General features: G+C 49.6%; 3 protein-coding genes across 20 annotated transcripts in view; 2 read left to right on the top strand and 1 right to left on the bottom strand.

Moving 5' to 3' along the window:
• Positions 1 to 1,072: 1,072 nt before the first annotated feature.
• LOC120674041 lies at positions 1,073 to 29,569 on the bottom strand. Of its 18 annotated transcripts, XR_005674954.1 has the most exons (10): positions 28,865 to 29,569; positions 28,392 to 28,463; positions 28,139 to 28,182; positions 27,616 to 27,749; positions 27,487 to 27,549; positions 2,724 to 2,911; positions 2,539 to 2,623; positions 2,230 to 2,283; positions 2,034 to 2,111; positions 1,073 to 1,879 (listed from the first exon to the last, which is right to left on the bottom strand). XR_005674954.1 is itself a non-coding variant. In XM_039955109.1 (7 exons), the coding sequence occupies exons 1-6, from the start codon at positions 29,198 to 29,200 to the stop codon at positions 13,466 to 13,468; spliced, it is 666 nt and encodes a 221-aa protein (XP_039811043.1). In that variant the 5' UTR covers positions 29,201 to 29,569; the 3' UTR covers positions 13,009 to 13,233; positions 13,446 to 13,465. The 18 variants fall into 18 exon arrangements, 14 of the variants coding, with proteins under 14 accessions (XP_039811043.1, XP_039811040.1, XP_039811041.1 ...); XR_005674953.1 differs by having other exon boundaries at positions 1,514 to 1,879; positions 27,487 to 27,749; XR_005674956.1 differs by lacking the exon at positions 28,139 to 28,182 and having other exon boundaries at positions 1,514 to 1,879; positions 27,626 to 27,749.
• An 18,850-nt stretch (positions 29,570 to 48,419) lies between these two features.
• On the top strand, positions 48,420 to 52,061 carry LOC120676621 (paramyosin-like). The gene is made up of 3 exons (XM_039957935.1): positions 48,420 to 50,157; positions 50,437 to 51,461; positions 51,529 to 52,061. Exons 1-3 carry the CDS (start codon positions 48,981 to 48,983, stop codon positions 51,856 to 51,858), a joined length of 2,532 nt encoding a protein of 843 aa, XP_039813869.1. The 5' UTR covers positions 48,420 to 48,980; the 3' UTR covers positions 51,859 to 52,061.
• An 8,029-nt stretch (positions 52,062 to 60,090) lies between these two features.
• The window catches only part of LOC120676257 (protein VASP homolog), a 3,076-nt gene continuing 2,218 nt past the window's right edge, over positions 60,091 to 60,948 (top strand). Inside the window, exon 1 of the mRNA XM_039957494.1 lies at positions 60,091 to 60,948. This exon is cut by the window's right edge and continues 240 nt beyond it. Coding sequence (XP_039813428.1) covers positions 60,286 to 60,948 — 663 coding nt within the window. The 5' untranslated portion in view covers positions 60,091 to 60,285.

Below are 60,948 nucleotides of genomic sequence, written 5' to 3'. Positions count from 1 at the left end.
CCCACCCCCACCCCCACCCCCACCCCCACCCGACCTGCGCTTGGGTGGTGGCTTGGCTGCTGATTGGTGAGCGATTGAGCTCCCCGAACCGTGCAGGGACGCCGGCCGACCTGATGGATCCCTCTCTCGGCGGAATGCATCGTACGGACATGTAACACTTACATTCTACGGAGCTAGTAAGTACATACCAGTCGCACACAAGCCTGAGAGCTTGGCAAAACGATCTGTTCGCACGCCGAACCATCCGAAACATGGGAGCAATGCGGCATTGCAACCAGCTGACAGAGTCTGAGGATACAATAACTAGGGTGGGCCTTCCGTCTGCATGCAATAGATCTACCACGACCTCAAGTGCTGCGAACGGCGAATCCTTGCTGTGGATGTAACAGCAATGGGACCTTCTGGTTTAGGCTTTTCTTTGCTCATGTGTGACTGTGTGAGTGTGACCGTAATAACAGAAACTATAAGCAAAAAGTATTGTAGCATCGCCCCCCACCCTCCTCTCCCTCGCACACACCCACACCCACAGTTGCTGGCATCATGGAATGGAAATATTAACTAATACACGCCATTATCTATCACATTTTTTTCTAGACTTTTTGGCGTCAATTACATAAATTTTTCTAGTCATTCTATTTTTTTCTGAAAAAATTACAATTTCACTAGTGCAGGGCGCGCACGGACCTGGTAAGCGGCCATCATTTTGTGAAACAATCTAGGCATCAACCCCATTATTACAACCGTAGCTAACAGTTTGAGAATGTGATGATGGCAGAAAACATATTAAGCGCAAAGAGAATTGGGAGAGCATAGGACATAAGAAATTAAGCATGGAGCGCAGAATCACTGTTAGTTCCAACAGTCTACCATGTTACAACACTAAGAGCGTAGTGAAGTAAAGGGATCAGCTGGCCTCGTTTCATGTACAGAAACCACTATGTTTCATTTTGATCTTGGAAAATTGAAATAATGTGTGGTGTGCACATGGATTGGGAGCAACCATAACGTGCAGAGGAATGAACAGCAGCCCATCAGCTTTACGTAAAGAAGGGAAAACACAAACTAATACGCGTAAGTATAACGTCCTGGGTGAGTACACATTATAACATGAAACCGCTGTTTTAAGATACATGTTCAGAGGGACTGCAGGCACAGTTGTCCTATTACACAATACAAGGGAATGCAGCGTTATACAGCGTCAATGCATTAGCAGTAGGAACCTCTGACTTGTACAAAGATCAGGAAAGATATTACCTTATCCATTCTAACTTGGCCTTTTCAGAATTAGTAGGACAAATAGTACCGCCCAGTCAATGAAAACTAAGGGTAATAAAATAAATCTAGGTAAAGAGTTTAGATCAGAGATGATAGGTAAACTCAAATGGGTGGGGTTATAGTTTAATAAAGGTGGACATGAATACTGATTTTCACAAACTGAAAGTGGTTATCAGCAACCTCCCTTTTCCCTTATCTGCTGCTATAATTATGTGTTTGGGATAAAGACATTGGGAAATACCTTTTGTTGGAAAATGAATCCTTTTTTGTGGTAATGTTTGCATTGGTCTGTTGAACCAACTGTCTAAAAGGTACATGAAGGTGCAAACATCAAACTGCATATGTGTATATCCCAATCAGTAATATGATTGTTTTCTAAACATCATAAAAGTTACATTACAATTTTAGGAGAACCAGAGGTTGGACGGCATTACGGTGGTAATCTTGGAAGTCTACGGCACACTGGCGCGGGTATGCAACAGCTGTATCAAGGTGAGGAAACCATAGACCTGTTTCAAGTTTTCTCTAGATGGCTGTGCCTTTACTGCAAATCTGCAAATGAATATATATCTCACTCTTCGTCATCTCCAATCCTGTGATGTCTCTTTTCATGAAAGAATGGGCACAGTCAAAACATCCTTCCAAGAAACAATTCGTTCATGATGTAAACATGCATGGCATACTAAATTGAATACAAAGGAAATTAATATTTACTTGCATGAATGGAAATTAACAAGAGACTAAAATTTCTGGTGTACCATTTTTGCAAGAGAAGCAAATCATATGGAATGCACATATGTTCTGAAGAGCCTTCGCTAATTCATTTTGAGATGATGCTGCATATGGAATGAACACATTCAAATAAGAATAGTCATCGGGTGGAGGAAAACAGTATCCAAGCACTGCAAGGGCTAGGATATTGCTTCGATTGATTGAAACCAAATCTGGGTGTACCTTTGATTGGAGAGTCATTCAGAAAGCACCTTTTCTACGAATTGCAGTGAAAACCTAAATGGAACAAGCAGCATGAGTTTAGACTTCAGGCTAAGATTCTTTTCAAAATGAAGTGACAAAATATGACAGACTGTTTATGTCTGGGGTTTACACGATGATATAAATCTGATACTACAAGAAAAACAACCACCTTTTACTTCTAATCTACCTGACTACGTTCTATAAAGGGACGGATTCTAAAGCATCGTTCCACTCAATGCAACACTGCAACACTACAGACATGAAAAATTATGTCAAATCATGTGATACCTCATTCATGATTGGGCTGTAAACGACTCCAACGGTGGGAATTTTCCAAATGGTGAGGCCAATTGAGACGCACACAAAGGGGAAGCTGCAAGTTCAGCAAATGCAGGCAAACTTGACACGAGAATAGGGAAAATAATGTGCAGTGAAGAACCCTACCACACAAAGATAAAGTATAGCAACTTTACCCGTGGACGAAATTGGTGGTGCCATCGAGGGGATCGACGATCCAGGTAGGTTCGTCTGTGTGGCCGGCGGTGGCGCCGAGCGCTGCGGACGTCTCCTCCCCGATGAACTTGTGCTCCGGGAAGTGCTTCCGGAGGTGGTTGAAGACAAAGTCCTCGCAGGTCTTGTCCGTCTCGGTCACCAAATCCACCTGCATCGGCGAGCAATGCGCAGCACCGTGAGCCAAAATCCTAATCCAATCGGCGCATCAACATCGACATCGACGACACAGGGAACTGGTGTGTTTAGTTGATGAAAAAGTCTAGATTTTGGCATTTTAGAATATTTTGTTGTTATTTGATAAATAATGTCTAATTATAAAGAGCATCTCCAACAGTTTGGCAAATCGAATTGTCATCTTTAATTTTTTGGCAAAAACGTTAAAAATACTCCTCCAACAGTTTGGCAAAAGACTTCGCAATTCTTAGCAACTTGGGAAAAATCAGCCTCCAGCGCGTAAATATACGCGCGCGGCGCGCGGTTGGCATCGTGGTTTCTAGTCAGGTGGGAGGGTAAAAAAAGAAATAAATAACAGAGAAGGGTTCCTGATTTAAGTTTTCAAGAGGTGGAAGGACATAAATATAATTTTGTTTCTCTCTCAGGGTTCCTGATGTAAGTTAGATCTGGATTTGGCAAATGAATTATGCCAAACTGTTGGAAATAAGCTCTTTTTTTACTTGACATATCTTTTTAGAAGTTGGCAAAACACAAGATATGTCAAGTAAAATATAGCAAACTCTTGGAGATGCTCTAATTAGGCTTAAAAGATTTATCTCGTGATAATCAATTAGACTGTATAATTAATTATTTTTTTAACTGCATTTAATGATTCATGCATTCATATGTTCGAAGATTCGATGTGACACTGTAAACTTTTTTAGAAACTAAACGGGGCCTAAATCATAAGGATGAGGGGAACCCAAGGGGAGGAACAGGTTGCACGGGGGCGCCATGGCCATGGCCGTGACTAGGGCTGGAAACGAGCCGAGCCGAGCCTGGCTCGGCTCGGCTCGGTGTGGCTCGGTGGGTTAGCGAGCCGAGCCAAGCTCGGCTCGGTCATTTTGCGAGCTGGGAAAGTCGGCTCGGCTCGGCTCGTTAAAGGCTCGCGAGCCGGCTCGAGCCAGCTCGCGAGCCGACGCACTGCTGTAGCTGGGGTCTAGCGGAGGCCGGCGGCGCTGCGCGGTCTGGAGCTAGGGTCGTCGCCCGCAGCCGCGCGGAGGCCCTCAGTGGCGAGGAGGAAGTCGCGGAGGCCGCCGGTGCCCGCGAGGTTGGATGCGACGTGGGCGTAGTACTCGATGGCGGCAGGGTCGCGGCCGACGCGTCGGAGAGGAAGGCCGGCGTCGGGCACCTCCGCGCCTGGGGGACGGTCGGGACGGGGGAACCGGGGAGCGGACAGCGGCTGCCGCGGCTTGCACACTTCAGGTCGAGGAAGTCCGGCGTCTGGCGGAGGCCGGCGGCGCTGCGCGGTCTGGAGCTGGGGACTGGGGTCGTCGCCCGTGGCCGCGCGGAGGCCCTCAGCGGTGAGGAGGAAGTCGCGGAGGCCGCCGCCCGCCGCTGCCCGCGAGGTTGGATGCGACACGGGCGTAGTACTTGATGGCGGCGGGGTCGCGGGCTCGCGGCCGATGCGTCGGAGAGGAAGGCCGGCGTCGGGCACCTCCGCGCCTGGGGGACGGCCGGGACGGGGGAACCGGGGAGCGGACAGCGGCTGCCGCGGCTTGCGCGTGCGCCTGGTGCCTTGGTGGCCTGGTCCGCCGTCCGCGGATGGGGTTGAGAAGGGGGGAGTTAGGTTTAGCTATTGGGCTTTGGTGGGCTGGCTTGGGCTGATTTGGCCTCAACTCGCGAGCCGGCTCGCGAGCCAGAGCGATCCGGCTCGGCTCGGCTCGGTGTTTTAGCGAGCCGAGAAAAGAGGCTCGGCTCGGCTCGTTCTTAACTCGCGAGCTGCTCGGTGATCTCTAGAAGGACGCGGTCTTCGTATCTGTGTGTAGTTGTAGGTCTGGTTGTACACGTGTGGTGTGTGTGGTGTGTGCGTGTGTAGGGTGGTGCGTGCGTGCGTGTATGAACAGATGCTACAGCTGTACCCAGATGAGAGGCGTCAAAAAAAAACTCGCGAGCTGCTCCGAGCCGAGCCGAGCCGCTCCGAGCCCGAGCCAAGCTTCGAGCCGCGAGCTTTTTTTCCAGCCCTAGCCGTGACACACGAGCAAGCAATCAATCAAAGCTGGGCTCAGCTCAGAGAGAGCACGGCGGCGCAGGAACAGACGCCCAGTGCCTCACAGGTGTAACAGTAATCTCGCCAGGGATCCGCCTGCCCGCCGCCGCCTTCGCTTCGCCGGAACAGCCGGAGGCTTCTAGACTTTTTTACGGCAGCCGATGCCGCATCTCCCATCTCGGCCTCGCGCGCTGCAGGTGCCGCCGGTAGCGATGACCGCCGCTGCGCGCGAGGCCCTGCACCGCATCGCCGCCGCCTCGTGCGAGGGCCTCTGCCGGGCAGCCCGGCGACACGGCGCCCCGTCTCGCCCCGCGCGCGGCAAGGCACGGACGGCCGGGACGGCAGGCGGTAGCGCCCGGTAGAGACGGCGGTGCTGCTGCCGCGGGAGCTCTACTTGGCCGCCCTTCCCACCGCCAGGAGCTTTGCCGCTGTGCCAGCTCGCCGCGCGCGCCTCCGCCTCGCCGCGGGCCGCCGCGACTCCGCGGCAAGCGTCGCCGCGCGCCGCCATGCCTCCGCCTCCCGCCAACGCGCTGCTGCCGCTCGCCGCGCCTCCGCGGCCCGCATCGCCGCACGCGCGCCTCCGCGGCCGGCCTCGCCGCGCGCCGCCATAGGAGGGGCACAGCCGACATACGGCGGAGCCTCCGTGGAGGATCTGGGAGGGAGGCATCCGGCCCGCCCCCGCCGCTGCCTGTCCCAGCCGTGAGCCGTGCCGTCGGCCCGCTGCCTCGCCGGGCGCCTCCGAGATTTGAGCTCCGCGGGGACGATGGACGCGGGCGGAGGGAGCAGTGGGGGTGAGAAAGGAAATGGCGGCGAGCGGATGAAAGCGGAGAGGTCACGGAAATTTAAAGAGAGCTAGCAGGACCTTCTGTTGACTTGAGGACGCATGGAAGACAAGACATGCTGTGCTCGGGAAGAGAAGAGCGCGAGAGGAAGAAGAGAAAGGAGCGCAGTGGTCTGCAGCTGCTAGACGAGCCAGACGCGAAGCGCGTGCACTGCTCAGCGCACACACAAAGCAGCTCACAAGGTCACATGTTCACACTTGTTGGACCATCCAGCACAGAGACGAAGTTGGGTGTTCACACATTCTACACTGTACTGGTCAACACGTCTACAGCAAACAAATCGCAGTGCTTTGTTAGAAATCTGACGGGCACTACAGTTTTAGACGACGTGTCCATGCCGAGAGGGCGCCGACTCCAAGTGATCTAAAGACTAGAAACTAGTGAATGACGCGCGCGAAGGCGCGCGGACCTGGAGAACGGTCATCACTTTGTGGAACAATCTAGGCATCAACTCAGTTATTAAAAGTGTGGTTAACAGATGAAGCAGGTAACGATGGCAGGTGTCATGCTATGTGCAAAGAGAATTGGAAGAGTACAGAATCCTCCTTCTAGGGTAGTTTTTGTTAGAAATCTAGGCAATTTTCGGTATATTTTAATTCCAAAATTAGATGTATAAACTAGCAATATTTCTATGACTTTAAGGAGTAAAAGAAAACATGTGAACATGTTTATACTTATCACACATATAAGCATAAACAATATAAATAACCAAAGTTTTAGGGAGTACCCTAAAGCGGGGCCGTTGCCGGAGGCATTGGCTGCGCTGTTACCAACTGGAGTAGACATCTACTCGGTTGGCCTCAGTCGAAGTAGTCGAACTAAATCGGTGCAGGAAGATGTTCGCAGTGCAGTCCCACGAACGGTCACCAAGATGTAGTCGACGTAGTCGTTCGGCCACCAGAATGTAGTCGACGTAGTTGTTCGGCTCGTCCACCAGGAAGTAGTCGTACAATCGGGCAAAGCCTTAGTATTTTTGAGCAGTCACGCTAAAGCGTTACCCAAAAACCTGATTGCCCGCCTATCCCGTGCAGGATCTCAAGGCGAGCAAGGTTTCGGAGGCCTGCTCACGCTAATTCTGTGCGCGCAGAGATTAGCGTTGGGGAACTCAGTTGTTGCAACTGGAGAGGGAGAAGAGAGGAGCCGAGTTGCCTCAGTGCTCTGGTGCAGGATGGATGAGGGGCATGGCACTCCTTATATAGTGACTCAGGTGCTCAGGTTCGTTGAACCTGGACACCATCAGAGTCATTTAGGTGATGCGGTTATGGCCATTAATTACAGATTTAATTGCACGTTTAATCGCACGATTAATTGCTGTCAACGGCAAAATAGCCATCACATCACACCGCGCCGCGCCGCGCCGCGCCGCGCCGCACCGCACCGCACCGCACCGCCCGGCCGGCCGCGCCGCGCCGCGCCGCGCCGCGCCTCGGCCTCGGCCACGGCCACGGCCACGGCCACGGCCACGGCCCGGCCCGGCCCGGCCCGGCTCGGCGAGGCGAGCGAGCGCGCGCGCGCGTGTGGTTCACCGTCCTCCTCTTACCGGCTTCACAAGTGGTGTACAAGAAGTCCACCTTTTAAGTCGGTTGAGATCCTCCTCAATTCCCGGTACGGAATTAAACATTGATTCCCTAGCATTAATAGTGGGCTTTAAATTCTTTTATTGCTTTAGAATAAATGGGCCAAGCCCATTACTCCAACAATCCCCACCAAGAAATTCAAGCCACACTAGAAATACCCTCATTCTCTCTTTGATATACCAGTATTCGACAGAGACTGTTAAGTTGAACTTCCATCTAGGACAAAGGCTACACTTATTCACAACTGTGCAATGGACTATGCCTTGAATTGCCAGTTTTGTGCAAACAAGTTTGACCAGAGCCCTACACTGGTACTAGGCTGCAAAAGCATCCCCGCGGTTTGGAGCTTATAAGTCATACTTCAGGCCCTTCATGAGTTTCTAGAGAATACTCAATTCTCATAGACCATGACCAGTGGTCAAACTCATATAGGTGTGTTCCTTTCAGATGTTCTGTAGGACAACATCTTTTGTTTCAAGAAAACAACTCATTTGTTTAAAAGAAACCACCTGGCACACATTAAGGTATAGACCAACCTGCCATACAGATTAGAAGAGAAATGCACCTTATACACGGAATGAGCCCTTTTCACAAAGGTTCTCTTCTCACAGTCAGACTTTAGTTTTGTTTCACCATCCTAATTCACGGGATCTCCGATCACATAGGACAGGTTTCCACTATAGAATGACTCACGTGGGTCTCAAGCCCAATTCCATAGATGCATTGTCTATCACATTTCGTGAAAGACCCTTTGTAAACTGATCTGCCAGATTTTTAGCCGTCTGAACATAGTCCAGGGCTATAACTCCGGAGTTTCTCAATTTTCTGACAGATTTCAACCGCCTTTTCACATGTCTAGATGACTTCATGTTATCCTTTGAACTATTCACCTTGACAATTACCGTTTGATTGTCACAGTTCATTAGGATTGCCGGTAACGGTTTTTCAACTATCGGCAAGTCCATAAGGAGCTCACGAAGCCACTCAGCCTCAACAGTGGCGGTATCTAATGCTGTGAGTTCTGCTTCCATAGTTGACCTCGTTAAGATGGTCTGCTTGCAAAACTTCCAGGAAACAGCTCCACCACCAAGTGTAAACACATATCCACTTGTGGCCTTTATCTCATCAGCATCAGAAATCCAATTTGAATCACTATACCCTTCTAGTACCCTTGGGTACCCGGTGTAGTGAATTCCATAGTTCATTGTCCCCTTCAGATAGCGCATTACTCTTTCAAGACCCTTCCAATGATCATCTCCCGGGTTTGAAACAAACCGGCTCAGTTTGCTTACAGCAAACGAGATATCAGGTCTTGTAGCGCTCGCTAAATACATTAATGAACCAATGATCTGAGAATATCTCAGCTGATCTCGCATTATCCTTTTGTTCTTTCTAAGAATTAAACTGGCATCATATGGTGTTGAGACAGGTTTATAGTCACTATAACCAAAGCGACTTAACACCTTCTCCACATAGTGAGACTGTGTAAGAATCACCCCACCATTGATCTCTTTTACCAGCTTTATATTAAGGATAACATCAGCTTCTCCCAGATCCTTCATCTCAAAATTTTGAGATAAAAACTCTTTGACTTCCTTAATCACATTAAGGCTAGTGCCAAAGATCAGTATGTCATCCACATACAAGCACAAAATCACTCCTTCAGCCCCACCATAGCGATAGTACACACATCTGTCAGCTTCGTTCACAACAAAGCCGGCAGAGGTCAAAGTTCTATCAAACTTTTCATGCCACTGCTTAGGCGCTTGCTTGAGACCATATAAAGATTTTAACAACTTACAAACCATTCCTTCTTGACCCTTTGATACAAACCCATCCGGCTGATCCATATAGATCTCCTCTTCTAACTCTCCATTGAGGAAAGCCGTCTTAACGTCCATCTGATGAACGAGAAGACCATAAGAGGCTGCCAAGGAAAGTAACACTCGAATTGTGGTCAATCGGGCAACTGGTGAATAAGTGTCAAAGAAATCTTCTCCTTCTTTTTGTGTATAACCCTTGGCCACAAGCCTAGCCTTGTACTTTTCAATAGTACCATCTGGCCTAAGCTTTTTCTTGAACACCCACTTGCATCCAACCGGTTTACATCCATAAGGACGTTCAACGACCTCCCAGGTTCCATTAGACATAATAGAATCCATCTCACTCCTTACTGCTTCCTTCCAATAGTCAGCATCAGGAGATGAATATGCCTCTTCAATGGTTCTGGGTGTATCATCTATGAGGTATACAATGAAATCATCACCAAAAGACTTTACAGTCCTTTGTCTCTTGCTCTTTCTCGGAGCATCATTGTTATCCTCCTCAGAATTTTCTACAAGTGTATGTTCATTGTGTTCTATCGGCTCAGCAGAGCCATCATCCTTGATGAACTCTTGCCTAGATGAACTTGTTTCATCTCTCATGGGAAAAATGTTTTCAAAAAATGTAGCATCTCTGGACTCCATTATAGTACCAACATGCATGTCAGGTACTCCAGATTTCACTATTAAAAATCTATATCCAACGCTGTGAATAGCATAACCTAGAAAGATACAATCCACAGTTTTAGGTCCAAGCTTACGTTTCTTGGTTATTGGCACACTCACTTTTGCCAAACAACCCCATGTACGTAAGTATGACAGTGTTGGCCTTTTCTTCTCCCATTCCTCGAAAGGAGTTATCTCTTTATTCTTTGTAGGAACACGGTTTAGGACATGACATGCAGTCAATATAGCCTCACCCCACCATTCCTTGGAAAGTCCCGCTGTATCTAACATGGCGTTAACCAAATCCGTTAGAGTGCGGTTCTTTCTTTCGGCAACCCCATTTGACTGAGGTGAATAGGGAGGCGTCCTCTCATGAATAATACCATGTTCCTCGCAAAATAAAGTGAATAAATTTAAGAAATACTCGCCACCACGATCTGACCTAACTCTTTTGATCTTTCTCTCAAGTTGGTTTTCTACTTCAGCTTTATAGATTTTAAAGTAGTGTAAAGCTTCATCTTTTGACTTCAACAAATAGATGTAACAAAATCTAGTACTATCATCAATCAAAGTCATGAAATATTTTTTACCACCTTTTGTCAACACTCCATTCATTTCGCACAAATCGGAATGAATTAATTCTAAGGGTGCCAAGCTCCTTGCCTCCGCGGTCTTATGAGGCTTACGAGTTTGTTTTGATTCAACACATACATGACACTTAGAATTTTTGACAAAAGTGAACTTTGGAATTAAGCTCAAATTAGCTAAGCGCATCATACAACCAAAATTAACGTGACAAAGCCTCGAATACCAAACATTTGTTTCATCAACGTTAATAACATTGTATGCAATTTTATTACAAACATCTGACAAAGAAAGACGGAACAAACCTCCGCTTTCATAACCTTTTCCAACAAAAGTACCAAACTTAGACAAGATACATTTATTGGACTCAAAGACTAATTTGAAACCATCTCTACACAGTAGAGAGCCGCTGACTAAATTCTTCTTGATGGTGGGGACATGCTGCACGTTCTTCAGCTGCACGGTCTTCCCCGAAGTAAACTTCAGATTTACCGTACCAACACCAAGAACACGCGCATGTGATCCGTTCCCCATCAGCAAGGAGGAAGTCCCGCCGGTCTGGTAAGAAGAGAACAAAGAAGCATCAGCACAAACATGAATATTAGCACCAGTATCAACCCACCACTCGGGTGAACCAAAGACTGAAAGAACAGTAGGTAATAAATTACCGTACCCCGAAGTTCCTCCAGGCTCGCTAATAACCATGTTGGCGGAGTTGTTGCCTTTGCGGTTCGGACACTTTGCAGCAAAGTGATCCGTACTAGCGCACACATAGCAAGCTCCCGTCTTCTTCTTCTTCTTAAAAGTGGTTGTCTTCTTAGTCTTTGGTTGGTTCTGCGGTGGCTTTTTCTTGTTCTTGTTGGAGTTGTTCTTCTGAACAAGATTGGCACTTGAAGCACCAACAACTCCTTTCCCACGTTTGTCCTTTGCTCTCGCCTTCTCCTCAACATCAAGAGTCCCTATGAGTCCATCTATTGTGAACTCCTGTCTCTTATGTTTTAGAGAAGTAGCAAAGTCTCTCCAAGAAGGTGGCAGCTTAGAGATTATACCTCCAGCCACAAACTTATTGGGTAACACACATGGGGACTCTTTGCTGCAATTTTTGAGATCTTTTGCCAGAGTATGTATTTCATGAGCCTGTTCCACTACAGAACGGTCTTCGACCATCCTGTACTCAAGGAACTGCTCCATGATATACAACTCACTCCCGGCGTCAGATACTCCATATTGAGCCTCAAGAGCATCCCACAAAGCTTTGCCAGTTGGCAGCCGGATATAAGAATCCACCAGGTTATCACCGAGAACACTAATGATCAAGCCTCGAAAGAGGATATCAGCCTCATCGAACGCACTCCCTTCCTCTGGAGAGAATTGTTCAGGCTTACCCTCTTTCACATGGATCACTCTCGATAGTGTTAACCACAGTATAAGCCGCTCTTGCCAACGTTTGTAATTTGAACCATCAAAAGGTGATGGTTTGATTGATGCAGCAAAGCTAGATACCGAAAGCCTATTAACACAATCAGGTTTTTGGATTGTTAGAAATCTAGGCAATTTTCGGTATATTTTAATTCCAAAATTAGATGTATAAACTAGCAATATTTCTATGACTTTAAGGAGTAAAAGAAAACATGTGAACATGTTTATACTTATCACACATATAAGCATAAACAATATAAATAACCAAAGTTTTAGGGAGTACCCTAAAGCGGGGCCGTTGCCGGAGGCATTGGCTGCGCTGTTACCAACTGGAGTAGACATCTACTCGGTTGGCCTCAGTCGAAGTAGTCGAACTAAATCGGTGCAGGAAGATGTTCGCAGTGCAGTCCCACGAACGGTCACCAAGATGTAGTCGACGTAGTTGTTCGGCTCGTCCACCAGGAAGTAGTCGTACAATCGGGCAAAGCCTTAGTATTTTTGAGCAGTCACGCTAAAGCGTTACCCAAAAACCTGATTGCCCGCCTATCCCGTGCAGGATCTCAAGGCGAGCAAGGTTTCGGAGGCCTGCTCACGCTAATTCTGTGCGCGCAGAGATTAGCGTTGGGGAACTCAGTTGTTGCAACTGGAGAGGGAGAAGAGAGGAGCCGAGTTGCCTCAGTGCTCTGGTGCAGGATGGATGAGGGGCATGGCACTCCTTATATAGTGACTCAGGTGCTCAGGTTCGTTGAACCTGGACACCATCAGAGTCATTTAGGTGATGCGGTTATGGCCATTAATTACAGATTTAATTGCACGTTTAATCGCACGATTAATTGCTGTCAACGGCAAAATAGCCATCACATCACACCACGCCGCACCGCCCGTCCGGCCGGCCACGGCCACGGCCACGGCCCGGCCCGGCGAGGCGAGCGAGCGCGCGCGCGCGTGTGGTTCACCGTCCTCCTCTTACCGGCTTCACAAGTGGTGTACAAGAAGTCCACCTTTTAAGTCGGTTGAGATCCTCCTCAATTCCCGGTACGGAATTAAACATTGATTCCCTAGCATTAATAGTGGGCTTTAAATTCTTTTATTGCTTTAGAATAAATGGGCCAAGCCCATTACTCCAACAGTTTTATCTGTCACATATTTTACAATACTAAGAGAACAACGAAAATTAAGAGATTAACTAGCCACATTGAATGTACAGAAAACAACTATAATGAACACCGATAGCGGCAAAAGGAGAAGATAGATAATAGAGCAGCCGCGGTGGCGCAGTTCAAAATGCAGGGATTCTTCAGGTGTTGGAGACTGCATTTATTTGACGGGCGCAAAGCCTCATCTCGGAGGTGTTCCTGAAGTTGTAGATGTGTTTGGAAAAAAGTTAGTTTCAGGAAAAGATAATATTGTAACAAATTTCGTGGGAGTGGTTTGGTAGAAATTATAGCAGGTCCTAGTCGGCTATGACATGAATGGAAAGGGAAAAAAGGGGAAATTCGATCAGCAAGCAGAAAAGCATATTTGATCTTTCCGGGAACATAACCAGAGGCTCCTAATGCCAGCGTACCAGGAGCAAAGCAAGCAAGTTCATCCATCTGTGCTAGCTGCAAACAGAACTTGTCAGAACCTTTGAGAGAATGCGAGATAGGCTTTAGCAAGCGGCCTGCCAAGTCATTTGGTAGGGATACTTTACCTTGTCAAACAATGAGCCACCATTCTTTTCACAAATATAATGGTAATTAGATGGGGAAGTTTTTTGGTTAAACTTATTAGACCATCCATTGATGTCTTTTTCCGCCGACCGAACCTCGCTCTCCCTCTCTTTTTCCGCCCCGCTGTCCCATCCCGCGCTGCTCGGCTGCCTGTCGTCCACGCGCGATCGCCGACTGCGAATCCCGCCGGCGTGCTCTCCCTCTCTCTCCCATTTTTCTTTTTCCCTTCCCCTTTTCCTTTCTCCCTCCTTTTCTGCTCCCAGGCCACGTGGACACGCCCGCCCGCCCAAGCACGACCGCCTGCCCACGCGCGCACGCCTCCCCCTGGGCCGTGCGCATGCGCGCGCGCACCGCCGCTGCCTCCCTCTGCCCGCGCCGCACGAGCCGCCGCTGCACGTGCACGCCGCGCCACCCGCTCGCCCGCACACGCGCCGCGCCTTCCCTGCACCGCCCACGCGCGTCACGCATTCCACGCGGCCGCGCCGCTCGCCGCACCGCCCGGCGCACCGCCATCGCCTCCCTGTGCCGCCTCGCCGCTCGCGCCGCCGCACTGCAGAGCGCAGCACGCCGCCTCGCCGCTCGCGCTGCTCTGCTCGAGCCGAGCCCCGCAGCCGGCCAATCCACGTGCCTGCGCGCTGCTAGGACCTGCTGGAGCCATCGCGTCGTCCTGAGCCGCCGCGAATCGCGCCGCCGACGCGTCACGACACCAAAACGCCATTAATGGCGCCCTGCACCGCTCGCCGGCCTCCACCCACGTCCCGCCAAGCTCCACCGCCTTGCCACGCCTATAAGTAGGCCTTCCTCCTCGCCACCGAGCCCCACGGCCCCCTCCACCGCCGCACAGCCTCCTCCTGAGCTCCCAACGCCGCCACCGCCGGCGCCGCCTTCTCCCCCTCCCCTGTTTTGGTCGCGGGACAGAGGAAGAAGAAGGGAGATATCCATCTTGTCACAGTTAAGGACCGAGTTGGTGTGTCATCTCACCTAACTCCACTATCGTGCAAACCACTCGACCGTTGAATGGGCAACGGCTTAGCATAAACCCCACTAGTTGGTCTGATAGCCATCAGGAGAGCTAAGAACAACGGGTGATCAAGGAGAAGGGATTAGCTCTGTGTGACTTATGCCCCGGTTAAAACCTCTGTGATAGGTTGATTAGCTCTGTGTGACTTATGCCCCGGTTAAAACCTTTGTGATAGGTCAATGACCTTTTGGTTGATCCCGTGATGGCTAGTCAGGTCTAGCTAAGGTGGGTAATGGCTTTGTTGGGATCTGCACCGACACTACGGTGATCGAGCTGTGGTACCCCGCTTGTGGGTAAAGTTGCACACCTCTGCAGAGTTAAGAATCTATTCGAATAGCCGTGCCCACGGTACTAGGCGAGTTATGGTGTGGTCACATAACTAGTGTTTCTTCTGGGAATGGATGGGTTGGCATGAGTTATTTTGGAAAAGTGTTCGGCAGTTGTGCCGTGTGCTACGGCGGACGAGGAGTCCGGTAGCAACTTAAAACTTGGATCCTGTGTGGATCAACCCGATGTGTTACTCAGTCCAAGACAATTTCTTTTGAAAACCCCTTTCTTTCAAATAAACCCCTGCATAAAAATTAGCTTTCCGCAAACTAAACCCTAGCCTTATCCTTGAATTATCCTGTGCATTATATTCTGTTCATACCCCCTCCGTGGGTGTGGTTGGACTTGCTGAGTACGTTTGTACTCACCCCATTCTTAATTTTTACAGAGGAAGATCCAGACTTCGTCCCCGAAGACGTTGAGTAGAGGTTCCGTCCTGCACCCAACCTTGCCTGTGGATAGAGTCACCCGCAAGAAGTTCTGTATGGCGCAAGACTCTGATGACCCCCTCTTCGTAGTTAATATCGTTGTGTGGGTGTTAGTTGTTATTCTCGCGATAATGGCGCTTCACTGCCCACTTCCGTGTAGAGTTGTACGGTGATGTACCATCTGATGTAATAAAAGTCTTATCAGCCTCCGGGGACTGATATTGTATCACTTTTAAGTCTTCTCTTATGAGGGGATGCTTCTGGTGGTATCAGAGCCGTAGATTGGCCGTAGGACGTGACCCTAGGATCGAGACCCCTTCTTCGAGCCTTTTCACATTAGGACTTTTCCTTACTTAATCCTTTTTTCACTCATACACTCACCGCTGGTTCTTGCCCTGTTCTAGATGGCTGACAATGGATGGAGTGACGGAATCTGCCATGCAGAGCCCGGTCTTCCTAAGTTATTGATACTCAGCCTGGAACGTGTCGGAGTTGTGGACCCACCAGAGTATGTCTACCGGGAGTACGACTCTAGGGGCACTCTTCGATGCGACTTGATGATCTTCATGGGAAAGAGCACCCGCTACCCTGACGTGTACCCCTGGTTCATCTCCACCACTGGCTTTCGCTTCCCGGACACCTACAGAAAAGCCGCCCGAAAAGCCCTACGACGTCTACGTGTGGTCTACAAGCATCATCTCCAGCAGACTTCTATGGGATTTTTCCCACCTACAGAAGGAAGAGGGCGCTCATGGATTGCCCGGATGAGAGGACTTGGGAGAGAAGAAGAAGACCTAGAAGATACGGTCTCCCACCTATCCATCTACCTCACTGGCCTGGATGAGCTCTACCGCGAACAGGCGGCATAACTGAAGCACCAAATCCACAGGGCAGAAAAGGCAACCCAAGAACTAGAAGAACAACGGACAAGAGACGCACACGCCGAGTATTCCCTAGCCGCTCTCCAAGCCCAATGGCAAGAGTACAAGGCTCGCAGAGGAATAGGTGGGTGGATAGAAGAAGAACCCGAAGAAACCCATTGGGATAGGGGTACTCAGACCGAAGATGATGTGATGGAACAGTGTCTTCCACCAAAGAAATGCCCTATCCAGACCGAAGAAGAGTCCCCATGATAGGAGTAGCACTCCAAGCTAGAACTCCTATTCTAATAATCGTGTATCCATGAAATATGTATCACACCATGTTGTAATAATAAATACCATCTATTCCCCCTTGTACCTAAATACTTGTACATAACGTGTTCACTCTATCTTTGCTTTCAGATGGCTGAGAAAGGATGGACCCAGGGCTTTTGCCAAGCCGCACCTGGCTTCCCTAGCCTCTTGACCAATGCCCTGGAAAGCTTTGGCGTTACGGAACGCCCAAGGTACTACAGCAGAGAGTACGAGCATCATGGTACCCTCCGCTGCAGGGTGATCCTAGTCATCGCCAGAAGTGACCACTATCCCGACATCCAGCCATGGCGAGTGACCGCCACAGGGTTTAGGTACCAGGACACCTATCCCTTGGCCGTCAGGAAGGCACTCCGTTATCTATGCCGGATTTTTGAAAGACACCTCGCCACCACACCAATGAGGTTTTTCCCGCCGCCCATCAGGACCCCAGTTTGGGAAGCTCGCATGAGAAGTCGGAACGGCGCTGCCATGAAGAAGACCCCCTGTACCAAGTGGCTACCTACCTAGCCTCCTTGGATCAGCTCTTTGATAAGCAAGCCAGCATCCTGAGGGAGCAGACCCATCGAGCCGAACAACCAGAGCTCGCGGTGAGACTGCAATAGATACGGGCAGCCCAAGCCGAGGCAAGAGCCGCAGCCGCGGTCAGCAGCGAAGCGGTTGCCCAGGAGAGCCTCAGGCAGACCCGGGACCGGCGTATGCAAGAATGGACCAGAAGTGGGACGCCAGTTCCAGCAATTGGGGAAGACCATGTTCTACTCGGGACGCCCGTCATAGGATGGGGACCACTCTTGAGAACCCCACAAGCCCCACCCGAGAACAATGAAAGGTCTACTGCTGCCGTTGAAAGAGAAGCTGCTACGCAACCCTTGGAAAATGGAAACCTAGAGGACGGCGAGCAAGGACTACTCGCACACTCCGCCCCAGAAGAAGGCTCGCCCCGCGAGTAGAATGCCCGACGCCATCCTAGTGTTGTACCCTCCCAGCCCCCTTGGCTTAAGTTGTACCCTTAAGTGTGAACATGTACCCGGACATCTAGTACGCGATATAGTCTTGCCTCCGTGTTGTACCCTCCCTTGCAGTAATAAAGTTGTGTGTGCTTGTTGTTTACTTGTTTGTGTGCATGTTGGCAAACTGTGTGCTTTTCGACAGAAGGTAGATTCTACCTTTTCAAAAATACAAATTAAACAACTTAAACATCACGTAATTCTAATCCCAATCTCACAAAGGCTCTCCCCGATCTATAGATGGCTTCCCGAAGCGGTACGAGGGCCTCCCGTAACCGGACCCCTGCAGCCGCTGATGCAGGAGTACAGCCTAATGGATAGAACCCTCCTCAGGAAGAATAGGAAGTGAGCCAGAACAGAGGAGAAAATCAAGGAGAAGTGCCACTGCCACCACCACCACCCCTCGGGGACCTGGCACAGATAATACACAACCAGACCCTCATACTGGAAACACTGGCCAATGCTCTCGTAAACAAGCGGCCACGAGAGCAGACCATGAACAAGCTGACAGCTTTTCTGAGGACGAAGCCGCCCACCTTTGCGGATCCAGCAACCCCTTGGATGCAGATGACTGGCTGCGTGTGATCAAAAGGAAGCTCGAGCCGTTCGAATGCCAGGATCGAGACAAAGTTTTTCTGGCAGCCCACCAACTCACCGGGACTGCCTTAACCTGGTGGGAGAATTACTGTGCTGCTGCCGAAGATGCCTCCACCATCACTTGAAAGGAATTTTTGAAGGAGTTCCGTCGCTATCATATCCCCTCGGCCACCATGAAGCACAAGGCGGATGAGTTCCGCGCACTGCAGCAAGGAAGCATGTTGGTGGAACAGTACACCCATCAGTTCATGGAACTGGCCCGATATGCACCAGAGGAAGTGAACGATGATGAAAAGAAGCAGGACATGTTCAAGAAGGGATTGAACCCCGAACTCCAGACCTTTCTTACCCCTCAGATCTACCCGGACTTCAACACTCTGATGAACAAGGCCATTCTCACAGAAAGTGCCAAAGCGGATGAAAAGACGGATAACAAGCGCAAGTTTTTGGAAAGCAAGGCCCGCCAGCAGTACCGCTTCCAGAAACCAAGGAATTCCAGCTATATGGCACCAAGATATCAGGCCCCAATGCAGTATAGGACCTAGTCTCAGGTGACAGGCCCACAGGCCTCTAACACACAGTTCAGGGGCCAGAACACCATGAAGGCCCCGTAGAGCAATGCAAGCCAGGTCACCACCAACAACAGCAATGCTAGGGCCTGTTTCAACTGCCAAGAGACATGACATTTCATTGCTAACTGCCCATATGCCAAGAACACGCCTGCTACATCAGTCTTCTCCAACACGGTGAATGGACCAAGGCCAGTTCTGTCAGGTGCCAACCGAGTGCCCATCCGCAGCTGCAACAACAGTCAGCAGATGAGGCAGCCCCAACAGTCATTTGGATGAGCCCGCGTCAACCACATCAACGCGTAGGAGGCTCAAGGAGCTCAGGGCGTAGTGCTCGGTGAGTACCTAGTCAGCTCAGCTCTTGCAACAGTACTATTTGATTCTGGAGAATCACACTCATTCATATCCTCAGGTTTTGTGGAACAACACAATATACCTACAGTGCTACTAAAAACACCCCTATTAACCCGGATGCCGGGAGGTGACATCAAGTGTCAACTAGGTTGTCTACGGGTAAGGATTAATTTAAGTGGGATAGAATTTCTAGCAGATCTAGTAGTACTTAAGTCTAAGGAAATAGACGTGATCCTTGGAATGGACTGGTTAAGCCAACACAATGGTCTCATAGGTTGTACTGACAAAGTGGTACACCTAACGAACCAAGAAGGAGTACGAGTGACCTGCCATACCCGGGAAAGTGGATCTGACCCAATGGTGTTTAGCATGGAAGCCAAGTCCTTGGAGGAAGTCCCGGTAGTAAACGAATATCCAGATGTTTTCCCTGAAGAACTTCCCGAAATGCCACCAGATAGGGATATAGAGTTTGTCATCGACCTAGTCCCGGGAACCTCTCCTATAGCCAAGAGACCCTGTAGGATGGCAGCTTCTGAATTGACAGAATTAAAGAAGCAACTGTAGGAATTACAATGAATTGGCTTCATCAGGCCAAGCTCGTCGCCTTGGGGAGCCCCAGTCCTATTTGTCAAGAAGATTGACGGGAGTATGAGGTTGTGTGTAGATTACCGGGCGCTGAACGAAGTTACCATCAAGAATAAGTACCCCCTCCCCATGATTGATGATCTTTTCGATCAACTAAAAGGGGCCAAGTACTTCTCCAAGATCGATCTGAGGTCAAGATATTTTCAGCTCAAGATTAGAGAAAGAGACATTCCAAAGACAGCTTTTGTCACCCGTTACGGGCAGTTTGAGTTTACAGTGATGTCTTTTGGACTCACCAATGCACCTGCATATTTCATGAACCTCATGAACAAGGTGTTTATGGACGAGTTAGATAAGTTTGTCATAGTCTTTATTGACGACATACTTATTTACTCGAAGAGTATCCAGGAGCACAAGCAACATCTGAGGGTAGTTTTGGAAAACTTGAGAGCAAACAAACTCTATGCAAAATTCAGCAAGTGTGAATTTTGGCTAGAGAAAGTGGCTTTTCTTGGACATATTCTAACTGCAGAAGGAGTAGCAGTCGACCCTGAGAAAGTCGAAGCGGTTTCCAATTGGCAGCAACCAACTAATGTTAGTGAAATCAGAAGCTTTCTTGGATTAGCTGGGTATTATCGAAGATTTATTGAGGGATTCTCCAGGATAGCCCGGCCCATGACAAAACTACTTAAGAAGGAAAAGAAGTTCGTCTGGACAGAGTCCTGCAAAAGAAGTTTTCAGGAATTGAAGCGAAGGTTGACAACCGCTCCGGTACTGACCCTACCGGACATTCATCGGGATTTGGTCATTTATTGTGATGCATCCCGACAAGAATTAGGGTGTGTACTGATGCATGACGGGAAAGTTGTTGCATACGCTTCTCGACAGCTCAGACCTCATGAACAGAATTACCCAACACATGATCTGGAGTTTGCAGCTGTAGTGCATGCCCTCAAGATTTGGAGGCATTATCTAATTGGAAATAAGTGCGAGATCTATACCGACCAAAAGATTTTAAAGTATATTTTCACCCAGCCAGATTTGAACTTAAGGCAAAGAAGGTGGTTAGAACTAGTTAAGGATTATAATGTGGAAATCCATTACCACCCTGGTAAAGCTAATGTGGTAGCTAACGCCTTAAGCCGGAAATCTTATGGACCCAAGGATGCCCATCTGCCGGAAGAGATGGCACAATTGAATGTGCACATTGTCCCTCGAGGTTCCATTCGCAAGATGAGCATTCAACCTACTCTGGAGGATAAAATCAGAAAGGTCCAAAGTTCGGACAAAGACTTGATGGAAATCCGAATGCATACTGGAGAAAATAAGGCACCAGATTTTAGAGTGGATAATGAGGGAACCTTATGGTATAAAACTAGAATTTGTGTGCCTCAGAAAGGAGACTTCCGACAAATAATCATGGATGAAGCCCATAACTCGGCCTACTCCATCCACCCTGGATCCACCAAGATATATATGGATTTAAAACAAAAATATTGGTGAAAAGGAATGAAGGCGGATATTGCACGATTTGTCGCCCATTGTGATACGTGCCAAAGGATAAAGGCCGAACATCAGAAGCCAGCAGGATTGTTGCAACCCCTACCCATCCCGGTTTGGAAATGGGATGAGATAGGAATGGACTTTGTGGTGGGTTTGCCCAGAACACAGAAAGGACATTACTCCATATTGGTAATAGTGGACCGAATCACTAAAGCGGCTCATTTCATACTGTAAGGATCACCGGGGTGTCCGACCCTAGAGGGGGAGGGGGTGAATAGGGTCGCTAATCGCTTTTCTATCCTAGGGCTCAATCTAATTACATAAGATAAACCTAACACATCCTACACATACTAGTTATGACTAAGGTTTATCTATGCTACCCTCTACTTACCCCAAAAGACTTGCAACCTATAGACAATCCTAATCAAACTAACTAGGAAAGTAAAGGTAAGCAAGAAAGAGTAAATGCGGAAACTGTAATGCGGTAAGTAAAGCGGTAAGGGAGAGGATATGCAAACTCCCGTGAAGACACCAAGACACACGATTTAACGTGGTTCGGTTAGGACACCAAAGTCCCTCCCTACGTCCACGGCCACTTGCTCACAAAGAACAAGTGTGATGCCGAGTCTCTTCGCTTGATCACCGTCTTGCCACGCCTCCAAGGCTCCCGACAAGCAAAGGCTAAGTGACGCCAAGTCACAAAGACGAGGTCACCGCCACCGTCTATCTCGAAGCGTCACCATGGCACCGTCTTCACTATCTTGGAGCTTTAACACCAAGTAGGGGCCTCCTTCCCCGCACAAAGTGTCGTTGCCACTCCACACCAAGTCGGAGGGTCACACGACGAGTACACAAGTTGCTTGCCGCAGCAAGACTTTCTCTCAAGCTAGTTCTCTCAAGAACTAAGCCTAAACAAGCACTAAGCACTCTCACAAGTGTGCTTAAGCCTATATGATGTACAATGAAGCTCTATGGTGGTTGGAGATGATCTTTAGCTCTTGTATACTTCCTTGAACTCCAGCACACTCAAATGGTGCGGCCTTGGGGGTATATATAGGCAGCACAAGCAAATATAGCCGTTGGAGAAAAGCTGCCAGAAATGTGCTTAACACCGGTTAATCCGATGCTCCCCAAATTGCCATCGTCGGTTTAACCGGTGATACTAAACTGCCCACTGAAAACTAGCCGTTACGTGTACGGGCAATCAACCGACGCAATCGACCGGTGTATGTAATATTAGCGTCGGTTTAACCGGTGAGTGCAACTGTCCTCTGATCCTTGAAAAACAAACTCTCTGGACAACTGCACCGACGCCATTAACCGGTGCATCATCGGTTCATCCGATGTATGCATTTTTCTTGGTCTGCTTCTGCCATTGCACCGACGTATTCAAACTTCCTATCGTCGGTTCATCCGGTGCCAAACCCTAGCCCGCAGGCCATCTCTGTCATTGCACCGATGAGTACATTTTGCCTTACGTCAGTTTAACCGGTGATACTAAAACTCCCAGACGTGCTCAAGTCAATGCACCGACGTGTGTAATTTGCTTGGCGTCGGTTCAACCGGTGACTTGATTTCTTTTAGGTTTCAGGGCGCTGCCCTGAGACCCGCGAGGGGCGGAACCCCCGTAGGGGCGGCCCTTCGGGCCTAGCTTCGCCTCTCTTCTCTTTGTCATCACTTGAACCTAAAAGCCTGAGTATATCATCTAAGCAAACACATTAGTTCAAGTGTTGCGTGTGTCATCAATCGCCAAAACATTATATTGAAATATGGCATGAGAGGCCATTTTCGCTACACATACCCATGCGGACCAATTACGGCAGAGAAAAGCTAGCTAAGCTTTATGTGGAAAATATAGTAAAATTGCATGGTGTACCCAGCCGAATTGTTTCAGATAGAGGGACCTAATTCACCTCTAGGTTTTGAAAAAGTTTACATAAAGTCATGGGCACCAAATTAGACTTCAGCTCCGCCTACCACCCACAAACGGATGGTCAAACAGAAAGGGTAAATCAGATCATGGAAGATATGTTGAGAGCATGTGTCCTTACCTATGCCAAGGATTGGGAGCAGAGTTTACCCTATGCAGAATTTTCATACAACAACGGTTATCAAGCGAGTTTAGGTATGTCACCATTTGAAACTCTTTGTGGGAGAAAATGCAGAACTCCTCTGATGTGGTCGGAAGTTGGAGAACGTGCCCTAGTTGGACCCGCACTTATAAAGGAAGCAGAAGAAAGAGTAGCAGAAATCTGCGAAAAGTTGAAAGCAGCCCAGTCCCGGCAGAAGAGCTACGCAGACAAGAAGAGACGAGAAATAAGTTTCAACCCGGGAGAATTCGTCTACCTTAAAGTTTCACCTATTCGGGGAACTCGAAGATTTCAAGTACAAAGAAAGCTGGCCCCTCGGTACATTGGACCATACCAAGTTCTGAAGAAAGTCGGAGCCGTAGCATACCGTCTGGAGCTACCAGAAGAAATGTCAGATATACACCCAGTGTTTCATGTCTCACGACTAAGAAGGTGTTTGAGGATACTCGAGATAGAACACATGCTAGTAGAAGTGATAGATTTGCAGCCAGACCTGCGATACCAGGAAGTACCTATCAAGATTTTGGACACTGTCACTAGGAGGACAAGAAACTCCGAAGTACGGATTTGAAGAGTTCAGTGGAGCAGACACGGAATAGAAGAGGCTACATGGGAACGCGAAGATGCTCTGAAGAAGGAGTTTCCCCATCTCTTTAGGAACCAACCGAATCTTGAGGACGAGATTCATTTTAAGTGGAGTAGGTTTGTAACATCCCAAAATTTACCAAATAAATCACACGCTAAAAATAATTTTCAAAATTCTTTTTCATCGTTGAGCTCAATTAACCCTAAACCCTAATACCTTCCCAAAAACTTTCGCCGTCCCAACACCCGATTTCTTTCATCGTCTCACCTTTTCTTCTCCCTTTTTCCGCTGGTCGAACCTCGCTCTCTCTCTCTCTCTCTCTCTCTCTCTTTTTCCTCGCCGCTGTCCCATCCCGCGCCGCTCGGCTGCCTGTCGTTCACGCGCGATCGCCGACCGTGAATCCCGCCGGCGTGCTCTCCCTCTCTCTCTCCCTTTTTTCTTTTTCCCTTCCCTTTTTCCTTTCTCCCTCTTTCTCCCTTCTTCTCCCTCCTTTTCTGCTCCCCGGCCACGCGGACGCACGCGCCCGCCCAAGCCCGACCGCCTGCCCACGCGCGCACGCCTCCCCCTGGGATGTGCGCACGCGCGCGCGCACCGCCGCTGCCTCCCTCTGCCCGTGCCGCACGACCCGCTGCTGCGCGCGCCCACCGCGACACCCACTCGCCCGCGCCCGCGCCGCGCGCCCTGCCTTCCCTGCACCGCCCACGCGCGTCACGCATTCCACGCGGCCGCACCGCCCGGTGCACCGCCATCGCCTCCCTGTGCCGCCTCGCCGCTCGCGCCGCAGCACTGCAGAGCGCAGCACAGCGCCTCGAGCCGAGCCTCGCAGCCGACTCCTCCACGTGCCAGCGCGCTGCTAGGACCGGCCCGAGCCATCGCGTCGTCCTGAGCCGCCGCGAATCGCGCCGCCGCCGTGTCACGACACCAAAACGCCATTAATGGCGCCCCGCACCGCTCGCCGACCTCCACCCACGTCCCGCCAAGCTCCATCGCCTTGCCACGCCTATAAGTAGGCCTTCCTCCTCGCCTCCGAGCCCCACAACCGCCTCCACCGCCGCACAGCCTTCTCCCGAGCTCCCAACGCTGCCACCGCCCACCATAGCCACCAAGCCCCGCCGGCCACCGCGGAGCCGCCTCCTCGCTCCACCTCTGCCCAAGGTAAGGGGCGCACCGGGATCCCCACGACCCCCCTCCCCTTTTTCCCTAGCGCTGGGCCACCGACGAGCCTTGCTGTGGTGCCACCACGGCCGCCGTCGCCTGCCGCCGCCCGCCGCCGTGGCCATGCTCCCACGGGCCACCTCCGCTCGAGCCGCGGCCGGGAATCAACTTCCCGTGGCGCCCTCTCCGTTTCCCCTACTCCTCGGACCGCCACCGAACCCCCAGGGCCGCCGGCGCCACCCTCTCCCCCTCCCCTGTTTTGGTCGCGGGAGATAGGAAGGAGAAGGGCAATTTTGCCCGTACCCCCCCCCCTGCACTTTTCCATTTTTAATTAAGAAGCCCTCCTTTATCATTATATTCACAAATAAACCCTTCCACCATATAAACTTAATACTAAATAAGCCCCTAAACCTTTTCGTATGCCCCAGATATTTCAAGAAATTACAACTAAGTCCTTTTGCATTCCAAAACTATTTACAAATGAGCCCCTGGATCCTTATTTAACCCTAAACCCCTCTTCGGTCTGTCATTTCATGCGCCAAATGATCTCCGATCGATCTGAAACTTTACCACGCCAATCCTAACATAGTTTTGGCCTTGCCATTAGAAAACCACATAAAAATATTACTCTTATCTCCATATCTTAATTGTTTCCGATTCGAGCTCAACGATAAAACTTTTCTTTCTTTTTCTTGATTATGTGCTTGTTTGTGTGCGTCATAGATCATGGTGTGAACGAGGGAGAACCCGTCGACGAGTAGTACTGTGAGCAAGCGAACGAGGACTAGTTCTGCGACCCCGAACCCGAAGGACAGTACCTCGATCTGGATTTCCCGGAAGGCTTTGAAGACGACAAGTTCAATCTCATCCTTTGATGCATGTTTGTCCCAGTTTTTATAAACACAACCTATTGACATATTTTATGAAATTATATATGTTTTTCCTGCTGAAAACATGGTTGGATAGCCAACCCTTGATTTTTTATGACCATTCCTTGACCACCTAGGTTAATGTCTGAATGTGATTTGTTTGGACGTTAATCGCTGCTAGAGCGCTTAGGATCTTAGACACGATACAACTTGTTTTATAAAAGGAAAATGCGTGAGTGTGTGGGAAGGGAAAAATGTGAAATTTTCAAAAGATAAGTTTAGACAGGATGGATGGCACTTCTGTGTGATTTGCCAAATGGTGTGTTCGTGCCTGTGTGGTTGAGCAAAGAAGGGAGATATCCATCTTGTCACAGTTAAGGACCGAGTTGGTGTGTCATCTCACCTAACTCCACTATCGTGCAAACCACTCGACCGTTGAATGGGCAACGGCTTAGCATAAACCCCACTAGTTGGTCTGATAGCCATCAGGAGAGCTAAGAACAACGGGTGATCAAGGAGAAGGGATTAGCTCTGTGTGACTTATGCCCCGGTTAAAACCTCTGTGATAGGTTGATTAGCTCTGTGTGACTTATGCCCCGGTTAAAACCTCTGTGATAGGTCAATGACCCCTTGGTGGATCCCGTGATGGCTAGTCAGGTCTAGCTAAGGTGGGTAATGGCTTTGTTGGGATCTGCACCGACACTACGGTGATCGAGCTGTGGTACCCTGCTTGTGGGTAAAGTTGCACACCTCTGCAGAGTTAAGAATCTATTCAAATAGCCGTGGCCACGGTACTAGGCGAGTTACGGTGTGGTCACATAACTAGTGTTTCTTCTGGAAATGGATGGGTTGGCGTGATTTATTTTGGAAAAGTGTTCGGCAGTTGTGCCGTGTGCTACGGCGGATGAGGAGTCCGGTAGCAACTTAAAACTTGGATCCTGTGTGGATCAACCCGACGTGTTACTCAGTGCAAGACAATTTCTTTTGAAAACCCCTTTCTTTCAAATAAACCCCTGCATAAAAATTAGCTTTCCGCAAACTAAACCCTAGATTATCCTTGAATTATCCTGTGCATTATATTCTGTTCATACCCCCTCCGTGGGTGTGGTTGGACTTGCTGAGTACGTTTGTACTCACCCCATTCTTAATTTTTATATAGGAAGATCCAGACTTCATCCTCGAAGACGTTGAGTAGAGGTTCCGTCCTGCACCCAACCTTGCCTGTGGATAGGGTCACCCGCAGGAAGTTCCGTATGGCGCAAGACTCTGATGACCCCATCTTCGTAGTTAATATCGTTGTGTGGGTGTTAGTTGTTATTCTCGCGATAGTGGCGCTTCACTTCTCACTTCCGCATAGAGTTGTACGGTGATGTACCATCTGATGTAATAAAAGTATTATCAGCCTCTTAGGACTGATATTGTATCACTTTTAAGTCTTCTCTTATGAGGGGACGCTTCAGGTAGGTATGGGCCACTAAATAAAATGTCATTAACCTAGGTGCAATGATTGTTTATTGGATGTACACAATCTGGCCTTTTCAGGTAACTGTGAGGTGGAACAGCTAGGTCAAATGGGTGACCTATGTAGGTGCGAGAGGCTTATGTGGCTAACCTGATCCAGATGGATGATTCAGTAGACAAATCTCCTGTTCAGGTACAGCCAACAGCGTGATTCCTGGAAGGGAAAGAAAACTTTCTGATGTAAGTTCCCTCAGAGCTACTAATTGAGTTATTTCTGTACCCTTCCTCACCACCCAAGGATAATAATACTGATGGTAGCAGCTCCGAATTTTCACCATAAATCCGGACTGATATCTGACCAAGCTTGTGACAAGCAAATGTGTATGGGCCAGTTCGCTTGAGATGATAACCATCCTGCATGAAGGTAAAAAACGATATGAGATAGGATATTCAATAAAACACCCCTTTGTGATTTCTGATTAATGATTCCTACTTATGCTGCAATTGTAGTTTAATGTTGCAGCTTTCTAATAATGTAGGCCATGTCTCATCAAGCAGAGGCCAGAAGTTTATGTCCAGGGGCAACAGAATACTAATTCCACCTAGCACAAATGGATGTCATTTTAGAGTTGGGAACAATAACTGGACGGTGATGCTCCCGTGATTGCCACTACTACAGGTGTTGTACATCATCACCACCACAGCAATGACCTATTCCTTAGACATTAGCATCTTGTGACTTGCGGTAATTTAGTAGAAGTTTAATTAAAAATAGAAACATATGCTCAAAATGTTATGTAAACCTTTGAAGCTTCAACTTTATATTCTCTGTCATCGTACAAGGGACCTGCAAAGAATGATCCATCAGAATTTTTTTTTGTCCCTGTTGCTACATCCCCTTTGTTCAGATGGGTATAACTGCTCTTTCCAGCTGATCTGTTTCAGACGGGTTGTGATGGGGAAGGGAAACGTATCTGAGGACTAAATGGCCGTACAAGAATCGCAAGGAACGTAAGCACGTGGAATCATTAGTTAAGAGAAAAAAACAGTAAGTACCTTTAACTGATAGGAGCAGTGGCCTATCAGGTGGCGGAGCAAGCAACCAAAAATCACTGGTGGACGGTGAACCTGTCAATGATTAGCGTAGAGAAGTAAGGGGGTGTTTAGTTCCCAAACACAAAAAATTTTGGGTGTCACGTCAATGTTTGACCAGATGTCGGAATGGCTTTTCGAACACTACTTAAAAAACTAATTTCAGAACTCACTTGAAAACCGTGAGACGAATCTTTTGAGGCATTTGACCGCATCATTAGCACATGTGGGTTAGCACTTATGGCTAATCATGCACTAATTAGGCTCAAAAGATTTGTCTCGTCGTGTACATCCAAACTGTGTAATTAGTTTTGTTATTTAATTACATTTAGTGCTTCATACATGTGTTCAAAGGGGAGGTGAAAATTTTTGGGTGAAATTTTTGGTAACTAAACGGGCTCTAAGAAACGATGTAAAAAAAGAGAGAGACAATCAACCTGACTAGGATAGTGGTCGGAGGATCTGGCGGACGCAGAACAGGGGCGGATCCACGGCTTCCGCCTTCCCGGAACCGGTTGCAGCCTCCGCCGGCCTCCGCGAGGGATGGAGCGGATCGGACGGGTGGGCGGGCGACGGAGGAGAAGAACGCGCGCGATAGTGGGCGGATCCGCGAGGGATGGAGCGGATCTTGTGAGGCAGCGGCCGCTGGGCCGGCTGTTGTGAGGCTCCGGCCGCGAGGCACGGCGGCCGCTGGAGGCCGCAACCGGCGCGTGTGAGGGCGGCGGCCGAATGACGCAACCGGCGCGCTTGACAGCCACCGCGGCCATAGCCATAAGACGGCGCGTGTGGTTGGCATCGTCGGCCGACTCCGACGAGCATAGGAGGTGCTGCGGTCGTCACCACGCGCGCCGTGGGATGGAGCGGATCTTATGAGGCACCTGAGCTAGTCGCTGTCCGGCCGGTCGTTCTTGTGGCTCCGGCGTCCACGTGGCTAGCCAACCCCAACTCGCCGCAGCATCTCTGCGCACCGGCCAGGGAGGGAGAGGGAGGCCTGCTGCGGATGGTCGCGCCGGCCAAGGAAGGGGGAGGGAGGAGGGCCGTGCCGGCCCAAGCCGGCCATGGCCGCTGTCACCGCCGCGCTGGAGCTCCGCGCCGCGCAGCTCAACCCCGTTGCTCGCCGCCGCGCTCGAGCGCACGCGCCCCACCGCTGTCCCTTGCCTGCGCGCCGCCCCCGCGCGCGCTCTGCTGGCCCGTCATGGCCGCCGAGGGAGGGAGCATGGAGGAGGGACACGCCATGGGTGCCAAAGGGAGGCAGCATTGAGGAGGGCGGCCGCGCAGGCCGCCGCAGGAGCCCCGCCGCGCGCAGGCCGCTCCCACTGACGCGCAGGCCACACGCGCGGAACTCCTCCGCCAGGTGGAGAGGGAGAGAAGACAGCGAGTGAGGGAAGAGGTGGGGCGCCAGCCGACCTCGCCGCGGAGGGAGGAGGGGCGCGGTGTAGGGGGAGGATGGGGGAGAGAGAGCCTGCCGCAGCTTTGAGGGCGATAAATGTGAATGCGAGCAGACGATAGAGAAGAAAGCGTCAGGCGTGTTCACGGGGACAACAGCAAGGATTGTAGCAGCTTTTGACAGTGTGTGAAATGAGCGGAGGAAGTAAGCTTCGGCAGTGGGCACAACGTGCTGTCTGGCAGTGTGAACCACGGCGCGGATGCGGCGGAGCGCAGAACGCGCGCGTGTCCACACGAGGAGACGCGGGACGTGTTCTGAGTCGCCAGTTGCTTGATCGAACAGTGAGCAACAATCGGGCTGACATGGCCATGCGGAGAGCGCGCCTAGCTGATGCGCTTTCATATAGAGAAATTACGGGTAAGAACTAGAATTGAAGTCAATCCGCCATGGTGAACAATCTAGGCCTCTAGCCCATTTCAGTGGCCCAACTATATGCGGTTTTTTCTTTTTTATATTTTTTAAAAATAAAAATTTCAAAAATATATGTCTGTTTTGAAATATTTCAAAAATTCCCCCCGTCGCCCCCCCATAGGGCGACAGGCCTTAAGTGTAATTTTTTTTTCAAATTCGCAATGAGGTCCCTGGAAGAAAAAAAAGGCCCTGTCGCCCCCCCAACGGGCGACAGGGGCCTGTCGCCCCCGCCTCGGGCGACCGCTGGGCCCAGCGCGCGCCCCGGCCCACGGGCGCGGCAGGGGGGCCAGTCGCCCCCCTGCGGGCGACAGGGGGGGCCTGTCGCCCCCCCCCCCTCGGGCGACCGGGGTATCCCCCCCTATAAAAGCTCCAACCCTCCCCTTCCCTCCTCATTTGAGCCCGAAAATTCCACCAAAAATCCAGAAAAAAAGAGAGGAATGAGGAGAAGGAAAGCGGCGAAGCCCTGCCGGATTCAGCACTTGTGATCTGCAGGTTAGTACATTTAGTTTATATATTGTTCTATTTAAGTACTACGTATTTAAATATGAGTAATTTAAGTAGGGGTGAGTAATTTAATTTAATTAGTGCTATAGTAGAACCATTTAAGTAGGAGTTCAATGATACTTTAGTTTGTAGTTACGTAGTAGTAAATTAGTTTAGAAAATTAGTTCTACGCATTTATTATTACAATTGCAGTACTATTAGAGACGTGTTTATAAATTAATTATGATTTAGAATAGAATTTGGCATATGCAGTATAGAATTTGAGTGTCATCACGTAGTTATGAATACTTATACGTTGTAGTTGAATTTCATAATTAGTTTTTACGGATTATTGAATAAGTTAGTGAAGTAAAGAGTATAACTCGATAAGTATTATGTGATATACAGATATGTCGAGCAAGATGCAGTTTCAAGTATTTTATGGTGAATACAATGTTATGTATGGGCCAAATGGAGTAGATCTTTCTGCCTTTAAGCGCACATCTAGCGGCATAGATAAACCTCTGGAAAGGAGTTTTGGTTCCATATGTAAGTGGCTGCAGCGTGGGTTCCATGTTGATCCGTTGACACATGTGATCACTGTCCAGTCTCTTGTTAATTGGGAGGTAGAAAGTGAATTATGGGAATTGATGATGATACACAGCACTGATGACTGGCAAAAGTACATGCAAGCAGCTCTAGAGTGTGGGTGGCCTCTGGCCATTCTTGTTCAAATCCGGGAGAAGACAGAAAATGAAATCCAACATTGTGCAGATCGAGGAACTCCGAGTATTCGAAGAGAGACCAATTATGTTGAGCAAGATGAGTCAGAAGAGTCAGAGAACCGAAACATGGGACCACAGGGCCTTGCTGATGAGGGAGAGAGGATACATAGCATTGTGGACGAGATGGAGGCAGAAGATCAAACCACAATAGAGATGGAAGAACATGAGGGCTCATCTGATGACGAGCAGTACTCATTGCCAAGAGACTGGAAGGAGCATGGTTTTGGCAGTCATGTCGCAGAAGATGTACGAAATCAGGAGTGGGAGTACAGAGGGAATGAGGTAGTGCAAGGTGCAACATATCCAAACATTGAAGCCGTAAAAGATGCTGTGAGACTATGGGCAATATCATTGAAACGAGAATTCAGAGTCGTAAAGTCTGGCAGTAAAGAATATGAGGTGAAGTGTGTGAATGATGGATGTCCATGGCGAGTACATGCATTCAAGGGAAAATAGAAGTCCAACTGGAAATGTTCCATTGTCACAGAGCACACTTGTTTGCTGTCAGAAGTTCTTCCCTCGCATCGCAATATATCATGAGGACGTTGTCTAGGAGCCTTACAGCCCAGAGGCTGTGGCTACCCGTGCACCAGCAGGCCTGTCTTCGCACTGCTCCGCGAATGCGAGCCTGTGGCTTACTTCCGCCGTCCTGGTTTATGACATCGCGGTTGAGGCATATTGCCCCCGGAGAGTCAGGAGACAGTTTGGGCAGCGCCAAGAGTTTCCGGTGCCCACCGCGTTGGAGCGTGTCAGTCGCCAGGACCACAGGTAATTATGAATGAACTTGGCTCATACATTCGTGTCGAATCTAACGATTCTTCGTGGTCCACTTTGTAGGTTGTCAAGGAGTGGCTTGCCGTGCTCTGATGATTGGATCACCAAGATCTAGCCGTGGGTGGACCAATGGGAACAGGCAGACGACCACTTGGTCCATCCAATAGGACCACACACAGACAGCTCCTTTAGGGCTTACCTCACCTGGTACTTACCCCGGACTCGGGCTCGTCTGGTTTTTGTTGACACTCACCCGCAGCCACACCAGGCGAGGCCTCAGGATGGCTATGGCCGGCACCACGTGGAGGCACTAGCTGGCGCGGTGAGTCTCTTGATCATATATATATAATCATATTCATAAGATAATTCATGTGTTTGTAACTGTACCTTTACTGAATTGATGCAGCTTCGTCTTTGCAACATGATGGAGACGGACTGCTCGACTTACTTGACGAGGGTACGTGCCGGATCCCCAATGACCCAGTTTGAGCAGACAGAGGCATGGTCGAGGCAGCGTGATCAGTTGCGTCAGGTAGTGCACAACTTCGGAAGCCGTGTGCAGTACGAAGACAGCCACGGGTCATCTCTGGCCTCGTCGTCGTTCCCGTGTCCGTTGACCATGCACGGGCCGACGTCGCAGTTCTTCCCAAGTGCAGGTAACGTACATATCTCTTTAAAATTACATCTAGTGTTCCTACATATTTACTAATATCACATACAGGATACGATCCAGCTACTGCGTTCGGCCATACTGGAATGTTTAGAGGGACAACACCAGTTGGCGGACCGTATTCAGCGATGGTACCGGGGCCACAGATACCGGCCTACACAGGTTAGTTTATGTTTCGTATTTCGGTTTCTACATGTCATGACAAAATATACGAGCGTACGCTAACATCCACATTTTTTTGCGTAGGATTCTACCCCCATGCGGGCGCCGGACCTTCTTCTTTCTCCTTTCGACCAGATAACGAGACCTTCACCTTAGACGACTTCGACAGCTTGAGTCCAGAAGAGCCTGCCGCGCAAGGTGACCCCGATGTCTTGGGGTATTCACAGCTAGGAGGAGCACCACTTGGGATCTCTCAGCAGCAGACACCGCAGCCCCTTGCGCGTCCTGAGCGACAGGTGAGGTCTCAGGATGTTCTCACCTACTCCGAGGGCCATGTCCGTGCCCAGCAGAGGGCTAAGAGGGTCCGACGCCCTAGGGGTGGTTAGATGTATCTGATGTTTGTATCTCTGATGTTTATTTGTAATGAGAAAGCTGTTGACCGCTTATTTGTATACGATGTTTATGATTGTGGTAGTTTACTTGTCATTTGTTTCTATAGATACTATTGATGTGAACTTATTATGTTTGTGGGTTCCATAATACTCGTGAAATAAGAGAAGTTCTTGCAATTTTTTCCCGTGATTTAATGAAGGAAAAGTTAGGTGCGGTAGGAGTTAGCGGCCGAGATCCTGCCGGCGATGATGACGACTACACGCTCGAATAGCTCAAAATAGGAACCATAGTGTATCTAGCTACGAGTACGAGATCACAGGTTGCCACTGCTCAGCACGGCGATCACGGGTTTCCCAAATGTGTCATTCTTTGGCCAGACATACGTGACCCAATAGCAGTGTCCTTCCACCATTTCAAAAAGTACGCAATTCGGCAGAGCTTCGCCGTTTTTCTTCTTCTCACCCCTCTGTTTTTTCCTGAATTTTTATGCTTAAATGATAAAGGGAATGGCGGCATATGGCAGGCTCAAATGACAAAGAGGCCCCTGTCGCCCCATGGGTGGGCGACAGGACCCTGTCGCCCGAGGGGTGGGCGACAGGCCTCTGTCGCCCGTTGGGGGGGCGACAGGGCCTTTTTTTTCTTCCAGGGACCTCATTGCGAATTTGAAAAAAAATTACACTTAAGACCTGTCGTCCTATCGGGGGGCGACCGGGGGTATTTTTGAAATATTTCAAAACAGACATATATTTTTAAAATTTTTATTTTTAAAAAATATAAAAAAGAAAAAACCGCCAACTATATTCTGTAGTAGGTTTTCTTTTCGACAATCCCACAGAAGTTATGTATCGATCTGAGTTTCACGCAATTCAGTCCAAGAAACCAAGACAAAGGACACCAAAGCGCGCACGTTGCCAGGAGCCCAGGAAGGAATTATCGTGATTCGTGTCTGACCAGCACCGCGCACACGGGCTAGCAATTGTTTGGGCCGCGCATGCTTTCTAGGCCCAGTGCTCCTTTCTTCTTTCCGGGCCTACGGCCTACCAGGTTTTCCAGGTTCATTTTTCTTGTTTTTTTCATTTACACGGCCAATCAATTGAAGTTTTTCATTTCGAAAAGGTCTGTAACCTCAACTCTTATAAAAGAGAATATTCTAAAATTTAACGGCATTATGTTTTCAGCCAATGTTCCCATCGACAGCAAAGCGCTTATGGTGATTCGTCAATCTCAAGAATTTGTTAACTCAGTCTTCGAAGATGATTATAAGGTAAGATTTATGTTCGTACGGTCATAGAGGTGTATTTAAATTGTACTCTGTAATTAAAAAAAATTTGAAGTCATTTTTTAAGGCCGTCAATCAATTGAAGTCAACATTGCGAATTCTGCCAGGAAAGGCAGTGCCAACCCAACTAGCATTTTTTCTTTTACTCCGTTTTCTTGCTCTGTAATCTTTATCTTCTATTTTCTAATCTCTACAGAATATTAAATATTACACATCTTTTGGTATTATGTTCTTTTTTATTCAGGTTTCAAATTTCTTTAATTTTTTGTTTTATATTTTCTAACTTTCTATATATACTTTTACAGTATATTTCTAAGATCCTGTGCAGAACTATTAAGCTAATATGATTATATGGAATATATTTGTACACTATTGTTTGCTATACAAGGAGATACTTATGTATTATAATTCTACTAAAAAGGAGTGAGCCAAAGAACATGCTAGAAACATAGCTCGGTTGTGTATAGAAATAATTTTCATCTCCCACTCTATGAATTTAGGATACTTTGGAAAGTGAATGTCAAATTCTGAAGCCAAATAGCTCAATTTATTAAGTAGATTTTAATTCCTCCAAAATAAGAGGATCCAAACGACCCTAACAAAAAAAAGGTCATATTTACCTCTCAGGACTGTTGGAGTATGTGTTTTCTTCGTGAACTCAATAACCAGTCGCCAGGGTACTCAAAGTTTCAAAACCGGTTGTTTTTCCAGGAGCCGTGGAAGACACGAAAGCTTAATTACCCAACTGATGCCCTTTGTTTTGTCTTATTACTATCAGTTTTAGTGGAGAGTGTCATCACACAGTTAACAAAACTATGAACTAGGTAACTGAACCGTAGGACTGCTACGGTAATGACACTTCTCTCATATCCCATGATACTCCCTCTCTCGCTCTTATGGTATGTCAGTAAATTTAATGCTCATCACATTTTCATTGAGATTGACTTAATACGACAACACTGTCATTTGATAATAATTAATGGTTTACGGCTGAAACACACGAACCTCTCGTCTAGCATTCATGCTTTGATTTAGCTTCGTACTTTTGAGTGTGATACTGCGCATTAATTGTTCTTCGAAGGAAATGGTAGGGAGGTACACGTGTGCATCTATATCAGCTTGATCTATCAGCTAAGCTAATTAAGCTGAACCGCGCCCTGCAATCTTTTGAAACCTGGGACTAACATTAGTCTAATCTCGTCTGCCTCTCAAACCGCGCCAATATGCTTGCGCTTAAAGCTTCGGTTTCTTCCTCCTCGAAAAGATAGTTAACGAAGTCCTAGAGAACAGCCAGCGCGTTTCCCTACTGTATTTCGTCGCTGCGAATGCACAGTACAACACAAATGAGATTTTGTCATGCATGTTAATACCGATTAACTTTTGATCTAGTATTATAGACTTATAGTTGGCACCGAGCCATTTTACCACTTTCAAACTTGAAAGTCACCTTTTAGTAACGGTTGTTGTTTTGGTCCAGTACTAAAATAGAATGTCCATTTAGTACCAATTAATAACACTGACTGATACTAAAAGGTGACATTTAGTACCGATCGGTATCTTGGTCCGATACTAAATAGTCCTCCATAGGTTATTTCAAAAGGAAAATATATTCCACATAATCAAATGTGATATGTAGGTGGGATGGCAAGAAAACTGCACACGAGACTGGAGGTCGTGGATTTGAATTCTCATGGCGTGCATGCTCATTTACGTGTGATTTGTTCGTCGATTTATTTTTTCTCTATTTTTGGACGCAACTAGTACTAAATGGACCATTTAGTTTTAGGTATTTTGACCGGTACTAAATGATATCTCATTTAGTGCTGAACAACCGGTACCGTCGGACGCTCGGTACTAAATAGGGGCACTTCTAGTTGGGCAAAAAAGATAATAATACTGCTTGGATGGTCCAAGAAGATCCACCTGTCAAAGTTGACGACGATACAGTTTTTTTTACTGCATATATACTTGCCCTTGATTGTTGCTCTATATATTGTACTATGAGGATGTTTGGACCCAAGTGCTAATACCAAAAATGCTAAACTTTAGTACTAGTTAATTCAAATAGGAGTACTAATGAGGTGAGTTAAACAAGATTTAAAAATTTTAGGAAAAACATGAGTGCTAATAGGTCTAATGTTAGCACTTAATTTTAGATCCTCGCAGAGGACAGGCATGAGAAAATGATGTACAATGGACCGCACGCACGATATATTTATCTTGCCAATCCTAGCTAGCTCACACATGTGTGCTGGCCAAGCACGTACGTACTTTAGCTGGGGCCTTTCCCATGATCCGTCGGCGTCGTCGAAAATGAAATCTCCGCGGGATGAGCCGAAGTTTCGCAGAGCAAGCGGTGGCCACCATGATGGATTATTGACCAAGTGCGAGCATCCGACGAGCACACATGGGCGGGGGGCCGCGCCATTTTCGGAAAGAAATCAACAAGACCCTGTGACTGTTAGTGTGAAATTATATCCTCTCCGAACAAAATCGGATATTTAACTTGTAACTTTGCAAAATCGTTTACTTATTAGCCCCCTCAGCTGGTTTTGCATAGAGGTTTCAGCCACGTGGCATGCTGAGCTGTACGAAATGATGAGTTGAACTGACTAAGATGTGGATTCCACTTGTAAGTGAGATGTTCTTCTCTGCTCGCTTCTTCTCTCCCTCCCCTCCCAGTCTCCCACCGGTCCTCTTTCGCAGCCGCTAATACGCTCGTGGGACCCTGACCTGACCTTGACCCGCCACCATGGACATAGAGCACGAGCCCGCACCCGAGCATGGATGAGGCGGCGGACACAGGGAGCGCATGCGCCTCTGTATCGGCTTCCGTGGCGAGCTCGAGGTCCGACGGGGCTCCGCCGCTATGGTGGTGATTGTAGACTACCCCTCCGCACTGTAGTGGCGGTCATAGACTACCCCTCCGCTACTACAGTGGCGGCCACGCCATCATCAAGGACAGGGTCGTCGCCGCGGTGGGCGAGGCGCGTTCATGGCTACGGCGTCACTCCTGCACCGCACCATCGTCGCTATCGATCGGCATGCACTTGGCGCGGGGAGAAAGGAGAGAAAAAGATGTAGTAGAATAAGATAGGAAGTTATCCACTTACAAGCGGATCCCACATGTCAGTCACTCCGACTTAGCATTTCATCTAGCTCAGCATGCCATGTGTCTAAAAGTGCTATGCAAAATTAGTTGAGGGGCTAAGTAAATGGTTTTGTGAAATTAGAGGGGTTAAATATCTGATTTTTTATTCAGAGGTGATATATTGTCCGATCCCAATAGTTAGAGGGTGGAGACTTCTTCCCGCCATTCTGTAAAGCAAGGTAGCGCCAGCCAGAGGATACATGTGTTAGAAATCTAGGCAATTTTCGGTATATTTTAATTCCAAAATTAGATGTATAAACTAGCAATATTTCTATGACTTTAAGGAGAAAAAGTAAACATGTGAACATGTTTATACTTATCACACATATAAGCATAAACAATATAAATAACCAAAGTTTTAGGGAGTACCCTAAAGCGGGGCCGTTGCCGGAGGCATTGGCTGCGCTGTTACCAACTGGAGTAGACATCTACTCGGTTGGCCTCAGTCGAAGTAGTCGAACTAAATCGGTGCAGGAAGATGTTCGCAGTGCAGTCCCACGAACGGTCACCAAGATGTAGTCGGCCTCAGTCGAAGTAGTCGAACTAAATCGGTGCAGGAAGATGTTCGCAGTGCAGTCCCACGAACGGTCACCAAGATGTAGTCGACGTAGTCGTTCGGCCACCAGAATGTAGTCGACGTAGTTGTTCGGCTCGTCCACCAGGAAGTAGTCGTACAATCGGGCAAAGCCTTAGTATTTTTGAGCAGTCACGCTAAAGCGTTACCCAAAAACCTGATTGCCCGCCTATCCCGTGCAGGATCTCAAGGCGAGCAAGGTTTCGGAGGCCTGCTCACGCTAATTCTGTGCGCGCAGAGATTAGCGTTGGGGAACTCAGTTGTTGCAACTGGAGAGGGAGAAGAGAGGAGCCGAGTTGCCTCAGTGCTCTGGTGCAGGATGGATGAGGGGCATGGCACTCCTTATATAGTGACTCAGGTGCTCAGGTTCGTTGAACCTGGACACCATCAGAGTCATTTAGGTGATGCGGTTATGGCCATTAATTACAGATTTAATTGCACGTTTAATCGCACGATTAATTGCTGTCAACGGCAAAATAGCCATCACATCACACCGCGCCACGCCATGCCGCGCCGCGCCGCGCCGCACCGCCCGTCCGGCCGGCCGCGCCTCGCCTCGCCTCGGCCTCGGCCTCGGCCTCGGCCACGGCCACGGCCACGGCCACGGCCACGGCCACGGCCACGGCCACGGCCCGGCCCGGCCCGGCCCGGCTCGGCGAGGCGAGCGAGCGCGCGCGCGCGTGTGGTTCACCGTCCTCCTCTTACCGGCTTCACAAGTGGTGTACAAGAAGTCCACCTTTTAAGTCGGTTGAGATCCTCCTCAATTCCCGGTACGGAATTAAACATTGATTCCCTAGCATTAATAGTGGGCTTTAAATTCTTTTATTGCTTTAGAATAAATGGGCCAAGCCCATTACTCCAACAATCCCCACCAAGAAATTCAAGCCACACTAGAAATACCCTCATTCTCTCTTTGATATACCAGTATTCGACAGAGACTGTTAAGTTGAACTTCCATCTAGGACAAAGGCTACACTTATTCACAACTGTGCAATGGACTATGCCTTGAATTGTCAGTTTTGTGCAAACAAGTTTGACCAGAGCCCTACACTGGTACTAGGCTGCAAAAGCATCCCCGCGGTTTGGAGCTTATAAGTCATACTCCAGGCCCTTCATGAGTTTCTAGAGAATACCCAATTCTCATAGACCATGACCAGTGGTCAAACTCATATAGGTGTGTTCCTTTCAGATGTTCTGTAGAACAACATCTTTTGTTTCAAGAAAACAACTCATTTGTTTAAAAGAAACCACCTGGCACACATTAAGGTATAGACCAACCTGCCATACAGATTAGAAGAGAAATGCACCTTATATACGGAATGAGCCCTTTTCACAAAGGTTCTCTTCTCACAGTCAGACTTTAGTTTTGTTTCACCATCCTAATTCACGGGATCTCCGATCACATAGGACAGGTTTCCACTATAGAATGACTCACGTGGGTCTCAAGCCCAATTCCATAGATGCATTGTCTATCACATTTCGTGAAAGACCCTTTGTAAACTGATCTGCCAGATTTTTAGCCGTCTGAACATAGTCCAGGGCTATAACTCCGGAGTTTCTCAATTTTCTGACAGATTTCAACCGCCTTTTCACATGTCTAGATGACTTCATGTTATCCTTTGAACTATTCACCTTGACAATTACCGTTTGATTGTCACAGTTCATTAGGATTGCCGGTAACGGTTTTTCAACTATCGGCAAGTCCATAAGGAGCTCACGAAGCCACTCAGCCTCAACAGTGGCGGTATCTAATACTGTGAGTTCTGCTTCCATAGTTGACCTCGTTAAGATGGTCTGCTTGCAAGACTTCCAGGAAACAGCTCCACCACCAAGTGTAAACACATATCCACTTGTGGCCTTTATCTCATCAGCATCAGAAATCCAATTTGAATCACTATACCCTTCTAGTACCCTTGGGTACCCGGTGTAGTGAATTCCATAGTTCATTGTCCCCTTCAGATAGCGCATTACTCTTTCAAGACCCTTCCAATGATCATCTCCCGGGTTTGAAACAAACCGGCTCAGTTTGCTTACAGCAAACGAGATATCAGGTCTTGTAGCGCTCGCTAAATACATTAATGAACCAATGATCTGAGAATATCTCAGCTGATCTCGCATTATCCTTTTGTTCTTTCTAAGAATTAAACTGGCATCATATGGTGTTGAGACAGGTTTATAGTCACTATAACCAAAGCGACTTAACACCTTCTCCACATAGTGAGACTGTGTAAGAATCACCCCACCATTGATCTCTTTTACCAGCTTTATATTAAGGATAACATCAGCTTCTCCCAGATCCTTCATCTCAAAATTTTGAGATAAAAACTCTTTGACTTCCTTAATCACATTAAGGCTAGTGCCAAAGATCAGTATGTCATCCACATACAAGCACAAAATCACTCCTTCAGCCCCACCATAGCGATAGTACACACATCTGTCAGCTTCGTTCACAACAAAGCCGGCAGAGGTCAAAGTTCTATCAAACTTTTCATGCCACTGCTTAGGCGCTTGCTTGAGACCATATAAAGATTTTAACAACTTACAAACCATTCCTTCTTGACCCTTTGATACAAACCCATCCGGCTGATCCATATAGATCTCCTCTTCTAACTCTCCATTGAGGAAAGCCGTCTTAACGTCCATCTGATGAACGAGAAGACCATAAGAGGCTGCCAAGGAAAGTAACACTCGAATTGTGGTCAATCGGGCAACTGGTGAATAAGTGTCAAAGAAATCTTCTCCTTCTTTTTGTGTATAACCCTTGGCCACAAGCCTAACCTTGTACTTTTCAATAGTACCATCTGGCCTAAGCTTTTTCTTGAACACCCACTTGCATCCAACCGGTTTACATCCATAAGGACGTTCAACGACCTCCCAGGTTCCATTAGACATAATAGAATCCATCTCACTCCTTACTGCTTCCTTCCAATAGTCAGCATCAGGAGATGAATATGCCTCTTCAATGGTTCTGGGTGTATCATCTATGAGGTATACAATGAAATCATCACCAAAAGACTTTACAGTCCTTTGTCTCTTGCTCTTTCTCGGAGCATCATTGTTATCCTCCTCAGAATTTTCTACAAGTGTATGTTCATTGTGTTCTATCGGCTCAGCAGAGCCATCATCCTTGATGAACTCTTGCCTAGATGAACTTGTTTCATCTCTCATGGGAAAAATGTTTTCAAAAAATGTAGCATCTCTGGACTCCATTATAGTACCAACATGCATGTCAGGTACTCCAGATTTCACTATTAAAAATCTATATCCAACGCTGTGAATAGCATAACCTAGAAAGATACAATCCACAGTTTTAGGTCCAAGCTTACGTTTCTTGGTTATTGGCACACTCACTTTTGCCAAACAACCCCATGTACGTAAGTATGACAGTGTTGGCCTTTTCTTCTCCCATTCCTCGAAAGGAGTTATCTCTTTATTCTTTGTAGGAACACGGTTTAGGACATGACATGCAGTCAATATAGCCTCACCCCACCATTCCTTGGAAAGTCCCGCTGTATCTAACATGGCGTTAACCAAATCCGTTAGAGTGCGGTTCTTTCTTTCGGCAACCCCATTTGACTGAGGTGAATAGGGAGGCGTCCTCTCATGAATAATACCATGTTCCTCGCAAAATAAAGTGAATAAATTTGAGAAATACTCGCCACCACGATCTGACCTAACTCTTTTGATCTTTCTCTCAAGTTGGTTTTCTACTTCAGCTTTATAGATTTTAAAGTAGTGTAAAGCTTCATCTTTTGACTTCAACAAATAGATGTAACAAAATCTAGTACTATCATCAATCAAAGTCATGAAATATTTTTTACCACCTTTTGTCAACACTCCATTCATTTCGCACAAATCGGAATGAATTAATTCTAAGGGTGCCAAGCTCCTTGCCTCCGCGGTCTTATGAGGCTTACGAGTTTGTTTTGATTCAACACATACATGACACTTAGAATTTTTGACAAAAGTGAACTTTGGAATTAAGCTCAAATTAGCTAAGCGCATCATACAACCAAAATTAACGTGACAAAGCCTCGAATGCCAAACATTTGTTTCATCAACGTTAATAACATTGTATGCAATTTTATTACAAACATCTGACAAAGAAAGACGGAACAAACCTCCGCTTTCATAACCTTTTCCAACAAAAGTACCAAACTTAGACAAGATACATTTATTGGACTCAAAGACTAATTTGAAACCATCTCTACACAGTAGAGAGCCGCTGACTAAATTCTTCTTGATGGTGGGGACATGCTGCACGTTCTTCAGCTGCACGGTCTTCCCCGAAGTAAACTTCAGATTTACCGTACCAACACCAAGAACACGCGCATGTGATCCGTTCCCCATCAGCAAGGAGGAAGTCCCGCCGGTCTGGTAAGAAGAGAACAAAGAAGCATCAGCACAAACATGAATATTAGCACCAGTATCAACCCACCACTCGGGTGAACCAAAGACTGAAAGAACAGTAGGTAATAAATTACCGTACCCCGAAGTTCCTCCAGGCTCGCTAATAACCATGTTGGCGGAGTTGTTGCCTTTGCGGTTCGGACACTTTGCAGCAAAGTGATCCGTACTAGCGCACACATAGCAAGCTCCCGTCTTCTTCTTCTTCTTAAAAGTGGTTGTCTTCTTAGTCTTTGGTTGGTTCTGCGGTGGCTTTTTCTTGTTCTTGTTGAAGTTGTTCTTCTGAACAAGATTGGCACTTGAAGCACCAACAACTCCTTTCCCACGTATGTCCTTTGCTCTCGCCTTCTCCTCAACATCAAGAGTCCCTATGAGTCCATCTATTGTGAACTCCTGTCTCTTATGTTTTAGAGAAGTAGCAAAGTCCCTCCAAGAAGGTGGCAGCTTAGAGATTATACCTCCAGCCACAAACTTATTGGGTAACACACATGGGGACTCTTTGCTGCAATTTTTGAGATCTTTTGCCAGAGTATGTATTTCATGAGCCTGTTCCACTACAGAACGGTCTTCGACCATCCTGTACTCAAGGAACTGCTCCATGATATACAACTCACTCCCGGCGTCAGATACTCCATATTGAGCCTCAAGAGCATCCCACAAAGCTTTGCCAGTTGGCAGCCGGATATAAGAATCCACCAGGTTATCACCGAGAACACTAATGATCAAGCCTCGAAAGAGGATATCAGCCTCATCGAACGCACTCCCTTCCTCTGGAGAGAATTGTTCAGGCTTACCCTCTTTCACATGGATCACTCTCGATAGTGTTAACCACAGTATAAGCCGCTCTTGCCAACGTTTGTAATTTGAACCATCAAAAGGTGATGGTTTGATTGATGCAGCAAAGCTAGATACCGAAAGCCTATTAACACAATCAGGTTTTTGGATTGTTAGAAATCTAGGCAATTTTCGGTATATTTTAATTCCAAAATTAGATGTATAAACTAGCAATATTTCTATGACTTTAAGGAGAAAAAGTAAACATGTGAACATGTTTATACTTATCACACATATAAGCATAAACAATATAAATAACCAAAGTTTTAGGGAGTACCCTAAAGCGGGGCCGTTGCCGGAGGCATTGGCTGCGCTGTTACCAACTGGAGTAGACATCTACTCGGTTGGCCTCAGTCGAAGTAGTCGAACTAAATCGGTGCAGGAAGATGTTCGCAGTGCAGTCCCACGAACGGTCACCAAGATGTAGTCGGCCTCAGTCGAAGTAGTCGAACTAAATCGGTGCAGGAAGATGTTCGCAGTGCAGTCCCACGAACGGTCATCAAGATGTAGTCGACGTAGTCGTTCGGCCACCAGAATGTAGTCGACGTAGTTGTTCGGCTCGTCCACCAGGAAGTAGTCGTACAATCGGGCAAAGCCTTAGTATTTTTGAGCAGTCACGCTAAAGCGTTACCCAAAAACCTGATTGCCCGCCTATCCCGTGCAGGATCTCAAGGCGAGCAAGGTTTCGGAGGCCTGCTCACGCTAATTCTGTGCGCGCAGAGATTAGCGTTGGGGAACTCAGTTGTTGCAACTGGAGAGGGAGAAGAGAGGAGCCGAGTTGCCTCAGTGCTCTGGTGCAGGATGGATGAGGGGCATGGCACTCCTTATATAGTGACTCAGGTGCTCAGGTTCGTTGAACCTGGACACCATCAGAGTCATTTAGGTGATGCGGTTATGGCCATTAATTACAGATTTAATTGCACGTTTAATCGCACGATTAATTGCTGTCAACGGCAAAATAGGGGCATGGCACTCCTTATATAGTGACTCAGGTGCTCAGGTTCGTTGAACCTGGACACCATCAGAGTCATTTAGGTGATGCGGTTATGGCCATTAATTACAGATTTAATTGCACGTTTAATCGCACGATTAATTGCTGTCAACGGCAAAATACGCCGCGCCGCGCCGCGCCGCGCCGCGGCCACGGCCACGGCCCGGCCCGGCGAGGCGAGCGAGCGCGCGCGCGCGTGTGGTTCACCGTCCTCCTCTTACCGGCTTCACAAGTGGTGTACAAGAAGTCCACCTTTTAAGTCGGTTGAGATCCTCCTCAATTCCCGGTACGGAATTAAACATTGATTCCCTAGCATTAATAGTGGGCTTTAAATTCTTTTATTGCTTTAGAATAAATGGGCCAAGCCCATTACTCCAACAACATGCACCCCGTATTTATTACAGTAGTAGAGAACACGTATGGCGACCCACGACATGTCGTCGTGACCGACCTGACCTTATTACAGGGAGCGAGGAGCGAGCTCTTGATTTGTTGGGTTGGTTTCAAGGAATCGGTCCCTGCGCGTGATGGTGGTAGTGCGGAAGCAAGGCAGATGCAGCAAACATAGTTTCCACTACTTTCTAGCTCCAATTCTTGCTTAGGAGACACGTTTTGTGCTGTCCGCTCTGATACAATACTTGGTATGTTTATTTCGCTCTCACCCCAATCATCATCTATCTCCGAGAGAGACCAGATGACAAAACGGGCACTGTGCACTGCAATTTCGCGTCATGCACTGTCCACATGCTACATAGGATGAGAGGGATGGCCCAAGCTAGAGTACTATCTCTACAAAACGCCACATTATTTGGAACGCGTCGCGTAGCGTACGTACAAGCATATATGTCCCTCCAGCTCCTATCCAAAGACAGATGCATGCATGCCCACTCCAATCATGCATTATTTGGAACAACACCAGCAGCGTGCAGTCTGGTGTGAGTTAAGTCGGAATTGAACGAACATGCATGCTAGCTTGCTGCAATTGCCTTCTCACTGGCTAGTACAACTTGTGTGGATCGATCGGATCGGAGGAAGAGAATTATATATTGAATGAGCAAGCATATATTATATTTCGTCGGCTTTTAATTTCTATGTTTCGTTGTTGTATGCCCGAATCATCGGGTGTGTATGAGAAGGAAGAAATGTCGCCAGCGGTAGCGGAGACCAGGCAACAATTATGCATCAAGTACGCTGCAAAAGGATCGTTGTCTGCTACCACGGTAGATGAGGTCTTGAGGTCTTGTCTGCCTCCAACTAAACTTGATAGATACTCGACGTACATCGAGGTTATCAATTTCAAAATATTTACTCGCCGATCTTATGACTGCTGGTGATTGTTCTCTTCATTTCGAAAGGCTTTAAATATGCCGCATGGTGTGATTTTGAAAGGATAAAAAAAGGCAACACAAGGCATATATATTAGGTACTTAGAGTAACTCTTAATGCATAGGATCCAGGTGTGGCCTATTTACCTTGGTGAAATTCCTACAATATATATACTCTAAGGTGGAGCCCACATCTCAGGATATATAAGATGGCAAAGCTTCCATCCAAAGACGATGAACGTTCAGAGTAACTACAGTGGCAGAGCATCTGCCTATGCAGCAACGACAAAACATCCGTTAGAGGAATGATACAATGGTCGCAAAACAGTGGCGGACCCAGCACTAGGGCCACTAGCGCTATTGCTCTAGTCTTAGCCCTTAATTATAGTGGACAAAATACTATTTGTTCTATAGCCAAGAAAAAAATTCTGATGTCTAATGTAATGACCCTAGTTTTTGGTGAATCCTGGGTCCGCCCCTGTCGCAAAGCATCCATGGGGGGTAGTAAAGCATCTACCGTACCCGAAGTAACTGAACTAACAGACCCACATGACCTAGCCACACCGGCACGATAGGGTAGATCATGGTGGAGAGAAGATATGAAGCACATGCAGGCAAAGCTGCAGAAGGCTGGCTGCACTGCGACTAACAACAACACCAACGCCTCGAATTGGGGCTTCCAGGATGGTAGCGGCACCATATATAGGGGCCCACATTGGCGGCAGGTGGCCCTAACCGTAGCACCGGTCACCAGTGAAGAGGCCGTCGATGATGGGGGGCGGCAACCCCGGGCGCGGCGCTTCCCAGGCACGAGACTGCACCGCACTGCCCACACCGACCACCAGCGCCACCTCGCCGTGGTCGGGACGTCTCAGCCACCGTCAACGACCTCCAACACAACGCCGGTGGTCGGTGACCGCGAACGTGGAGAGAGGGCCGGCCCCTCGGCGACTCTCACCGAGGGAGAAGGGGCATGACCAGATTCGGCGAGGGTGAGTCCGGCCCCTGGCGGCCGGTGGCGATGAACGACATAGCAACAATCACGATCTAGGTTTAAAGCCGTGGAGGAGAGAGGGAGGAAAGGAGCAGAGGCCCCCCTCCCACCCCACCCCGAGTCGCTAAAAGAGGGCGACGCGGGGGAGGTGGGGCTGTTCCATCTGTTTTAGTTTTTCATGTTGGATTTACATGTTACAAACTGTGTTGATATCTTAACATGAGTGGCTTTATTGTTTTCTTTTTTTATGCTTGGTTGTAATAGACAATGTTGGATGTAAACAAATACAACAAAATAGACTTAAGTATGTACAATGTTCACTGAGGAGATTGGGAACTCTAGCTAGTGGCACTACTAAAAAGAACGGGAGCCAAAGTGCAAATGACTGTAGTGACACAAGGACACTAGGACGGGATGCATTTCATTCTCTTATCTATAGCCGCCGGCCATATTCATCCATGGACGGTTTCGCCGAAGCCTAGCAGCCTGTTGAATATGTACTGTTCGCCAAGTTGTTGGTTCACAGATCACAATGGATGCTTGCCGCTGGGGCCATACTTTGGGTCGGCGAAGTACTCGTAGCAACTTTTGAACATTGAACCGTGCAGGATCTTTTGTACTGGCAGCTAGCGGTAGACTAGCGGTAGTACTAGGGACAAAGATGCTGGTTGTACCGGACTACCAACCAGCAGCATCTTTGAATTGTGATGCTACATTACTAGTAGGCCACTGACTAACCATCCTTTTACCACCAGGGCCGGATCCTGGCGGGCGTGGGACAAGAAAAGCGCCTTTTGGAGGCCACATGCCAAGCAATGCAGACTGCAGAGCTTGTTGATCCGGGAATGGAGCCGGCCCCAGGGGCAGAGGCACCGGAGATAAAAGAGGTCCCTTTGACAGCGAGAAAGAAAGAAGGCTGGGCGGGGGCAGAAGCAAAAGCTGCTGTCCTGTTGGTATTGGATGGTAGGCTGGCAGGGTTGTTTTGACCTCTGACAGAGGAGAAAGATGCCTGCTTTGCTCTTGCTGTCTGTTCTTCCTCCCAAAAAGAACCTAACGGCCAAAACTAAAAAGGAAGGAAGGGTTGAGGGTTAGTTTTCTGGTTGGTTGCCGTGGATGTCAGATGGCTGAAACCAAAGGTCTCGCCAAGTCTGGCGAATGGCGATGGATGAACAAGGATTACTTGATGCGGGATTGATTCAGCGCATGGAGCAGTATAACAAGCGGTATGCATTTGTACCGGAAGATAACATGCACGGTGTTGGATCCCATCGTCGTTACAATTCAGATTGATCGCCCGTATATGTATCCTCAAAGTTAGTATCTCTGTTGATAAATTTGTTGATGCCGAGCTTATTAAAAAAAAGGGGCAGGCGAACTAGACGACAGAGGCGTTCCACTCCAGTACAAGTACAAGCTAGTCTAGTCTCCCATGCTGTTGTCCACTAAAGAAGCAAAGCAAGCGAAGCGATGGAGCTGAGCTCGCATTCCTTCGTGCGCTGGCCGTTGCGCTCCATTTGGAATCCCTGCTCCCCACATTGACCGCCTCCGTACCAGCGACAGCCTTTCCCTCAACTCACTCAATCATCCGCTGCCAACGCAATTCTCCTCCGCAGGCCCCATCGCTTTGATCCATCCTTGCCACTTTGCAGCTCGCGTCGATTCCCCCTTTCTCCTCCCCGATCGCCCGCCGCCGTCATGCCCGCCGCGGCGCCGCCGGGCCGCCACTGCTCCCGCCGCTCGAGACTCGCGGCACTGCTGGCTATCTGGCAGTGACAGGACAGGAGCTATTTCTTTGGCTCAGTGATCCGCTGCTTCGGTTCCAGTCTCACTCAGTACGAGTCAAGAACCAGCGAGGAAGTCCGCGGGTGCTGCGATGGCCGCTGATCACGCGCTGCCATTGGCGCCGGCGGCGTCGTCGTCCTCGGCGGCCGTTTCGATGCACCGCGCCGCTGGCTACTGCGTCGGCTTTTCTTGCGCCCTCGCCGCTCTAGGAGCGCAGGGGCGGGCCGCCGGCGGGTGCGATCTTGGCGCCAGGCGCCGGGGGTGCCGGTGGTCGCGCGCCAGGGAGCTCGCGCTGCAGGAGAAGGTCGCCGCGCTGGAGCGCCAGGTCGAGGAGCTCCGGCACCGGCGGGCGGAGGACGCCAAGGCCAACGAGAAGGTGGCGGGCATCTTCTCGTCCCACGAGCAGCGGTGGCTCGCCGAGCGCAAGTCCCTGCGGCGGCAGGTGCACGCCGTCGTCGCCGCGGCGCGCGCGCGCGAGGCCAAGCGCGAGGAGGAGGCCGCGGAGCTCCAGCGGCAGCTGGAGGAGCAGCGGGACGCGGCGGCGCTCAAGGACACGGCCCTGGAGCAGGAGATTCAGAGGCGGGAAGGCGCGGAGGAGCGGCTGCGCGTCGCGGAGCAGGCGGCGGAGGAGCTGCGGGAGCGCGCCGGGAAGGAGGCGGCGGAGCACGCCGCGGAGCTGCGGAAGCATAAGGCGGCGTTCGTGGAGCTCGCGTCCGCGCAGCGGCAGCTGGAGGCGGACCTGGCGCGCGCCGCGCGCCTCGCGGACACGGCGGAGGCCGAGCTCCGGGAGGCCCTGGAGCGCCGCGACGAGGCGGCCTCCGCGGCCGCGGACCTCTCCGCCGAGGCCGCGCTCCTGCGCCGGGACGCGGACCACAAGGACAAGATCCTCTCCGCGATGCTGCGCAAGTCCAAGATCGACATGGAGGACAGGGAGATGCTGGTGCGGGAGGTGAAGATGAGCAAGGCCAGGCGGAAGCAGGCCGAGCTCGAGGCCGAGCGGTGGCGAAAGATGTGGGAGTCCCGCGGCCACCGCCGGGGCTCCTCCAGGTCGTCGGCTCGGTGCGCGGCCGAGCAGCCGCAGCCGGCCGGGTGCTCCGACAAGCTGCTGGCCCCCGACGCCACGGCGCGCGAGACCAGCCACACCAAGATACTGTTCGTGGACCACGTTGAGGGCGACGGCAAGAAGGACCACCGGCCGGCGACGGCGAAGGAGCTGACCACCATTGAATGCGTCGACCGCTATGCCAGCCACGTCGACGACAAGCCCGGTATGTCCACCTGCTCTGTCCTGTACTCTGCTTGCTTCTGCTCACTGAATGGTAGGAGTACTCCGACTGATCTGGTCAGCACATGCTCACCAATGCTGCCAGGATTCAATTGAAAAAAGTTTGTTTTTGTTGTGTTCTAACATGCTGTGTCGAGAAAAAAACAACACCACCGTCTTCCAAACTAATTGTCAGACAGGCATTAGAAATGGCGAAGAAACAGCAGTTTTTCAGATCCCAGAGTTCTCTGACAATGCAAATCTTGATTTGTACGGCGTGCAGCCGTGGAGGAGTACCAGGGCCTGCAGGAGTGGTTCCAGATGGAGACGGAGAAGTACACGGCCATGATCAAGCACCGGCACGCCGCGGAGATCGAGGCGTTCACGGAGCAGCTCCGGCTCAAGGACGAGAAGCTGGAGGCGTTCCGGTGGCGGGCGGTGAGCATGGACGTCGAGGCGGCGCGGCTCCGGTCCCGGATCCAAGAGCTGGAGGCGCGGCTGGCGCAGCACGAGAAGCACAGCGCCGGGGTGGAGGCCCTGCTCCTGGACAGGGAGAACGAGAACAGGGCACTCAAGGAGCGGCTGGAGGCGCTCCAGGCGCAGGCACTCGGCGTGGTGATCTGCACGGCGGCCGGTGACCAGGCCGCCGCTGCCGACCGCTGCATCCCATGCTCACCCGTGAAGATCCATAGAACAATGTCGGCAGAAGCCGAGCGGCTGTCATCCGGCAGCGCGCGGCATCATCAAGAGACCAAGCTGGACGAGCGCGAGCCAGTTGACGGAGCGCGAGGCGCGTTCAACGTGGTGGCAGCGGAGGCGCTTGTCGTTCCGGTCCGGGATCTCGCGTGCGCCGCGGCGGCGACGTCGACGGAGCACGACGCCCCGGCCCGGCAGTCATTCAGGTCCGAGACCGAGGGGGAGAAGGAGGTCTACACCGACCCCGGCAACGCGGAGACGCAGGCCAGCACGAGCAGCTGCTCCCGGGACCGGGAGGTGGTGGTGACATCCGAGCTCGCGCTCGTGGCCGTGCCGCCTGACCAGAAGACGAACTCTGCCGGGAAGACGGACATCCACGCCCTGGCGGTGTCGTACAAGATCAAGCGGCTGAAGCAGCAGCTGCAGGTGCTCGAGAAGCTGGCCGCGGAAAGCAAGGAGGAGGCCGCGGCGGCGAAGCCGTCGGGGAGCGAAGCCAGCAGCAGCAGGCAGCATCCGAGGACGAGGTACCAGACGATGATGTCCTTCCTGAGCAAGCACATCAAGCGCTACCAGTCCCTCGACGACAAGATCGACGACCTCTGCGCAAGGATGGTACGTACGGAAAACAAATTTGAATTCAGGCCCCATCATCTTCAATACGAATGTTTCTGCATTTCAGGAGGAGGGCAAGAGGAGCGTGGGGCGGCGGCACGGCGGCGGGGAGCAGAGCGCGGCGCTGGGGCAGTTCCTGGAGGAGACGTTCCAGCTGCAGCGGTTCATGGTGGCCACGGGGCAGAAGCTGCTGGAGACGCAGTCCAGGATCGCGCCGGGCCTCAGCCGCGGCGGCGGCGGCAGCGGCGGGGACGGCGTGGACATGAAGAGGCTGATGGACGTGGCCGGGGCGCTGCTGAGGGACGTGCAGCGGGGGCTGGAGGTGCGCATCGCGCGGATCATCGGGGACCTCGAGGGCACGCTCACCTTCCACGGCATCCTCCGCAGCTCGCGCTGATCTCTGTGTTGCGTGGTTCTCTGTGTTCCGTGACTTGATCCATGATGCGTTAGAAGGGACGTGCTTGATCTTAGATCAAGGGAGGTTTGAAGTGAACTAATGGCAGCAGCACGTTGGCCTTCCGGACAAAGTCAATTTTGTTGCAGTAAATGTTGGGGTTCATGGCTATTGAGATTTGATATCAATCTCACTTCAACTGATCAGAGACACGATCCACTGGTCAAAGTATATATGCCGGGATGGTTCACGGTGAGAGCCTAGCGAGCAGGTCGCCACTGCCATCGCCGGCGCCGCCACACGCCGAGTCCCTTGGGGGTATAGTTTTCCAAATGGGCCGGGCATAATGGGCGGCCTGAGGCACGACCCTAAAAAGCACGACCCTAGCCTGGTCCTATGCTCGATCAATAGTGCCTCGGTCCGGCTCAGCCCGATAGGGCATTAGTGTTTGGGCTGCCACCCTGGCCCATAGTGCTGGCTCGAAGCACGGCACGATAATGGGCCAGCCCGATAGCGGCCCAGCCTGCCAGCGCCGCCCTCTCCACCGGGCCACCCCCGCTCCTCACCGACCGTTGGATGCCCCCTGGGCCCCTCCCCGGCCATTGGATTTGCCCGTTGGGGGACCGGCTTATATAAGCCGTGGCTCGAAACCCTAGCCCCCAATCCCCCATTCTCTCTCACTCTCGACCTCTTGTCTCTCCTCTTTGCTTGCCGCCCAGTCGCCTCTCCTATCCGGCGGCGGTAGCGACGAGCGGTCCTTCGCGGGTCCGCTCCTCCCCGGACCGATGGATCGCCCGGCACGGCTCTAGATCTACAAGTCGGCTCGTCCTCCCCGTCTCTCCCTTCCTCCTCAGTGTCGTACTCGGGGCCTCCGGCCTCGACCTCTGTTCGCGGCCATCACCGGCCGCTCTGGTGTCATCTCGTTGTCTCCTCTCTTGCTTGTTGACCTCGCCGTCCGCTCTGGTGCTCTGGATTTGCAGGTAAGATATCCGAGCTCTAACCCTAACCCTAGATCTAGATTTGTGTGTTCATGTTCTTGATTTTTTGTACATGTTGCAAGTCGTCGGCCACCGCGAAGCCGTTGAGGAACTAGGGATCTGTCGGCTGTGCTTCGCCGGCCGCTCTGGTGCTTCGGATTCGCCGGAGGTAAGTCTGACCTCTATCTCATCTCATCCCTAACCTCTCTGGTTTCTGTTTTGTCTCTCACTCTCTCACATTCACCTCTTTGCTGTGTCGGGTTCTTGATTTCTTAGTTGCCTAATCAGAAAGCATAAAGGGATCTCGAACGAATGTTGGGAGCAATGCAAAGAGGCAAAACTTCGCCTTCGTTTGAGAGTATGTTCGGTACAAGTTTGGTGGGGGTATTTATACCCCCAACCTATATTGCATATTGACTTAAATACCCTTTATCGCCCGGGATATTCACAGAATATTCCGGACAAGGGGTCATTTCCCGTAGGTTAGAGGGTACAATTTGGCTATCTTCTCCGAGTCGTAATCCTTATGGTATCCCGAAGTTCTGGGCACCTTCAGGCGCCATTCTTGACCTTCAGGTGAAGTGCTTTGATCTTCGAGTCTTCTCCACCACCTTCGGGTCTTCTCCGCCACCTTCGTGTGTCGCGGCTAACCTTCGGGTTTTCTACGCCACCTTCGTGCTTCGTGGCTAACCTTCGGGTCTTCTATGCCACCTTCGTGTGCCACAGCTAACTTTCGGGGTTTTTTTTACCTTCGAGGGACCTCCGACCTCCGGGATGGCGATCCCCAACAGTAGCCCCTCGCGGGCGAGGGCCGACTTCGATGGACCGAACCCTCGAAAGCTGATTGCCTGCAACAAAACGTCTCCCCGAGCGTCGGAGGTTGGCACGTGCCGAAGGTTAGTTTTTAACACGTGTTACGATCTGATTGGGTGACACTTGGGCTTCTTCTCGATTTTGACGCTAGTAACTACTGTTCACTTTTACCTCCCTATAAATAGGGGGGTAAGGCGTCGCTTTCACGCCTTCTGTTCTTAGCGAAGCTCAGCCACCTTTGCTCACTTGCCACATGGTGAACTCTGATTCACTGAGAGCTTCGGGTGTTTTCACATCTGCGATCATCTTTGTGAGCCTTTGCTTTCTCAGAGACTTCGCTTTCTTGAGAACTTTGTAAGTTTTTCTGAACGACTCTTCTTGTTTTTGACAGGGATGGCTCGTGTGAAGATTACTGCTAAAGAGGTTGTTGAAGCTTCGGGCTCAATGGAGAAGAGGGCTCATTTGTCCGAGAGTGAAGAGGACCTTGCCAACGTCGATGCTGACGTTTCGGAGCTAATGGGGACCGACGCTAAGGTTTGGACCTTCATTTGTGTATGCGGCGCTTATTGCGTCGTATGTGGACAAGGGGTACTTCGAGGAAGGTGTTTGCCGTCCGCCCCAAGGGGAGGAGACTCCGGTCCCTGTGGAGGGGGAGTGTGTGGTCTTTCGCAACTTCTTTGTCGCTGGACTTCACTTCCCTTGGACTCCGAACTCGATTGTGCAATTATCAAAATTTTTCTGGGCGGTGAGGACCTTCGGAGGGCCGATCTCGGTGGATGCTTTTTGTCGTCTCTACGAGTTGCACCCCTAGGGCCGCAAGGTTCGGTTTGAGGATGAGGATGAGTTGTACAACGCTCAGAGCAGGTGTTGCACCTTCGTTCCTCGAAGGAGCAACAAGTCTTTGAAGATTGAGCGAGCTGAGATTTGTTACTGTCAAAAGAACCAGTGGGACGATGATTGGGCCTAGTACTGGTTCTATGCAAAGATCGTTTTTTTTTGGATGAGAGTATCTTGGTAAAGGTATCTTATCCTCTCACCTCAAAGGTTTTGTTCCTTGAGCATGTGACTTTTGACGGTCCTTAAGTGCAAAATTTGACCGTCAACTATACTCACAAAAAAGGAAAATCATACCTCTTACTCATATATTTGTATCACTAACCTAGCTCCACAGTTTTTTGGAGAATTTATCTTTTCAGAAGCACAAGTCTGGAATAAGAAGACAACACATATAATACGCAGGAGAAACCGCAGAAGATCGTGTCCTGTGTTACACAACCAAAAGAGGCCCACTTGATAAAGCAAACAGACCATCCAAGCCCCAGCACCGACTACCTGACAAGAAGACCCACCAGGCAGTGACCCAGACGAAGGTTGTGGCGAAAAGGCGGCAAAGGGGGGGGTCGGCCGACCTAGGGGGTCGGCCGAACCCACCCTGAATGCCGTCCCGGTGCATTTTGGCAGGAAGCTCCATCTTATCCTCCTGAAGTCGGTTTGTCACGTTTCCATGTATAGAGATGGCGGGAACCGACCTCAACCACTATATAAGGTAATAAGGGGCCTCCCACCACTCACTCTCTCTCACACACACCACTTGGAAGCCTCTCTCTCACACTCTCATTATGACTTGTACTCCTTAGGGTAGTGGAGCTAGACTAGTTCTTCATCTCCTTAGCGAATCCAGTCGTCTCGGGGTCGGCGAGCAATCCTCGGCCTCCGGTATGGCTTTGTATTCCGACTATTGTTATGCTATTCATTCAGAGTTCGTTCATGGTTATCTTTCTATATTCTTAGCTTGCTTTGCCATGATCGGTTTATCAGGAGAAACCTTCTGAGTATTCTCTATATGGCAATAAGAAAATATTTTCATGGAGTACTCTAGAATTAGTAATAAATAAATTAAAAAACCTTATAATATTTAGAAATTCTCTGGAAGGGGGGGACACATGTCACCATGCTATGATCTGCCTTGGCCTATAAATAGAGGACCCCCTCCTTGCCATGCCATCTATCCAAGAGTATGGTAAATGAGAAGGGTGAGTGCTAGGATGGCCATAAAGAGAGGGTGTGTTGTGTACTCTTGTATAATACTATTGTGTTGTAATAAATCAAGTGTCTTGTAAGTGTTAGTCCCCATTTTCTAAGTACTTAGTGTATAAGTTGTGATCTATCGTAGGATGGCTCTATCATCCGGGATCACAAAGGATCTGGGCTTCATCGTAGGAAGCCTCTGTCTCCTAGAAGCCAGCTTCATCTGTTGTTAGGCTCTGCCACCCGGAAGCGAGAAAGCAGCTCTGCTGTCGAAAGGAAACTTATGCACTAAGTAGCTAGAAATTAAAAAAACTAACCGACTCTAGAGTGAGTTGGTGTGTCTTAGATGTAGATCCGCAGCATAGTAGGTATTAGGGCCACCTCAGTTCCCGACAAATCATAATCAGACAAATCGTGCCAACAAATTGCAATGAAATATCAAACACGGAAATCCGGAATAGCAAACCCAATTCATTCCCACCTTAAACAATTAGACGAACATTGAACACGGAAACCTTGTAAACTCATCATGCCACCAGAAGGACTGGACCCATAAACCCTAGCTTGTTCGCAAACTTAATACAGTTTGGTCCTAAGCGAATCACGTATCGCACCAACAGGCAAGAGATTGCAAGAGAGTATCGAACACGGAAATAGGAAACCCCAAATCACAGACCCAAAAACATCATCACGCAAGCAAATTGGAGCAAACACGGAACACGGAAAGCCAGTGAACTCACCAAACCACCTGAAGGTCGGCTCCCTCCAGCTGCTTTGCCGTCGACGCTCGGATCCCGTCCGCCAGTGGATCCCCTGACCCTCCCCACCGCCTTCTCGAAGAACTTTGTGATCTTCGTTGTAGAGCCTGCCATCCCCATGATGGCAGCCTTGTGAGCGCAGCCTCGCGGGGTTGGGGATGGAACTGGGGAAGGGAACGGGAGGAGGATGGAGGGTCAGGGGGAGGAGGCTGGAGGTGAAATGCATCTGTGAAACCGTAACAGCCACGCTGGGGGTTTTGAGGTCGAGGCGTCGAGGGTATGAGTAGGGGGACGAGACGAAGATAGAAAATTTGGTCTGACTGGAAATGGTTAGCTCGATACATTCGGACTCCATTGGTCAGTGACTTGTTTGTGTGAGCAAACGACTCGAGGGCGAAGGGCCGTGCCTGGACCTGTTCTGCTCATCGCTGCGGGACCCACTGAACCAAGACCGTCTCTGTGTTCCAGAGCAAGCTTTTCGCATGGCCCGCGCTGCAATGCCAGACCGGCGAGGAGGGAGTTCACTTCCACGGCTCTCGGCCGGCGACGGCCGCTGTGCGTGTTATTTTGCGTGTTTCTTTTGCCTCAACCTTCAAATACAAACTGTAGTATCTGAATCTTAAAATACAAACTGTAGCATCTGAACTCATACGAGCGCACACACCTTATCCACTCACACCTCTAGAGCGTGAGCTAGATCTACAATCTATACCTTAAGATTTATCGAGAACACCGTTGATATATCTAATAGTGGCATCTGTGGTTTGTCGAGAACACCGTTGATATATCTGATAGTGGCATCCGTGCGAAACAACGAGAAATTATTTAAGGCACACTGTTCCCGGATGCGTCGAGCTGCACCTCGTCAATGGAGAAACCAGCCAAATAATAATGTCGGCCTCCTCAGGATGTTGGTTCCAAACAGCCTCAATCTGAGCCCTACCCTGTACAACATAATCTAGTTTTAAACAATCCATCTTTTAGTAATCCAAACCATCCAGCTTCCACAATCTTTGGTAGATCCAATCAAGATCTTAATAAATTACAAAATGATGTTTACACAACTTTTCTAAAGTTTTCCATAGTCTGTTATTTTTGTGGTATGAGACGATGACTGTTGTAACTTTACAAGCAGCTTAATGCCCAGCATTATTGCCACAGTGCTTGAAAAGCAACAGGTCAAAAGCGCCGATCGGTTCCTGAAATGCTGATCAATTCCATGCCCCGGTTGCTCGTCTCCCTCCTCTAATTGGTGGTAGAAACATCACTTGCTGTGGCCGTAGATCAGGGGTTGTATCATACTATATCTAGTAGATTTCTTATTCTGAATTAACACAATGTTACCGGATCTGGTACTTTTCGGCCCTAATTCCCTAACGGATCACACGACGGGTTGCAGTCTGTACGTAAGTGGAGAGTCCTCTAGTATATGGGTACACGAACGGACCAAAGATCAGCGGCACGCTGCTGGGTCACAGGCTTCGATGAGCTACAGTCTGCAACTGCAAGCCCGCAACCAATTCTGCACTTTGCTTATGAAAAACCTGCACTTTCAACATTTCCCTAATTGCCTGCTCGCGAATACTGGTAGAGACGAACGCGAACGGAAATAGTCAAACCGCGTTCAAACTGAACCGCACCAATCTAAACTATTTTGATTGCTAAACCGAACTGAACCACACTGTCACACAACTCAAACCGTCTACCACCAAACTAAAGCATACCAAATAAGAAACCAATCCATCAAAACCAGTTTTAAACCAAACCGATAGCAGCTTGAGACACAGGTTGACCACCACAAGACCAGTTCTTACCTATGTCCAGATAGAGTAGCATGGTTGCACTCAGCATTAAACCTCCTGTGTGATGTAATATACAAAAGAGATGTCTTCAGAATATATGTTCAAATTCACACAAGCTTTACTTGCAGAAAATTGCTGACAATGTAGCACATCTAGAAAATATCAAGACATACCTCACCTGTAAGACCATGATTATATAGAAAAGAGTGTTGTTGCAACATCCAAGTCAAACCTACCAAAGAAACAATGATCGGTGCTTCTAAATTCTGCAGATATTTTGTAAATCAGAGAAACAATCCTACATTCCTACTGTTGTTTCTAACTGAACTCTAATTAGAAATTGTTTAATATAGCCTATCAAAGAATGGTATCATCTCAAATGATCTTATGCAATCAACCACCTAGGAGGCTAGGAAGGATAACTGCAACGATAACCACCCAAATATAATTCATAAAAGAATGAGCCGAAGGAGTTAAACAAAGCAGAAGTTCGCAGAATAACTAGTATGGCTTTGACATTCCTTTCACTTATAATAACGCAAGACAAGTTTACATAATTTTCCAACAAAAAACAGTGAAGAACGCAGAACAGGACTGAGCTGCTCTGCAAGAGAGAGCATAGTTACAGAATCAAGTAGTGTTCTTCAGAAATTTTGCGATTGATGCAACAAGACTAGTGGTTGTACAAAAAAATTATGTAAGTAACAATAACTTTGCAGTTACTGAACTATAGAGTCTTGAACTATATATATATCTAGAAGTGAGGTCTAACATGACACACTCTCCGAATAGAACTAATATTTGGCGGCTATTATTCCTCCTTTTCTGAAAAGTATTTTAGTGTCAATCCAATGATGTTATTTTCGGAAGCAAAACCAACTTAACGTAACTAGGATGGAATATCGATGCAAATGCGTTTTTATGACGTAATAACTAGGATGGGGCCGCCGGGCAAGCTGTTAGATGGGCCTGGGGTTTAAACGAATTAAAAAAAGTAACACAAAGATGGGCCTGGTTAGAACAAGCAATATATAGGCCAGTCACAGACACCTTGTGACAAAGCATGACGGAGCTGCAGCTGCAGGCCTACAGGCAAACTGAGGCGATTTTCGTCAGAAGCAGTAGTTGGTTCTTTGACTGTTTTAGCCGCTGTGCCTGTCAAGACAAGACTGTAAGCACGGTCGTTAGCTTAGCTGTACCGAAACCTCATGCTTTTATTTTTTTTTCTACGGCCGAGCCGAGCGAGACAGCGGCGTCCGGATCAGTGAGCGTGCTTTGCCAAGCGGCATAGGCGCATAGCATATCCCCCGGCGTCTGGGCAACGGCAAGGGATATACGCGCGCGTCGTCCACACGGATCGGAACCGGTCGTCGATCAGCCCCGGCCCGGCCGGCCGATGAAAACGAAGGCTGGCGATCGACGACAGAGATCACTACGGGATCGGAAGCTAGGATCGATGATGATGATGGAAGAATTAAACGGGTGGCCGTGCACGTCACCCTGGAGGCCAGGAGCCTGCTGGAATTTGGTGGTGCTCCAGCGGCGTAGGAAACAAGGCAGCGGCGGAGCTGTAAGACAGAAGGCGATTTACCGGTGACAAGGACGGCCCGTGTTTTGTAACGCGTCCTTGTGCTTTTGCATCGTGACAGTGACGACTAGGCAATTGCAGTGCCCGCCGTGGTCGCGGGGGCATGGGTGAAGCCGCGTAACCGCACCGCACCGCGCCATGCCACGCATGCCCCGCCCGTGCTCCATCTGCGGGGCGCGGCTGTACGTCCACACTCGTTCGTCACGACATGGGATTTGGTCGCGACTTCCATTATATTATATTTATCAGCAGGGTCACGCACGCTCCTCGCCCGACGCTCCCACCCTCCCCCTCTCGTCTCGCCTCCTCCGCCTCCGCCTCCGCCCCCGCATTTACCGTCTCGCTTTATATCCCGTCCCGTCCGCCGGCAGCAGCACGCGCACGACGCCGTAACTAGACCGACGCTCTCGACTCACGCCTTGTCTCTCCTATCCCAGTGACTGTGACCAGCAACAGCCAGCAGCATGGGGACGACGGAGGCACCGGCGGCGGCCACGGCCAAGAAGCTGCCGCCGCTGTTCCTCGTCCGTGCGCGGTCGCGGGCTAGCCGAGTAGCCGACCTAGGCGACACGAGCGATGCCGCCGCGTGGCCGTCGGGGCCGCCTGACACGCCGCCGCGCCGCTCGCCCGTCACCGTGCCGTTCCTCTGGGAGGAGGCGCCCGGGAAGCCCAAGGCGCCGCCACAACAGCCGAGCGACGGCGGGACCGGAACCGGCGCCCCGGACGCCCCCGCAGGCCCCGTCGTCCCGTCAGACGTCGCCGCCGCAGCCGACGCTGCTGCTAACACTACTACTACTACCCCTGCCACCGGCGCCGGCGATCGCGACAACGGCGGCGACCGGGAGGAGGAGGCGCGCCCCGCGCCGCTGAAGCTGCCGCCGCGGCTGCAGCGCGTGGCTTCCGCGAAGCAGCAGCGCGACGGCTCGCCCTCCCCCAGGACCGTGCTCCACGCCCCTCACTACTACGGCTGCGCCGGCGGCGGCAGGAGGCCGCCGACGCCGAGGAGGACCACCGCCAGCGGCTTCGCTGCGACGCCGAGCGCCGGCGTGAGCCTCTTCTCCCTGAGCAAGATCGCAGCACCGGCGGCGGGGACCAAGAGGCACAAAGGCGGCTGCGACGGCCGCGAC

The sequence above is a fragment of the Panicum virgatum genome, chromosome 5N (genome assembly GCF_016808335.1).
Source record: "Panicum virgatum strain AP13 chromosome 5N, P.virgatum_v5, whole genome shotgun sequence".
Taxonomy (NCBI): domain Eukaryota; kingdom Viridiplantae; phylum Streptophyta; class Magnoliopsida; order Poales; family Poaceae; genus Panicum; species Panicum virgatum.
Note: the sequence above shows the minus strand (reverse complement) of the source record. Positions and strands in the feature narration are given on the sequence as shown.

Coding starts and splice junctions, on each gene's coding strand:
- LOC120674041 (XM_039955104.1), bottom strand. CDS start 29,200: ATGGCTATGGCCGCGGTGGCTGTCAAGCGCGCCGGTTGCGTCATTCGG. Junction 28,464..28,864: donor CCGACCACTATCCTAGTCAG/GTTGATTGTCTC, acceptor AATCATTGACAG/GTTCACCGTCCACCAGTGAT. Junction 27,750..28,138: donor ATAAAGTTGAAGCTTCAAAG/GTTTACATAACA, acceptor ACCTTCATGCAG/GATGGTTATCATCTCAAGCG.
- LOC120676621 (XM_039957935.1), top strand. CDS start 48,981: ATGGCCGCTGATCACGCGCTGCCATTGGCGCCGGCGGCGTCGTCGTCC. Junction 50,158..50,436: donor CCACGTCGACGACAAGCCCG/GTATGTCCACCT, acceptor TACGGCGTGCAG/CCGTGGAGGAGTACCAGGGC. Junction 51,462..51,528: donor ACGACCTCTGCGCAAGGATG/GTACGTACGGAA, acceptor TCTGCATTTCAG/GAGGAGGGCAAGAGGAGCGT.